This window comes from Diospyros lotus, chromosome 2, assembly GCF_014633365.1.
Source record: "Diospyros lotus cultivar Yz01 chromosome 2, ASM1463336v1, whole genome shotgun sequence".
Lineage (NCBI taxonomy): Eukaryota > Viridiplantae > Streptophyta > Magnoliopsida > Ericales > Ebenaceae > Diospyros > Diospyros lotus.
In genome coordinates, this window is record NC_068339.1 from 33,098,980 (window position 1) to 33,161,581 (window position 62,602).

The 62,602-nt window shown below is 37.1% G+C and overlaps 1 protein-coding gene across 5 annotated transcripts; it reads right to left on the reverse strand.

Moving 5' to 3' along the window:
* Positions 1-40,716: 40,716 nt before the first annotated feature.
* LOC127795507 (uncharacterized) lies at positions 40,717-47,419 on the reverse strand. 5 transcript variants are annotated; one of them, XM_052327237.1, is made up of 3 exons: positions 47,230-47,419; positions 41,729-43,441; positions 40,718-41,262 (listed from the first exon to the last, which is right to left on the reverse strand). In XM_052327237.1, the coding sequence occupies exons 2-3, from the start codon at positions 43,389-43,391 to the stop codon at positions 40,922-40,924; spliced, it is 2,004 nt and encodes a 667-aa protein (XP_052183197.1). In that variant the 5' UTR covers positions 43,392-43,441; positions 47,230-47,419; the 3' UTR covers positions 40,718-40,921. The 5 variants fall into 5 exon arrangements, with proteins under 5 accessions (XP_052183199.1, XP_052183197.1, XP_052183198.1 ...); XM_052327238.1 differs by lacking the exon at positions 47,230-47,419 and adding an exon at positions 44,098-47,206; XM_052327239.1 differs by lacking the exon at positions 47,230-47,419 and having other exon boundaries at positions 40,717-41,168; positions 41,729-47,208.
* Between the last annotated feature and the right edge of the window lie 15,183 nt (positions 47,420-62,602).

Genomic DNA, 62,602 nt, shown 5'->3' on the forward strand with positions numbered 1-62,602 from the left:
AGGGATGAAGCGGAGTAGCTTTTGGTGCAAGGGATCCAAGGGATCGTCACCTCCAATGCCAGAGACAGGGCATATCGTGAACAAGTAGAGATCTAGATGTCAGACTGGAGGAATCGCCAATCTTCCTAGGGCGAAGAGCGTTAAGAGTTAAAGGGTCGTGCTCGTCGCATTGAGATCGGAAAGAGAAATGCGAAGGCGGAGATTGAGCGTATGCGTGATCAGCTGTCCGAGGTTGCTGCTGGTACCTCGGGTCTTCAAGGAGAAATTCAAGACTTACACTCTAAGCTAAAAGAGGAAGAACACAAGAATGTCGGATTGATGACTAAGCACGAAGCACTTTTGCAAGAACACTCTCTACGCCTGGCGGAACTGAAGATAAGTCATAAGGATACTCGTGATATTCAGGCTAAGGCGGTGAAGGAATATCGTCTCTCAACCGATTGCCAAGATAGGAAGGGAAAATATGCTTCAAGTTATCTGAAATATGGATTTTATCTGGCATGCACCCATCTGGAATCTCAGCGTCCGGGAGAGACTTTTCCTGAACTTTTTCTTACTCTCGAGATTGAGGAGTCTCATCAAGTAGATTGGCGTCAGTATGAGCTAAATGAACCTATGAGTCTTTTTTCTTACTTGGATTCTTATTTGGTGGATGATTTGGAAAATCTGACGGGCCCATGCAATCCGTTTCCTTTCAATCGTGGGGAAGAAGGCATGGCGATCGACGTTGTAGCTACTGAAGAGGATTCTGGCATAACTGTTGAAGATGTCCCTCATACAGCCAAGGTTGAGGAAAAGGAATTTCCCACAGTGTCTCCTGAGATTCCTGTTGTGTTGTTCGGGTCTACTAAGCGTTCCTCTCGCAAGTCTCGCTCTCGCGAGTAGACCCTCATTGTAGTTTGCTTTTCGTTGTTGCTCTTTTTTTTTATCTTTTTATCTTTTTTTTTTAAGGAAAGTTATTGCTTTATCAATGAGTATTTTCTTCTTTGTCCTACTCAACGCCCTCCGCTCTTTACCGCTTGATTTATTCTTTTATTGCTGACTTTAGTGATACGAGGCCAGGACTTTTCTTTCATTGTTGGATCATGCACGGAGTGGCGAGCTTAAGTGTATTTTACCTCGTTGCCGGGCCATAAGCGAGGCAACGGGTGTGATTGCATTTTACCTCGTCGCCAGGCCGTAGGTGAGGCGATGGGCTCGATTGTATTTTACCTCATTGCCGTGCCATAGGCGGTGCAACGGGCTCGATCGTATTTTACCTCATTGCCGGGCCATAAGTGGTGCAACGGGCTCGATCGTATTTTACCTCGTTGCTGGGCCATAGGCGGTGCAATGGGCTCGATCGTATTTTACCTCGTTGCTGGGCTATAAGCGGGGCAATGGGCTCGATCGTGTGTGAGTTCCCTTTCCGTAGATGTAAATAAAATGACAATCATACGCACACAAGCATTTTTACGTGGTTCGGCTAAATGTGCCTACGTCCATGGTCCCATTTAGGACTTATATTGTTGCAGATATTTTCTCAGGTACATCGTTCGTATACAACTTTAGATAGTTCAAATTCCATGTTTTCCCCATGGTGTCTCCTAAAAGAGTTTGTAAAATGCAAGTGTTGGGACCAATCAGCTTTAGAATGCGGTATGGCCCTTCCCAATTTGCTCGTAACCTTCCATCATCCCTTAGTGCGTTGGTTACAACAGATCTTCGAAGTACTAGATCTCCTTCTTTCATGGGTATGTTCTTAACCCGAGAATTGAAATAACTGGCGACTCTTCTCTGATATGCAGCTATCTTCATGGCAGTGTTATCCCTCTGTTCTTCAATCAGATCCAAATTTTCTCGCAATGCTTCAGAATTCCTCGCACTATCCTCTTCCTCATATGCCATCAGTCTTGGGGACTTAGCTGAAATTTCAATGAGAATTAAGGCCTCTGTCCCATATACAAGATTGAATGGAGTTTTTCCAGTAACGACCCGACTAGTCGTTCGGTAAGACCATAAAATGATGGGTAGCCCGTCGGCCCATGTTCCCCTGGCTCCTTCAAGTCGAGTTTTTAGGCCATGTAATATGGTTTGGTTACTAACCTCAACTTGTCCATTAGCTTGGGGGTACACCACTGAAACGAATCTTAGTTGGATCCCTAGGTTGTCACAAAATTTCTTCCCTAAAGGAGTCACAATCAAATTGCTTCCCATGATCCGTAACGATAATTCTTGGTATTCCAAACTGGCACACAATGTCTTTCCATACCATTGCCTCTATTTTTCGTGTTGTAATGGTGGCCAGTGCCTCAGCTTCAATCCATTTGGTGAAATAGTTTGTAGCCACTATTAAAAATTTTCTTTGCCCGGGTGCTTTAGGGAAAGGTCCCAGAATATCCAAACCCTACTGAGCCAATGGTATAGGCTGGAACGCAGGTTGCAGCTAAGATATTGGGGCAGATTGGACTGGAGCATGTCGTTGGCATTTGTCACATGATTTGACTTCCTTTAACGTGTCTAACCTTAGTGTGGGCCAAAAGAAACCAGCTCTCAAAATTTTGGTTGCTAAGACTCTTGCTCCCAAGTGTTCTCCACACATTCCACTATGAGTTTCTGCCAGGGTATATTCGGCCTCTCGAGGGCCTAAACATTTGAGAAGAGGTGTAGTGTAAGCTCGTTTATATAATATCCTGTCTATGATGGCAAACCTTGAAGCCCGCATCTTAAGTCTTCTTGCTTCTTGTGGATCATCTGGTAATTCATTGCTAGTGAGATAACGATAGAAGGGCGATCTCCAGTCCACTCCTGCCTCAACGCATGATACCTCTTTTTCTTCGATGCTTGGTTAATGTAGCATCTCCACAAATACTGCTCTTCCTGTTGTCTTTCTAGTGGATGCTAGTTTAGACAAAGCATCAGCATGTCCATTGAGCGATCTATTTTTTTGTGTTAATTGGAAACTCTGAAATGTCTGGGCCAGGTCTTTTACTTTACGCAAGTATTGAGCCATTATCTGCTCTCTGGTTTCATATTGTCCCTGAAACTGCTGCATAATCAACTAAGAATCACTATGAGCAACCAATCGTGTTACATCCAATTTCCTTGCTATCCTCATTCCAGCAATTAATGCTTCATATTCAGCTACGTTGTTGGTACTTGGAAAAGCAAATTGCAGAGAATACTCTAACGTTTGTCCCTTAGGGGATACGAGTACTATCCCAACGCCACTTCTTTGTGAACCAGATGCTCCATCAACAAACAACAACCATTCTGCCTGCTCATTTTCTCCTACTTTATTGGAGTGTGTACATTCCACAATAAAGTCAGCTAGTGCCTGTCCTTTTATAGCTTGTCGAGATTGATACTAGATATCATATTCACTTAACTCAATGGACCATTTGGTAAGGCGACTGGAACATTCGGGCTTTTGCAAAATACTTCGTAAGGGCTGATCTGTAAGTATGATGATCGAATGAGCCTGGAAGTATGGCCTCAACTTTCTGGAGGCGTTTAACAGTGCTAACGTCATTTTTTTTGCCACAGGGTAATGTATCTCGTGGCCCTGTAATACCTTGCTGACATAATATATTGGCCGATCCATCTGTCCCTCTTTCCTGATCAATACTGCACTTATGGCTTCTGTTAGTGTAGGTGATCTAGACCCAATCAGATTGGGCATGTTGTACACTGATAATTGTAATCATGTTTATTATTTGAATAAGGAGTTGTTCAAATTCACAAGAAGTCATTCTATTAGTTTCCTGTTATTATTGTAATAACCGAATGAAACTAGATAGAAGTCCATATGATGTATACTGTGATTAATCTATAAAGATGTGAGATGATGCATCACAATTTTTAGACATCATTAAACATCCCAAGTCGTAGCAATATCAAGAATGGACATTGACAATTGCGGTAAAACTTGTATGTGCTATGTTTTTGCTATGTGATAGCAATGGGGGTCTCACACCCATAGGCATGGAGATGCCTAGACAAGTACATAGGTGACCAATGTTGGAGAATGTGTCACTGGACATGACTCGCCATGAGAATCCATTTTGATTATATGTTGATGGAATTCTGATACGAGATGGGTGTAACTAATCCTTGGACCTGAGGTTGTCACAGTCATCTCATAAGAAGACCAGTATGCTTTGACATCGTTTCGATGGGCCTAGATAAAGGCTGCACGTGGGCGATCGTTGGGCATATTGTGAGGCTTATGGAGATGGGTGTATAACCAAGATGGGACTCGTCTATCCCTTGATAGAGGATGATGTATCTAAGGCGCCTTCGGTGGATATTCATTTTAAATCCATGGCCATGGTGAAAGAGATCAATAAGGAGTTATTAATTTACTTTCTAATTAAGTGAAGATATCTGGAGGACCGAAGAAAACTCATGTGATCGTTATCAAGCAACACATCGCCATACTTGAGATCACATAAGATACATTGACGAGAGGATCGTATTACATGGTAACCATGCTCGTGGAAAGTTATTTGCGGATTATGAATCCTTCTGAATAATTGGGTAGGCATGATGCCTTGTTAGAGGCCAATCTTGTCTTATATGTTTGTACCGACACATTGTCAACATATTCGGAAGCCTAATGAGTCATACGCAATAGGCACGGTCCCTGGCTTAAACCAAGAGAGTGGACGTATGGATAAGTGGAACACTTCGGCAAGAAGTTGTGCCGTCGTAGATTCTCACGGAAAAAAAACAAATAAACGTAATAACGTCGATATGATGAGAAGTCGTCATAATGGAAAAAGTTTCCTAAAAATGGCAATTGATTAAATTAGGAAGGAGTTTTTAATTTGATAATTTTCTATTTGTTGGAGTGGCAAATTGAAAATAAAATATTTTTGGACTTAAGTTAATATTTGGACTAAATTAGATTTGGGCCAAATATTAAATTAAATATTATATTTGGACTAAATTGGATTTGGGCCAAATATTAAAATAAATATTATATTTTGACTAAATTAGATTTGGGCCAAATATTAAATATTATATTTGAACCAAATTAGATTTAGGCTAAATATTAAATATTATATTTGGGGTTGAATTAGATTTGGACCAAAATATTTTATTTAAACCTATAAAAGGATTTGGGCCATTTTATTATATTTCTAGTTGGATTAGAATAAGCCCACTTAATATTCTAATTAAATTAGAATTAATGGGCTAGCCCAATCTATTAGGGTTTTAGAAACCCTAGGATATTTCACTATAAATATCCCTTTATGGGTTACCCAAAAAGTGAGTGATTTTTGGTGTCATTTTTCAAGAGTTGAAAAACGTATTGCCGTTCACTCTTCCCCGTTTCTTTTTTGCATCGATTTGAAACGTGGTCGTTCTTTTCCGTCCATACACAAGCCGCGAAAAGGAGAAGGAGCTAGCACTCCTATTCCGCTCTCCTTACCAACGGACGCGTGCCGCGTATCACGAGTTAGAGGCCGGACGCTTGAATGGCTCGATAATCTAAAGGTTAGATTTATTTATTTGTATGTGAATGATTTGATTTCGACGTTGATCCAATCGCCGGGATCGGGGTAAGTTCAAAAATTTTGAACTACGTCGTTTGCCCCGTAGCGATCATGCTTTACTTTCAGTGGTATCAAAGCCATCATCGAAATATTTCAATTTCTTACGTGCGGATTCGATTATATTGTTATTTGTGAAATAATTAAATAATTGTTGCGTTTCTATTTTTTGGATTGCAAAACATTTTTGGTGAAAGGGCAAAAGTTCGTGTATGACACAAAAAAGCGAAAAACGGGGTTCGGGGTGCATATGGATGCACCGGGGCGTCGAAAGATGCGGCCGAGCTGGGCCCGCGTGCGCTGGGCACGGCCTAGGGAAGCCTGGGCGTGCGCAGGGCCCGGCCAGGCGCGGCCGCGTGCGCACAGGAGCTGCAAGGCGACCCGCGCGCAACCTTGGGTGGCCCGCGTGGCCCCTACTGCCTGCATGGGCCGCGGCCGCGCGCCCCAGGTCCGTCCCATGCGGCCCCAGCCACGCCCAGTTCGCTTTTTAGGCTGTCTAGGCGTCTCCCGACCCCTCCCGCTCCCTCGGGCTTGGGTTTAACCCTTCCCCAGGGTTGCCGTGAAGCACCCGGGCTGACTCTTCGGTGGCCCAGTGCGTTTCGTACCCTCAGGTGGGGCCCGGCCAAATTGTTTGGCTATTTTTAATTATTTTTATCCGACCCATGAGTGTATGACACTTATGGGCCGTGATTAAAATTGGGCCAGGGCCGTTAATTGGGTTATTTTTAATTATTGGGCTGCTAGTGTATATTTGACATACATTGGTTGATTCAAGGCCTGTTGAGCCTTGTTAGTTAGACTAATGGATGGAGCCCAAGCCCAACACAATTAAAAAAATTTTGTTTTTTCCAAAATTATACAAATTTTCAATTTATTTAAAGCTTTTTATTAAGATTGAAATAGATGCGACAATTAATTAACATAATCTAAATGAATCAATGTGATTGATTGCATGGGTGTATGGTATGGATCGAGTCGACCATTTATTTTATGTTGGGAATGAATGCTTGTAAATTTGATTTTTGAAATAGGGTCTGCGTGTCCTGTCTTTCTTATACTCTGATGTACATTCTCTTCTCATCTCACTCCCCCCGAATGTAACTCGGGGTTTCTGATTCTATGTAATGTATGTATAATAGAATAGAGTAGTGATAGTTGTAGTTTGTATGAAGAGCAAGAGATGGAGCTAAATTTAAGACAAGATTCGAAGACCAATGAAGGCTTGGAGAATGTGCTTGAGAAGCAAGATGTGATTCTTCACCTAGGTTTGACCCGCTAGCTTCCCTTCTATGGCTTGAGGGGGCTAGCCGTAGTTATCTATACCATACACCGGTTTGAGTCATTTATTATGCATTATTAATTTGATTAATTGGATGTGATGAGACCTAAATAAATAAATAATAAATCCCTCATTAATATTAAGCCAACTAGCCTTCCATCATTATGAAGCATTAGGTTTCTAGCTGGCACTTAATTTGTTGAGTCACTCAAGGTCATGTGTCACCTATGATTCCTATGCTTCATGGGCCATGAGATGTCCCTGAATGGTGGGTCCGACTTAACTAGAAAGGTGAGGTTTGTTGAGTCACTCCAAGTCTTACTGAGTATAGAGGCAAAGATTGGGAGTCACATAAGATGTGCTTGGCAAGGAGTTGTCAACCCAATGAATCTAGGAGTTGCATGGAGATGCAATTAATAGCAAGTATCTACCAAATCGATCCTAACACAATTTGTTGAGTCACTCAAGGTTGTGCGAAGGGAGATGGGATCCTAACCCGCTAGGAAATCTTCCAACAGGATTTTCCGAGTTAGTCTTAAAGGTGGCAAACTCGTAGAAAATAGTGGGAGCAATCATAAAATGTTACTTCTTGCAATTTATGATTTCATAATTCAATATGATTATAATAATATCTCTATTCAATTGTTGATCCAGAATGTCTAGAAACATGTCGATAAGATCGATACTCGAGGGCAATAATACCTTCAACGGACTAATTTCTATGACTGGGAGATCATCTTGAGGATAGTCCTCACGTATGATAAGATTCTTTATGCAATAGAGAGCTATCTTCTTACAAAGCCACCAGTTAAGAAAATAGTAACACATTAGGCCTGGACGATGCACAAGGGTGATATGATCATCGCTTGGTGTATCGTCTTGGCTGCCATGACCCCAAAACATAGGTCGCATCATAAGAGTTATGATGCATATGAGATCATGGCTAGGCTCAAGGATCATCCATTGAGAAGCATGTCATGGAGATGATACGTTTTATCAATAGGTTACTATAGCTGAACCTAGGTATGGATGTCGAGACTTACCCTAGACTTGGTGCTACAGTCCCTCCCTAATAGTTATGGAAAAGACTCTTGGAGAGTGGTTGTCCATACTAAGGAAGACAGAACCTAAAATTGATTATAGGTTAAGGGAAGTGTTCTCTTAGTTGAAGGGCCCAAGGCGCACAGGGGCAAGCCCAAGAGTAATAACGCCAAAAGGAAGAAAAGTTCTTCCATAACGCAATCTGGAAGTGTCCAGAAGACTAAAACCCAAAGGGCAAAGAGGATGCAATCTATCTCCACTGTGATAAACCGAGAAGTGTAGAGTAAGAAGAGTTCTACTCAAGGCACTTCAGGTATTTATGTTATTGGAATTAATCTATCTACTTCTGATCAATCCACATGGGTATTAGATACTGGATCTAGTGCTCATATTTACACTTTCGTGTATTAGCTTAGGAGTACGAGGAGATTAATAATAGGAGAAGTGTACCTACACGTGATAAATGGATCAAAAGTTGTTTCATTAATTGTAGGGACCTATTTATTAACATTGTCCATAGGGCTTGTATTGGAGTTACATAACTGTTACTACAATCCTAGTTTGATTAGGAATATAATTTCTAATTCTTGTTGACAAGGATGGATATTTATTTTTATTTAAAGACAATAGTTGTTCATTTTATAAAAATGAGTTGTTTTATGGTAAAGCAACAGTACGTAATGGTTTGTATGTCCTTGATGTTGATACTCCTATAAATAACATAAATATTAAGCGACTTAAATCAGGTGATTTAAATAGCACTTATTTCTAGCATTGTCGCCTTGGCCATATAAATGAAACTCGCACATCCAACTTGTATAAAGTTGGATATCTTGGCACATTTGATTATGAATCATATGGTGTTTGCAAATCTTGTTTGCTTGGCAAAATGACTAAGTCTCCTTTTAAAGTAAAAGGAGTGAAGGCCACAAAAGTGCTAGGGCTTGTGCACATTGATGTGTGTGGGCCCATATCCACCCAAGCTCGAGGTGGGTATGTCTACTTCATAACCTTTACTGATGATAGATCATGTTTTGGTTATGTGTATCTTATGAGACACAAATCTGAGACTTTTGAAAAGTTCAAATAATTCAGATTTGAAGTAGAGAAACGAACTGGGAAAAGTATCAAAGTACTTCAATCAGATCGAGATGGTGAATACTTGAATAGTTAGTTTCTAAATCATCTGAAGCAGAATGGGATTCTCTTACAATGGACTCCACTTGGAACACCAGTGATGAACGGTGTGTCTGAAAAGAGGAATAGGACCTTATTAGACATGGTCTGGTCCATAATGAGTCGCACTGAACTCATCATTTCATTTTTGGGAATACGCACTCCTCACCGCGATCTTAGTTTTGAACAGGGTTCCAAGTAAGTCAGTTACTCAGACTCAATATGAGATATGGAAAGGAAAGAAGCCAAATCTGGCTTTCCTTAAGATTTGGGGTTGTTAAGCTTATGTCAAGCATGTTGACAATAATAAGCTAAAACCCAAATCAATGAGATGTTTGTTTATGGGATATCCAAATGGATATTACTTTTACCACCCATATAAACAAAAGGTGTTTTGTTGCCAAGCATGTGGTGTTCCTTGAGAAGGAATTCTTAGATGCTGTGGCTAGTGGGAGGAATGTTAAGCTCAAATAAGATTCGAGGCAAACCATAAACAAATACTCCCCTCCAGGAACCCGAGAAAGATCAGACACAAGATGTTGTGTCAACTCCCCAACCTTCTTCACAAGAACCTTGTAGGTCGATGAGGGTTCATCGCGAGCAAAAGAGATATGGATTTCTCATCTTGGCACATGGAGATGTGCTTCTAGCTTAGAACGATGAGCCTACAACCTATGATGAGGCAATGTCTGACATTGACTCTGGGTTATGGAAAATGGATGACAAAACAGCTTTCCTTAAAGGAAACCTGGTCGAGGATGTGTATATGACACAGCCTGACGGTTTTGTTACTCATAAATATGCAAATAAGATTTGTAACTTGCAAATGTCTATTTATGGACTAAGGCAAGCATCCCGAAGTTAGAATCAATGTTTTGATGAAAAGATCAAAAAGTTTGATTTTTCACAAAAGGGAAGTTGATTCTTGTGTTTACAAGAAGGTTAGTGGGAGCGTGATGGTCCTTTTAGTCCTATATGTGGATAATATATTGCTCATAGAGAATGGTGTTCCCATGATGCAATTAGTTAAAATATGGCTTTCAAAACATTTTCTCCATAAAGGATTTGGGAGAAGCAACCTATATTCTGGGAATAAGGATCTATAGAGATAGATCCAGGAGGTTGCTAGCACTCTCCCATAGCGCGTACATTGACAGGGTGCTAAAAAGGTTTAGCATGGAAGATTCTAGGAGGAGAAGTCTTCCCATGTCACATGGAATACATCTCTCCAATGCTATGTGTTCGAAGACACAAGATGAGAGAGATAGAATGAGTCGAGCACCATATGCCTTGGCTATTGGCTCGATCATGTATGTCATGTTATGTACGAGGCCTGATATCACATATACTTTGAGCATATGTAGTAGATATCAAGCTGATCTAAGTGAGAAACACTGGATTACTGTGAAAAATATTCTTAAGTACTTGTGAAGCACTAAAGAGATGTTTTTGCCATATGGAGAATGAGAGCATACCATGAAGGGGTTCATCGATGCAAGTTTCCAATTCGACCATGATGATTTTAAATCACGTACAGTCAAAATTCATATTCTGCCTATATGGCTGGGCCATGAGTTGGAAGAGTTCCAACAAGAGATAGTGGCAGATTCAACAACTGAAGTTGAATACATAACAACCTTCAAAGCAGCTAAGGAGGTTGTATGGATCCGTAAGTTCATTGATGAACTTAATGTGGTGTCCAACATTGTTGATCTAATAACAGTTATTGGGACAACAATGAAGCCATCGCGTAAGCGAAGGAACCACGGTCTCATCAATGGACCAAATTTGTGTTACGACATCACCATATGATAATGGAGATTATCAACTGAGGTGACATATATAGAGAAAGTGTCGACGGATGACAACGTCATAGATCCCTTGACTAAAGCTCTGTCCTAGGAGAAACATGAAAGTCATGTTCGATCATCAGGTATAAGATACATGAGTGATTGGCTCTAATGCAAGTGGGAGAATGTTAGTGTAGGTACTCTAGACCCAATCAGATTGGGCATGTTGTATACTGACAATTGTAATCATGTTTATTATTTGAATAAGGAGTTGTTCAAATTCACAAGAAGTCATTATATTAGTTTCCTATTATTATTGTAATAACCGAATGAAACTAGATAGAAGTCCATATGATGTATACTGTGATTAATCTATAAAGCTGTGAAATGATGTATCACAGTTTCTAGACATCATTAAACATCCCAAGTCATAGCAATATCAAGAATGGACATTGACAATTGCGGTAAAACTTGTATGTGCTATGTTTTTGCTATGTGATAGCAATGGGGTCTCACACCCATAGGCATGGGGATGTCTAGACAAGTACATAGATGACCAATGTTGGAAAATGTGTCACTGGACATGACTCGCCATGAGAATCCATTTTGATTATATGTTGATGGAATTCTCATACGAGATGGGTGTAACTAATCCTTGGACCTGAGGTTGTCACGGTCATCTCATAAGAAGACCAGTATGCTTTGACATCGTTTCGATGGGCCTAGATAAAGGCTGCACGTGGGCGATCGTTGGGCATATCGTGAGACTTATGGCAATGGGTGTATAACCAAGATGGGACTCATCTATCCCTTGATAGAGGATGATGTATCTAAGGCGTCTTCGGTGGATATTCACTTTAAATCCATGGCCATGGTGAAACAGATCAATAAGGAGTTATTGATTTATTTTCTAATTAAGTGAAGATATCCGGAAGACCGAAGAAAACTCATGTGATCGTTATCAAGCAACACATCGCCATACTTGAGATCACATAAGATACATTGACGAGAGGATCGTATTACATGGTAACCATGCTCGTGAAAGATTATTTGCGGATTATGAATCCTTCTGAATAATTGGGTAGGCATGATGCCTTGTTAGAGGCCAATCTTGTCTTATGTGTTTGTACCGACACATTGCCAACATATTCGAAAGCCTAATGAGTCATACGCAATAGGCACGATCCCTGCCTTAAACTAGGAGAGTGGACGTATGGTTAAGTGGGACACTTTGGCAAGAAGTTGTGCCGTCGTAGGTTCTCACGGAAAAAAAATAAATAAACGTAATGACGTCGATATGATGAGAAGTCGTCATAATGGAAAGAGTTTCCTAAAAATGGCAATTGATTAAATTAGAAAGGAGTTTCTAATTTAATAATTTTCTATTTGTTAGAGTGGCAAATAGAAAATAAAATATTTTTGGACTTAAGTAAATATTTGGACTAAATTAGATTTGGGCCAAATATTAAATTAAATATTATATTTGGACTAAATTGGATTTAGGCCAAATATTAAAATAAATATTATATTTGGACTAAATTAGATTTGGGCCAAATATTAAATATTATATTTGGACAAAATTAGATTTGGGCTAAATATTAAATATTATATTTGGGCTTGAATTAGACTTGGGCCAAAATATTTTATTTAAACCTATAAAAGGATTTGGGTAATTTAATTATATTTCTAGTTGGACTAGAATAAGCCCACTTAATATTCTAATTAAATTAGAATTAATGGGCTAGCCCAATCCATTAGGGTTTTAGAAACCCTAGGATATTTCACTATAAATATCCCTTTATGGGTTGCCCAAAAAATGAGTGATTTTTGGTGTCGTTTTTCAAGAGTTGAAAAACGTATTGCCGTTCACTCTTCCCCGTTTCTTTTTTGCATCGATTTGAAACATGGGCGTTCTTTTCTATCCATACACAAGCCGCAAAAAGGAGAAGGAGCTAGCACTCCTATTCAGTTCTCGTTGCCAACGAACGCGTGCCGTGTATCACGAGTTAGAGGCCGGACGCTTGGACGGCTCGAATCCGCGAACGACTTGATAATCTAAAGGTTAGATTTATTTATTTGTATGTAAATGATTTGATTTCGACGTTGATCCAATCGCCGGGATCGGGGTAAGTTCAAAAATTTTGAACTACGTTGTTTGCCCTGTAGCGATCATGCTTTACTTTCATCCTCATCACTTATCCCCAAGTATAAGTACAGCGTCTCTCCAATTTCTGGTCGTGTTAATAGGGGAACCGCTTTCAAATACTCCTTTAATGCTTCAAATGACTTTTGGCATTGTTCTGTCCACTCAAACTTTTTTCTTGCTCTTAATGTTCGCAAGAAGGGGAGCTCTCTTTCAGCTGACTTGGAGAGAAAACGTCTAAGAGCTGCCATTCATCTTGTCAATCGCTGAATTTCCTTAGTTAATGTTAGTGGTTCCATATCCACTATTGCTAGGGTTTACCTTGATTCATTTTTGTGTGATCATGTATTCCAAGAATTTTTCAAACTGCACTCCAAAGGCACACTTCGTTAGATTTAACCGCATCTTGTACTGTCTAAAGACTCCGAGCACCTACGATAGCTTTTCTACATGGGATTCATCATCTCGACTATTCACGATCATGTCGTCAACATACGCTTCCATTGTATCGCCTAACAATTTTTTAAAGACTTTGTTCACCATGCGCTGTGTAATACCCTTGAAGAGTTATGATAAAATTATCAATTAAGAGAATATTGGTATATGAAAATTTTCATAATTGCTCTCGAATTAAAGAGAAGGCACATAACTTATAAGATGCCTTAAGAGGGGCAAACTGGTAATTTGGAGTTCCGTCCCATAAAAAGATAAATTATTTTTGGAGAAATTATTTATATTGAAGAATTGATTTTTGGAGAATTTAATTCTTGATTAACTGTATGGGTAATTAGGAAATTAAAATGGAAGCCAAGTATGGTTAGATTTGTGACACTTGGCAAGATCTCATGGAATGAGATTTAATTTAATTTGGAAATAATAAATTTGTTGATTAAGTGTAATGGGACACTTGGCATGATCTTGTGAAGCAAAAGTGGGATTTAAAGAAATGCAAAAAGAAAAGAAATTAATCTCTCAAGCATTAAATGAGAGCCACTATGGAGAGAATTAAAAGAAATTTCATATTAAATGGAAATTAGTCATGCATTTATGTGGGAAAATAGTGGATTTAATTAAATACCAAAGTAAAATGAATTAGGTCTTTCAAGAGCAATTTAAATAAAATCAAAAAAGAAAAGATATTAGTCTCCATTAAATGCTTGAAAAGTTATGGATTTAAATTAAATGGAAAATGGAGAAATTTGTCAATCTTGAAATTAGTCATTATTTATTAATTTTGAAAATTGGAGAATTATAGGAATTAGAGATTTATCCAATGGTTGAGGATTTAATCTCCAAAGAAAATCAAAAGATGAGAATTAAAGAGACTAAGTCTCTTGGATTGTGTTTTTTTAGAGACTAGAGATGAGTTCTCTTAAAATCAATGGCTAAGATTGAGGATTAGGAGAAGCACAAGGATTGTGCTTGTATTTGAGGGTTGAGATTGAGTCTCTTGAATTAAAGGAAAACCAATGGCTAAGATGTAATCTTGAGTTTTGGCATGGATTGAGCAAGAAATCTCTATAAATAAGGAGTTGAGATTTTTGTGCAAGGTTTTTCTACATATTAAGAGAAAGAGAGTAAGAAGAAGTTTATGAGAAGGAAGAAGAAAGGCAAGCAAGAGGTAAGCCTTAGTTTAAATTTCTTCAAGTGTGTAGGAAAGTTTTCATTCTCCATTCATTCTTTAGTCTTAAAGATCTCTAATGCTTTAAGGATATTTTCTTAAGGTGATTAAAAGCCAAAGAGAGAGTCTCGGCAAGTGGAAGTATTGAAGCTTCAAGGAAAGAGGTAAGGGATAACCCCAAATGGTGGGGGTTTTGCTTGCATTTGTACATGTTTTGAATGAGTTACATGTAATGGTCTTTCTGCATGTTTTGTGTTCTAGTGGACCTATGGCCATAAGGAGGACTAGTGATAAGAAAGGGGTTGGTTGGTGCCTTAACTTAAGTGGTTATGAGGGCATGGAGGACTACCCATAATATGCATTGCATTTGAATTACATGTTTATATTCTCATATTACATTTACATGTGCATAGCACCCTTACTGAGCATTGGCTCATAAGGTCCTTTGACCTCTATGTAGGTGAAGAATCATCTAAAGGAAAGGGAGTTTTGGAAGGTTGAAGGTAATGAAGCAAAGAGAAATGCATGTGAAGTATATGTATTTTGTGGTTTAGTGGATGATGTTGTATTTATTTTGTTAAATATGTTTGAATGCTTAATGTGGTTGAATAGTGGCAAACTTGAATGTTTTGGAAGCCATTTGAAGTGTAAAAGCATTCTGAAAATTTTGGGTTTTAAAAGAAAAAATATATTTTTTTAAATTAAAAGGGCATGAGGCAGTGTGCTGGCGCGGCCAGGGGCGCGGCCGGGCGCAGCAGGCGCGCGCGGGCGACCAGCGCACGCGGCCTGCGCGCTGGAGGCGTGGCTGCTGCTGCCCGCCCCTCCTCCGACTGCTGTTTGAGATTTCTTTTTATTGTTTTTTATATTTTCTGTTTATTTAATTATATTTCTGATATTTTGAAAATTCTGAAATAAATTATGTTTAAATAAATAAATAAAATAGTATTTTAGCCTCCAAATTAATTATTAAATTAATATAAATTTGATGAATTGGGGAAAAATTTCTATATTTTGGGAAATTAAATAATGGAGTATTTTCCTTACAATTTGAAAATGAATGAGGATGCTTGAGGTTTGAATTTCAAAAAAAATTAATTTCCTAAGGGTTGGAAATTTGAGATATTTTGAAATAATTAAAACGAAAAATCAATAGAGAATTGATAAGGAAAATTTTATTAAATTTTTTCAAAGAAATATTAATCCAAATATTTTCTAAAGGAATTGGAAGTGAGATAAATGGGTTAATAATTGGGGCAAAGAAAATTTATTTTCTTATAATTAATGCCTTATGCCATAATTTATATGAAGCAAGTGAGTTAGTTTATTTTTGTCGATCTTGGGAAGTCATCCTTAACTCTTCATTAAGAGTTTGAGAAGGGGTGACACTTTGCGAGGTTTCGGGTTTTATTGTCGCGGGGTCGCTTCAATATTTCCCGGATCCTTGAGTGGAGCGAAGGGAGGACAAAGCCTAATTCCCACATAGGTTGTTTCTCATTGAAACGTAGCCGTCTCTTCATCTTTGCCCTAGCGTGTGAATAGTAAGCTGGCTATTCGTGAGTAACACCCGTAGGTGGGAGCGGGGCGTTACATGCTGATAAGTGGCTCCAGCGTTCTTGGGTCCAAAAGGCATGACTTGGTAACAGTATGTCCCCTTTTCAATGATAAATGACGTCTTCTCTTAGTCTAGGGGGTACATCATTATTTGGTGGTACCCCGAGAAAGCATCCAAAAAGCTTAGAAACTGGTATCCAGATGTTTTGTACATGAGACGGTCGATCCGAGGTAGCAGGTATGAGTCTTTGGGGCATGCCTTATTGAGATTTGTGAAATCCACACAGACATGCCATTTTTCATTAGGTTTCGGGACCATAACAACATTGGCCAACCACTATGGATATAATACTTCTCGAATGAAGCCCGCCCTTAGCAATTTGTCAACTTTTTCTTCTAATGCATGTAGCTTATCAGGGGTAATGTTTCGCTTCTTTTGTCGGACTGGCTTGAACTGGGGATCCATATTCAAGTGATGGCATATTACTTCTGGACTTATTCTTGGCATATCTTTTGGTTTCCAAGCAAATACGTCTAAATTTTCTCGCAGGCATCTTGCTATCTCTTCTTTTATATGTTCCAGAAGTTGGGACCCCACATATGCTACTTTCTCAGAATCTAATTCACTCAGATGTACTGCTTCTAATTCTTCAACAGGTTGGGGTTTACGTGCGGCTCCTTCTTCCAAGGATTTATGTATGGCCTTTTCTGCTATAGATAAGGTTTCTTCAGCTCTTTTTCCTTTTGTGGATGACAAATAACAGGTTCGTGCCTTCTTCTGATCTCCTCGAACTTGCCCCACTCCGACGGGGGTAGGGAATTTCATCAATAAGTAACATGAGGACACTACTGCTCTCAGATCATTGAGTAAAGAGCGGCCTAGAATTATGTTATATGCCGCCGAGGAGGTTTTAACCACCATAAAATTCGCTTGTCGAGTTACGAGTTGAGGGTCTTCCCCAAGCTTAATGGGTAGCTAAATAGATCCTGCAACTGGGACCGCTTCCCCAGTGAAGCTGTATAGGGGCGAGGACACCTTTCTTAACCGATCATGAGATCAGTGCATCTGCTCAAAACAATTTCAATAAATCAAAACAGAACTGCCACTGTCGACCAGAATTCTATTAATGAGGTGTTTGGCTACGACTGCTGAGATAACCATGGGATCATCATGTGGGAGTATTATATCGCCTCGATCAGCTGGGGCGAAGGTGATTGGCTTTTCATCATCTCTCACCTCCATCACTGAATTAACTTGGTATGCTTGACGAGCGTATGCCTTTCGGGAGGCCGACGTGTCTCCACCCAGGGTTTCACCTCCCAAAATAACGTGAATGGCTTGATGAGTTGGCTCGTTGTCTAATTGAGGATCTTGCCTTCAATCTCTTCCCCTATCTTGTTGCCTTAGGTTTTTCCTTTCTTGTTCATCACGCCTGTTTTCCCTCTGTCGGGGTTCCCTGTTTTCTTCTCCTTCATGCCTCACATACCTTTGGAGGTGTCCTTCTCGAATAAGCATTTCAATCTGATTCTTCAATTATCTGCAATGATCGGTGAAATGTCCCCGAGTTCGATAATATCTACAGTATTCTTCTTGGTTTTTTCCATAGGTCTATCAACTCTGTGGGGAAGTTTAAGGAGTCATTCTCCTTCTACTGCGACCAATATAGCTGATCGTGGTTGTAAAAGTCGAGCATAGTGATTAAACTGTGGTTTAGGTGCATCTGCTCTTCTAATCATTTCCTGTCGCCGAATAGACTCTTCTTCTCCTTCACGTTCCTTTCTCTTCCTCTCTTTGTCTTCATTTCCCCCCCTCCACATTCCTCATAATTTCAGTGTGGAGGATATACCAGTTCGCTCTAACAAATAAGTCGACTAGGGACGTTGGAGGGTCTAAGGAAAGCGACTCTTGGAGTGAGAGGAGACGGGTTCCTTGAAGCATGGCAGACACTACTACTTGGGCCGGCAGATCAAGGACTTCAAGAGTAGCGTTGCAAAATCTATCCACAAATTGACGTAAGGATTCTTTATTCCCTTGTCGTATGCTGAGCAGGTAGGTGGCGTCCTTTTTCCTTAGTCTGTTAATTACAAAGGCCTTGATAAATTCCGTTCTGAACTACCTAAATGATGAAATGGAGGCCTCTGGTAGGCTGTTAAACCATGTTCGAGCATGTCCTAATAGTGTTAAGGAAAATGCTTGACACATTATGTCATCGTCCCACCCATGCAATATCATTAATGACTCATAATTCTAGACATGATCGTATGGATCATCTTTTCCTGAGTAGAGGGTGATTTGAGGCATTTTAAATTTTCGAGGCATAGGTCTTTCCAATATATCTGCAATAAAAGGACACTTTTGGCGCTGGTGTTCTTCCATCGTGGGGATTAACTTTTTTCGCTCGAGCACCTCTTCTACTACTCTTTTCATGTCATCACGCATACTAGCTGCTATCTGGTTGTCATGTCTTGTTGGCGTGCTTGCCACCATTTCATGATACCTCCGTCTTTGAGGGCTTCTAGTCCTGTCTTCCATTCTTGGGTTTTCAGTTCTTCGAGGCACAGTATGATGGTTCTTTCTTGGTAGCGGTGATCTGGGCCTATTCTCCCGTCGTGGGGTAGATCGAGAGTGAGAATCGGGAGAGGCCTCTTGATATGAGTCAGCTCCCATTTCGGGCTGAGGCTCAGGCAATGGCATAAACTTCTTCAAGGTAGCAGGCAACATCCCCCCGGGCATCATACCTTGGAGTATACCGGCCATGTCTCGAAGTGCTTGCATACCTTCAACATGCTGATGTCTTAGTGCTTCATACTCTTCCCACGGGACCGTTCGCAGTGGATGTCGCGAAGTCCCAGCTTGATCGACAAGAAGTGACCCTAAGCCGATGTTAAGTGGAGGTGGAACGAATTGGTTCCCCACATGCTGGTTCGGGGAAACGGAGTGATCAGCACCTTGGGTTTGAGCATTATTAGGTGGAAGAGGTGCTCCTTGTGGGTGAGAATCAAGAATAATGGGAGGTGCACCCTGTTGCTGAGAGTTCCTTGGTGGTAGGCGTGTCTCTACGCCTTGAGAGAGAGTTCATCAGTGTCCACGGGTGTTTACCATTCTTAAGTTGACTTTTTGTCTTGCACTTCCCATAAACGGCGCCAATTGTTATTGCCAAAATACAACAATCTATTTTTAATTGCGGACAGACGCAGGAGTCTTGGGAGTCGTGTCTTCACTGATGAGAATCTTGACGAGCAATTGGATCCGGTAGAGGTCCAGATCTAGTAATCCGATAGAGCTGACGGTCAGACAAGGCAGATGATCTGGTGGGCAGATGATCTGGTGGCCTAAAATGATCTGGTGGCTTAAAATGATTTGGTGGCCCAAAATGACCGAGTGACTTGAGGGTGACGAGTGGCCTTGCTGACCGAGTGACCTGAGGGTGAAGAGTGGCCTTGTTGACCAAGTGACCTGAGGGTGACAAGTGGCCTTGTTGCCCAAGTGACCTGAGGGTGACGAGTGGCCTACAAAACGAGAGCACCGTTAGGACGCAAGTGGGGGTCCCCGCGCAAACCCTCCGATGCTTAAGTTAGATCTCGAGAGAAAATGAGAAAATTATACTTCAATTACTCAAAAATTGCGTACCTTATGAGGGAGAGGGGTCCTTGTATTTATAGCAGAGGGCGAGGGAGGCCTCGCGATATTCTCGGCGAAAATCTCGTGGCCCATTCCAAGATTTCCGAAGGTCATTCGACTGACGAGAAAGGGGGCCACTCGGTTGGATCGGGCGATTTGATCAAAAATTAGCAACCCCAGAGGGTCACTCGGTATGACCGAGTGACCCCCCACTCGGTTGCTCCCCCGAGTGGGATTCCTCGGCCTAACCGAGTGGACCCCACTCGGCTAGGCCAAGCTAGGGAAGAGGGGCCACTCGGCACAACTGAGTGGACCCCCACTCGGTTGCACTTAGCGGGGGCTCGGCCACTCGGGCAACCGAGTGGCCCCTACTCGGTTATGCCGAGTGGGGGTGTCCACTTGACCCAACCGAGTGGGCACCCACTCGGCTATGCCGAGTGGTCTTCCTCGACTCCCTGCCTTCGTTTCATCCCAGCGAATTGGGGCTCACACTTGATCATATATCTGCTTCACCTTCCCGGGTACATCAATACCCATTTATGGGTTGCCCAAACCACAGGGGTTTTTGGTGTCATTTTTCAAGAGTTGAAAAACGTATTGCCGTTCACTCTTTCCCGTTTCTTTTGGCATCATTATGAAACGAGGGCGTTCTTTTTACGTCCATACACAAGCCGCGCAAAGGAGAAGGAGCTAACACTCCTATTCCGCTCTCCTTGCCAACAAACGCGTGTCGCGTATCACGAGTTAGAGGCCTGACGCTTGGACGGCTCGAATCCGCGAACGACTCAATAATCTAAAGGTTAGATTTATTTATTTGTATGTGAATGATTTGATTTCGACGTTGATCCAATCACCGGGATCGGGGTAAGATTCAAAATTTTGAACTACGCTACTTGCCCCGTAGCGATCTTGTTTTACTTTCACCTATATCAAAGAATTGTTTTCCATCTTTAAGGAAGTAATGCAATGAGGCAATATTTACTAGGTAATCTTTCATCATCGAAACTGACCATTGCAGTATCAGTGAAGTGTTCTGTCGGGTGTTTCAAACCCCTTCTCAACAACGTTTTATTTGTAAAATGATGGGTTCCAATTTTCCTATTGAGTATAAGATAAGTCCCACCAATAAAGCAGTTGATGCTCTATCTAGATGATTTGAGGATATGGGAGAGAATGTGGAAATTCAAGCTCAACTCTCCACCATTCAATCCTCACCCACGTTCTCTATTTTAGATGACTTAAAGCTTGAACAGGAGAAAGACCCATACTTCATCTCTATTCAAAGAAAAGTCAAAGAAGGTAATTGTTAAGATTCTCACATCACATCAATAATGGGTTGTTGTTCCAAAAAGGACATCTCATGGTTAGTCCAACGTCCCCTTTAAGGCTGAAATTGATGGAAGAATTCCACAACACTCCCACAAGTGGTCATGCAGGAGTACTAAGGACATTGTTACCTCTCTTTGTTTTCTTCTCTTGGCCCAATATGCATAGGGACATCAATAACTTTGTGGCCCAATGTCCCATCTACCAACAAGTCAAGACATCAACTTTTGTCCTTGCAAGTTTGCTTAAACCATTACCTATACTTGATAATGTTTATGAAGATCTTACTCTAGACTTTATTTCGGGTTTACCTTCATCCCATGGGTTCACCACAATTCTGGTAGTGGTCGACAGACTCACTAAATATGCCCATTTTGGAGCACGTCCTCCTAGTAACATTGTAGCTTTGGTAGCTAAATTATTTTGTGAAATGTTTGTTAAATTACATGGATTTCCTAAATCTAGTGTTCCAAAATGCAGCCAAGATGGCCGTTGGCTGCCACGATTAAGCCCTAACCGGCACCCCAGGCGCTGGGCCAATTAATCAGGCCCGATCGGCGCCTAGCCGCTTGGGTTAGGCGCGACATGGGCCGCCTACCTACCTGGGCCGTGCGCGGCCTAACCACATAGACTTGTAAAAGCCATGTGAAGATGGTGGATGAAGGTGCCCACCTACCTGGGTCACGGATGACCTAGCCACTGCGATTTGTAAGAGTCGTGTGGTGATGGTGGACGAAGTGTCCTTGCTGTTCCATTTTGTCGTTGCTCCGAGAAGCGAAAGAGGAGGGGGCGGGCTCTTTACCTCTTATAGTAGTAGTCATTGAACAGATGAAGTAAAGAAGAATGGGACTCATCTGGGAGACGAGAGATTTAGGAGGGGGGAGAGAGAGAGAGAGAGAGACCAAACACCAAATAAACCAAAACTGTAATACCCTAAGAGCCCAGAGAAGTGTATCAAGGATAAGTAAGAAAGGAAACAACACCAACTAAATACCTTTTGAGCTTAATGTAGGCAAAGAACTCCCGGGTTAAGCGTGCTTAAGTTAAGAAAGCTCAATGATGGGTGACCCCTTGGGAAGTTCGTGTCGGCTCATCAGAGTAAGTTTTTTTGGTCCTTTTTATCGCTCGATACAGAATGTTACAAAAGCAGTGGTCAAAAAGCACATGTTGAATGGTCAACAGTTAGGAAATTTGGGAAAAATTTGTGGGGAAAAAAATCAAGAAAAGTACATTTCATGGGTTAAATTATTGTTAATATATAATTTAATTTGTGTGTAATTTACTATTAGATAAAAGCACAAAATAATGCAAGAAAGCAACAAATGTTACAAAATAATATAGGTTTATGTGCTAAGAATAGTAGTTTGCCTAGGCTTTGCCTAGGCGCTAGGCCCCAGTCTGGCGCCCGACTAATGCCTAACGCCTTTTAGAACACTGCCTAAATCTTTGGTCTATGATAGAGATAGAATATTTGTAACACCCCGCCTTGCCAAGCGTGTCACTATAAGGGAATTCTCGAGAATCTTTTTTTTCCAAGTTCATCGTGCGCGGTGCTTCAAGAACAATCGTCACATGCTTTAACATGCCCGGCACATATGATGACCAGCATTTGCGGTGATTTCAAGAACAATCTTCACATCCAGATAAGATCCCGAAAACCTTAGTCTCGCCCGTTTAACTAACAAGATCAATAATCTTAAACTAAACGAGTCATAGAATAACGCAGCGAATATAATAATATCAAAATGTTGTGGCCTTCCACAAGATTCTTACATAGTATTTCCACAACAAAATACGTTGTACAAAGCTACCAAATGATGACAACATTATCATATAGCCGTTCATACATATATCAAAGTAAATATTGTCGCATCAAATGCTACAACAGCTATCATACTAAACATCGTTGGCCCTCAATTGTCCACATCCTTGCCTTCCCAACAGTCCCTGGCTAGAACGTTGAATGTTCCAAGGGCATAATCCAGATTAGATGATAAAACATCTAAGTGATGGCATGATACAGTTTACTGAATTCATGAAACACACACGAGCATAGCATATACAGACAATAACAACATGCAACACATCTAACTTGAGAAATCTCCCTGGCATACTCAACCTCCCGTGGAAAATCCATTCCACACACCTTTGGGGTTGAGTTTACCGCGACATATTTAATCCCCGAGGGCCCTACCATGTCACCCGATCACTGGGATTAACCTTGCCCCATTCTCAAGAAGACCCCATCTCGTCCCCCACGAACATAATAAAGACACGAAAATCAATACCCCGATGATATGAAAAACCACACGCCATGCACTGACTCTTTTACAAGTAAAAATAGTTTATGCAATATACAACATGTTCAATATGCATACGATGCCACAAGTACTTAAATAAAACGCCTACACGATATAACCCAAATTTCAAAGAGTATAACCACTCGTTGGAACTGGTTCAAACTCATGCAACCTAAGCTCAAGAGGGTAGAACCGTTCACCTGAACCCACTACACACACAACAAACCATTTTCAAGATAATGGGTAAGACTGGAATCAAACCACTCACTTTATTCGAAAAGTCAATTTGCGCCTTGTAATGAATGTTAAGCCTCAAAATGCGCGTCTGAATAATTTCCTGACTTTGGCATACTCCTAGACCCTCAAATTAATCCTTAGAATTTTCTGGGATTTTTTGGAAGCTTTTTCCTAATTTTCCCTATTTTTCCACATTTCTTTTTCTTTTTCTTTTTTTCCTTTTTCTTTTCTTTTTTTCTTTTCTTTCTTCTCCCTCCTATTCATCTTCTTCTTCCCCTACTTCTACGCGAGACTTGCGTCCGTATGCCAACCGACCTTGCCACCGACCTCATCGGCTGCTGAAGCCTTCTGCCGGCTAAGCATTAGCCTTCGGCCTCACTCAAAGTTGCTCGCAGCCACGGCTAGTTGCTACCTCACTGCAACCGATTGCGGCCATGGCCGCGCCCCTGCTTCCTTAGCCGCCTCCCGGGCCTCCACCGAGCCTGTCGGTCACCGCTGCAGCTTGTTTCCATCACTACGCCGTTACTGGCTGCCCTCCGCCCGCTTGGGCTCATTGTCCAGCCGTGGCTTCACCTCTTCTGGCAGCCACCATTCACGCTTGCAGCTCCGCTACCATCCTCACCAACCACCGCAACGGCTTCACTCCTCGTCAACCATCCATTTTTTCCATTGCTCTTAGCTTCACTCGGCCAACCTTCCTTCCATCTTGCTTCTTCCATTTTGCTTCCTCAACCTCTTCCATGCATCCTCTATTTATAGATGCTCCACCACATAAATTTGCCTTGGCCACCACTCTTTGAAGCCACTTGCATCAAGGAGACTTAGCCATGAAGTCTTGCTCCCACTTGCAAAAGATGCATCTGGAAGCTTCACAGAAGCTCCATTGTAGCCATACGCGCGCACGATGTGTTATATATATTATATAACTATTATATAATATACTAATATATAAGGGAAATTACACTTTTAATCCCCATATTTCATCTTAATATCACTTGTGCAATTTCTTTGTTGCAATCATGCCCTCAAACCTCAAATTAATTTGCATTTCAATACCAAAAACGCAAAATTAATAACCCAAGATTACTCAATACAGATGATTCCTCCCCAGTGTCCTCACCGGGCTGTTATTTCATCCCGAAACCACTGAAGGGTTGTTACTTATAAAAAACTGGAGCCCTCTTAAGGTTCCATTGATTTCCCGGAGGTTTCTTACGATACTTCGGTAATTTAGGCTGAATCGACATTTTACCAAAAACTGTCTCTGATTTGACTTGTTTCAGTGTCATAAATCATGCTTTGACATGCTTGATGACTTCATACCATTTCTTTTAGACATCTAAGTCCCGAGGCATTCTCTCTCGCTGATTCAACAACTTATTTTGCTATCACAACAATTTGTTGGTATCCCAGACTTATTCAAACAACGTGATAACCAAACGAAACATGGGATATTATATTCATCCACAACATACTTTTTCTTCTAGAGATACTCATGTTCCGAGGCATTCCCTTTAATCGATTCAGTTGTTTATAACTCCAAGAAATTATACTTAAACCCCAAAACTTCTAATAATTTCATTTTTTCCCCTGGATAAATTACTTTTGAATCCTTTAGAAATTCTCGGGTATTACAATATTTCTCAGTCAGTTTTGGAAAAATTTATTTGAGTTAAGTGGGACCACTTTGCATACTAGCTCTTCCTACCATCCCCATACAAATCACCAATAAATATTTAGAGCAATATCTCATAGCTATGTATCATAAGCATCCCAAAATGTGGTCTACCTATCTGTGTTGGTTGGAGTTACATTATAATACTTTTGTACATTCTTCCATCAAGATGAGTCCCTTTCAAGCTCTATATGGTCACCTACCACCATAACTTACGCTTTATTCTACTGGGTTCACAAAAGTGGTAGCTCTGGACTCCCTTCTTCTAGAACATAAGAAGATGCTCTCCACCTTAAAAATTCATCTGGCTCAAGCTCAGAATCATATGAGGAATCAAGCTGATAGACACAAAACTGAAAGAACATTGTAGGTTGGTGACCAAGTTTTAATGAAACTTCAACCTTACTACCAAACTTCAGTTGCCAAGAGAACCAATCAGAAGCTTGCTAAGAAGTTCTTTGGTCCTTTTCCAATAACTCAAATTATCAGTCCAATCACATATTAGGTTGGCTTACCCCGTGATAGTCAGATTCATCCAGTCTTCCATGTGACTCTTCTAAAGCCATTTATTGGTACTGCATCTCATGATGATCTTCCATTACCCTCTAAAAGTGTGGGCAACAGACCAATACAACTACCTTTAGCTATATTGGGCCCTAGAACCATAGGCTACAAAGGGAAGCCATTGAAGCAAATCCTAGTGCAACGGACAAATTCTTTACCGAATGATGCCTCATGGGAATCTTTTGAAGCTTTATGCAGATTGCATCCAAAACTCCACCTTGAGGATAAGGTGGATTTCAAAGATGGAGGGGATGTTACATATGTCCCACTATTGACCCAATTAGCTATGCTCCCGAAGATCCTACCAAAGACACAAGAGACCACATCCCTAAAGAACCCACAGGTGAATCAGTCGGTGGCATCATCTTCAGCAGCTTCGTTAGCAACCTCAACCTTGCAAAACCACATCTTAGGCAATCTCGATTCGTGGGCAACTAGAGATGGAGAAGACAAAGTTAGCAACCATGAGTGTAGGAGAACCCAGTGCACCCCTACTTGGATGAAGGACTTTGTGGCATAAGTATATGAGGGATCGTGGTGCAGTTATGGTGTGCATGGTGCATACAGATCCATCACGACGTTTTCACTTATGTTGGCTTTCATTTTTTTTTTTTTTTTGTATTTCTATTATTTATTTTCCTTGCTTTGTCATCTATTTAAACCATGTAGGACCTTGCATTTGAATTTGGACCGTACTGATCCGTTGGGCCAGCCCATTACTTGGCACTTAGCTTGGTCCCTAGGCCAGATCTTAGCCCAAAAGCTCGGATAGCGCTTCCATTCAAGTCAAGATTCTTGCACCAATAATAGATTCCATCAACATCAGACAACTCGCACGCTAATCCTCATTAGCTAATAATCCTCGTTAAATCCCAGATTCTTGAGGATGATCCCTATCACTACCGTACAACTCGAACCTCTACTCTTCCACGACGGCCGACGACACATACGGTATCTTTACCTCTATATAAACTAGCCTAATCACAAGCCAAGGTATGTTCTTTCCAAACCTTATCAACACTCTGACATTTTGAATCCTTATTGACTTAAGCGTCAGAGTGCTTATAAGTGCTAGCCACGCCATTGCCAAGATCATCGGATCGTGATAATTCTCCGTCATTGCAGCCAGTCCTACCAATCTCGTTGGGCCGAAAAGAACATAATTAATGAGAATTACCTATCAAGTTTCCTTATCTTTTCTTACTTTGGGAGTTAGTGTTCACTCAAAGAACACCCAAGTTTGTAACACCACTCTAGTTAACTTGTGTTAGGTATCAAGTAGACGTTATATGGGCTCACTTAAATCTAGTATTTACAAGCTTGATAAAGCTCAAATCAAGTATTAGCTTGTTAATCTCAAATGGCTCTATAATATATCCGATTGAGTGCTCAAATAGCTTTCTAGTATTTGTATGAACAATCAAGTGAATCTTATTCCCCAATTAATTGGAGACAAGATACTAAAATATCAAGTCTTGGTGCTTATGTCTCAAATCAATTTAAAACTTTATTCACTCGAGTGTTAGATTAGTTGAAAGATGTCAAGTATATAGATTAAGTTAGCAATTGAGTAGGTTAAGTACCATTTGAATTCTTTGAACAAAATAGAGAGTGGTTTTCTACATCTCTTTATCAAATCGATTGCTAGGAATCATATACTTGAGTGATAACATGAAAAATTGAATATTGAAAATTGCTAAATTGAGTGTTATTTCCAAAGCCTATCTGGAAATTAATTGAGGGTTATCAGGTGTTCGAATAGTATTATTCAACCAATCGAGTATGTAGAATAACCCATTCAAGTGAATTAGCATGGACAAAGAATGGGTCTTCGCAGTCTAAAACATAATTAACTAAGTATTCGCACAATCGAGTGAATCTTATGCAAAATTAATTTGGCTATTATGACAACTTGAGTATGTGATAAAATCAATCAATTATCTCTAATTTTGCCTCGAGTATCTATGTGATAAATTTGAAAAATATAGTTGTTAAGTTTTTTATATTATTTTGATGATAAAAAACTTCATTGTGATTTAGTTATGGAAATATTTTCATAGCTTTTGATTTTCAAAAGCTATAAACATATAAGCTTGAAAATTGAAATTGATACATGTTGTATATCCTTGAAAGTTCAAAATGAAAATTTCATGGCCTAAGGATGTTAGTTTTTCCAAACTTTTTGTCAAGCCATATATAATCCATATTGGTAAATATTTTATCTTGGAAAATATCACTTTGCCATTGAAGAAATATGTCTTTGAAATCAAATGAATATGTGTATGAAATATGTTAAAATTGTTTTTCAAACGTCACACACTTTTTTTCAAAAGATCAAGGCAAAATCAAAATCTATCAACTTGGTGTTTAAAAATGCTAACTATTCTAAGCCTAAAAGCAAAAACAGTCGACAGTCTTTAAAAATTGTCAACAATCTTTAAGAATTGTCGACAGATGTTTTCATGCTCTTGGTTGTTTGATTCAAAGTTCAAAAACAATCGATAATGACTGTAAAATGTCAACCATTCTTTAAAACATTTGACTTTTTGTCTAAAATTGTCGACCATTTGTCTAAGCAAGTCGATTACTCTTTTAAAATGTCAAAAGTTCTTAAAAAGCCAAATTGAATTTCAAATGTTTCAAAAGAAACAGTTGACCAATTTTAACGTCTATTGACAATTTTTTTTTCTAACAAATTAAAATAACTAGTTTTTACAGACATTAAATGCTCCCAATGTCTCCATCAACAGGTCATTTAATTCAAACTCAAGACAAATCTATAAATACAACCCAAGGAAGCACTGGAAAAGGCTAATCAAATAGTGCATGCATCAAAGCTCTTTCTTCTTCAAGTGCTCATCTTGTTTACATTTTTCTCTCAAAAGGCTATATATATTAGTTGTATTATCTTGTCTTAGTGTTTATTTGAGGACATTGTAACTGGAGATTTATCTCTCAGATCATTGATAGGGATGGAATTTAGGGAGAAGGAAACCTGTTGCAAATTGCAGCGAAAAGAAGAGTAGAGAAACTATAAGAGAAAGATTCAAGAGAGAGATATAATTTTCTTCATTCCTCATAATAACTAATACAATTCAAGCACCTATTAAATAGACTTCAACAAATCCACTAAGCTAAAAAATAGGAAAGCACTAACAACAAACTAACCCACTAATATCCACTAATATTATCTAAATAGAATAAATAAACTTAAATCAAATAAAATGACCAAGTCTTGACCTACGTAGCCATATCCATATTGCCATCTCCATTTCCTATGCTAACTGTTTTTATTTTATTTTTTTGCACGTATCATCCCTCCCCCCTTAAAAATTATCCTTGTCCTCAAGGACAAAGGAAAACTGCTGGTGATATCTTTTGGTCAAAAAATACTTTCTTTTTTGGTTCATACACCAAAACCATAGGGTGAGTTAATCTTTCCAATGAAGGAGTGGAAGAAAACACCTAAGAAGGCACACCAGTAGACGTTGTTGTTGCAGAGGTTGTTATGGTTACCACTGTTAGGTTGTTGGAAAGGCCATTGCTGGATTGCCAACGCTAGGACTGGCACTATCATGGTTGCCTTCACAGGAGCTGCTACCATCTTAAAGCGAGCCTTGGCTGCATTATCGCTGTTGGTCTTGGAAGAGGAAGATGATACATTCAAGAGCTTGGGATGGATTGAAGTTCAATATGAATCCTTTTGAGAGTTGACTGAACTTGGAATAACCTAGACTCGATTTGAGTTGGGACCACATCCATGGTCGGAATCGGCTTTGATACCATTGATAGGGATGGAATTTAGGGGGAAGGAAACCTACTGCAAATTATAGTGAATAGAAAAGCAGAAAAGCCGTAGGAGAAAGATTCAAGAGAGAAATATAATTTTCTTCATTCCTCATAATAACTAATACAATTCAAGTGCCTATTAAATAGACTTCAACAAATCCACTAAGTAAAAAAATAGGAAAACACTAACAACAAACTAACCCACTAATATCCACTAATATTATCTAAACAGAATAAATAAACTTAAATCAAATAAAATGACCAAGTCTTGACCCACGTAGCCATATCCATATTGTCATCTCCATTTCCTGTGCTAACTGTTTTTATTTCATTTTTTTGCACGTATTAATCATCTCTTTGTATCAAGTGTTATATGTTTCCTAGTAGTATTGCTAGAAGACTTACTTTGTATAAGTAGGAGGTTGTAAATTGCCTTGAGTTTAAGTGGAGGTTTTAATGAATTTAGAAATTAATATGCCCTGGAAATAGCAAATAGTTTGGATATGGAGCAGACCCAAGTGGCAAATCTAGGTCAAATATATATATATGGGTCGAAATAAAAAAAATCCAAGACAAAAAGAGGCAAGGGAAAGATAAAACAAATTAAAAACCAAGCAATGACTGAGTGGGGTGCACCCCACTCGATCATGAATGGTTTTAGCCTCCGAATATGCACAATCGACCCATCTACGACGAAACGTTGGCCAAACAAATGCATTATTGAGCAAACTAAGCAAGGAGAAGGATGAAGGAACCACAAAACCAAGTGGAAAAGCCTCCACTTGATCCATGATCGGGTGGGGTGTATGATCGGGTGGGGTACACCCCACCCGATCATACATGTTATTGGCAACCCCAACTCCCAACAAGTTCAAATTTTAAGGAAGACATCATCAAACCAATATAAGAGAAAGGAATATCATCAAGCCGACATAAGAGGAAGAAAGATCCAAAAAAGATCCAAATAGGGATGCCTCCACTCAACCATAACGAAGTGGGGGGTACTCCACCCATTCATCTCCATCAAGGCTCAGCTACCCCATATCCCAAGCCCGACCATGCAATCTGCCACCCCCAGGAGCCTCTTTTGTAGCCAAAAGACCCTCCCGGGGCGTTCCACTATATCGTTATGATTAACTTGATTGGAGTCTCTCTTTCCAAGCTAGAAAATATAACAAACTCATATACTCCTCGGCCTGTGGAACCAATTCTTGTTCTAGCGCTAGCACCAAATATTATGGAAACGATTCAGGCAATTGAGGCTCTCTAACAAGTTGGAATTGATGTTATAGAAAATATCTATTAATCTGATTAGTGAATGCTCACTTATGCTTGTTAAACCCTGAAGACCTTTTAAAACAAGCACGATCCACTTTTGAATGTCAGACCTTTTATCTTTATAAAGGAAGAATCAAACCATTCGCACTAGGAGTTTCCTCATCTCAAATGCCCAGAATAAGCTGACAACTAAGCTACTTGGGTATCCCTTGGTTTGTAAAGAACAGGCTCAATGATGGGGCATTACTGGGATGCTTAATGTTCAACAAGTTGGCTTGGACATAGCAACTCGAATGAATACCACTTTGGCTTACGGGGTTACCAAATTCTCTTCCCCTAAGGTGTAATTAACCTACTTGCATTCATTCCTTCTTGTTTTGCTCCCTTGCCTATTGGGAAAGCGGTCTTGGGACAAAGACTAAAAGCCCCTTTTCATCATCAAGATGGCTGGATCAAATCCATTTCAATTGATTTTCATAATAATAAGCAAAGTAAAATATGGAAAAAAGAATTACAAAAATTATTGAATTAAAAAATCATAGGAATATTCTCCGCTATTACGACTACCCAAGCTAATCCACAACCCCCAACATTCCTAGGCGCAGGGTAATTTACTCTATACCTAATATTTTGTCTTGTTTTCATTCCTAGTCTTATTTTATTAGTAGCCATGATTGGGGCTATAGTACTGACTATGCATAGGACTATAAAGGTGAAAAAATAAGATGTATTCCAACGAAATGCTATTGATTCTAGGAGGACTATAATGAGGAGGATGGTAAACCCACTCACGATTTACTAATTAAATGGCAAGTAGCTTGATATTGGTTCAAATCCAATAGCCTTTTTAGCTTGAAGAAATAGAAAGCAGCCCTGTCCCTTTCCTTTCTAAGCCTGACAACTTAGCAAGAATTACCTTTATCGTAAAAGATAGATAGCGGGGCTACTTGTTGATTTCCACTCCCTGATTCATAGGGATAACTCGAGATAGGAAAGCATCAAGCAAGAAAAGGCTTTTACTAAATAAGTTCGATTCTCAAGCAATTTAAAGGAACAACTTTTGCAAGCAATCAAGGTGCAGCTCATTGGCGAAAGAAAAAAAAAAAAAAAAAAGAAGCAGTAAAAAGTTGAACGTCTTGCCATACTCTATCAAGTAAGTAATAAATTCCTTTTTATCGAAGGACATTTGTAGATAGGCAACCTTTTTTATCTAATGGAGATAAGACCGAATCCAATCAGATATGCAATCTACTTATAGTCTATAGTATAACCTACCTTACTTTGAATAACCCTAGGATGATTAATGCAACAACAATCTCCTACGACGGAATTGTTGAGCCAAATTGCTCCAATCAACCTATTGTGTATTTTGATATTTAACAAAACATAATTTTAGTAAAATTATTTTTGGTATATTTAAATCCCCTAATAAAATTTTGATATGTCTTATGGTGGAAAACCTATTTTAAGTATTATAGTATTTTGTGTATCAAAATGAACCAAGAAATGCTATTTATTCTAAGTAGAAGATTAACGCATTATAAGGGGACATATAAGAAAATATTTTCATTTTAAAAAACTATTTCCTGATATTTTGATAGTTAATATTCATTATTGTTAAAATGATTTTTAATGAATTTTTCAAGAAATAGAATGTATGTATTTTGGATGTGGTAAAATCACTAAATCCTGAATTTGTACTAAAACTAAAATTTTATTTTCTTATTATTATGGATTTTGATTTTTTAGATATTTTTATTGAATCCAAATGAGGGGTACTTTCTTATTTACATTTATGTATTAAAGTAGATGGAGGGTAAAATATAAATTAAAGAAAATATAAATATGTTGTAAAGTATACATGTTATGGATTGTATCATCAAGCAACTCTAATTTTTCTAAAAATTTGAACTAAGAGTCAACTCCTGGTAAGGGGCAATCGACTGTGAGTTATGCAGACTCAAGGTAGTCGAGAGCAGGTTTTGGCCAGTTGACTGAGAGTCAATTGTAGGCCAATGACAGTCGATTGTCGGCTTCGAGAGTCGACTATGGGTGTCACGGAGTCGACTGCCGGTTAAAATAGTCGGCTTTCAGACTCCAATGATCGAATTTTTCTAGCCATTACAGATCCGTTGAAAGCTCAAGTATATATATCAAGAAGAGTTTTTTGGAGAAGGCTAATGCATTATGAAGATCTATCATTCTAAAGCACACCCAAGCTCTCAAGATCTTATTCAAAACAATCCAAGGCTCAAGCTACAAAGATCAATCCATTTGGAGCCCAAGGCAAAGAAAAAGAAGTTTTCTTCTTGTTGGTAATTCTTGTATCATTTGTATGTTTGCCTTGTAATATTTGCTCTTGTATTCATATCCATATTAGTCCAAATTTGTTGGACATAGGATTGTTTATTTGTATTAATTGTGAGTGGTATCCTAAAGCCCATTGTAATCTAGGTAGGTTGTATTAGTTTCCAGGGTGAGCTAAGGGGAAAACCTCGGTGCAGCATAAAAATTTCCTAGGTGAACTTGTTGGAAAACCTAAATATGGTTATAGTGGAACCTCAAGTGTTGGGTTGACCTTGAGAGAGTAGACGTAGGTGTTAGAGATACCGAACCACTATATATCATGTGTTAATATTATGGTTGTTTGTGTATTTATATTGTTATCACTCCCAAACAACATATATATTTATAACAAGTATTTTCTGTGTATAAGAAAAGGTCAACAGTTTGAAAAGGAAAGAATTCAGTTTAATAAGTTTTTATCACTCAATTCACCCCTCCTCTTGAGTGGCCATTGTGTGTCAAAGGACCAACATGAATGCTTTGCCAAAGAAAGGTATTACACCAGCCTTCTCAATAGCCTTTCCAACTTTAGCTATAAGTCAAGTGGAAAAGTAACTAGAATCAAATATGTCACGAAAGACTTTTTCTAATAGTCTTGGACAAGGACTGGCTTAGTGAAACGCAACTCAAAACTCCTTATATTCTTTATCAAAATGAACCAAAAGACGAGAAGTCTATTTGCTATTGGATTTTCTTTCCTTCTAGTGAGCCATCTAAGAGCACATAAACTCACTCACTCAATAAATGCTTTCCTCACAGAGATAGGAAAACTCTTAAGATAATAAATTGATTGTTTTAAGAATGCAACATTGGAAATACAAGACTTGCAAACGAGTACGATAACAGTTGCGATGCTCCAAGGAATGAAATCAATACCACTACAACACACTACAAAAAACTTGATTTTTTGTGATGGTTTTTTTGCTGCGATTTCTAAAACCATCACAAAATACGGTATTTTGCAGTGGTTTTTTTTAACATTTAGCGATGGTTTTTCGAAATCGCCGCAAAATTCATTAAAAACTTGAATTTAGTGGCGGTTTTCAAAAAACTTGCCCCTAAATTTAGAAATTAATTAATTAATTAATTAAATCAAATTTTGCGACAATTTTTTAAGAACCGTTGCTAAATTCAAAAAATAAATAAATAATTAAAAAACAAACACCGCTAAATTCAGAAAATAAATAAATAATTAAAAAATAAACAGCCACTAAATTTAGAAAATAAATAAATAATTAAAAAATAAAATTGAATTTTGCGACGGTTTTTAAAAAATCGCAGTTAAATTCAAATAAAATTAAATAATTAAATAAAAATTAAATTAATATTTGTGACAATTTTGAAAAATTACCGTTAAATTCAAATAAAGTTAAATAATTAAATAAAAATTAAATTAATATTTGCGGCTATTTTGAAAAACTGTGGCTAAATTCAAATAAAATTAAATAATTAAATAAAAATTAAATTAATACTTGCAACGATTTTGAAAAACTGCAGTAAAATAAAATTTTTTAATCAATTTAGCGACGATTTTTAGAAACTACAGCTAAATTCAAAAATAATTAAATAATTAAAAAATTATTAAAAAATTAATTTTAAAAAAAATAAAAAAAAACATGCAGCAAAATTTAAATAATTTTAAAATGAAATTTTAAAAAAAAAATATAAAATCTTCATTTTATTTTATAGAATAAAAAATTAATTTATTTAATTTAATCTAATTTATTTATTTAAAATTATTCCATTATCCTTTTTAAAAAATAATCCATTAATTTATGTTTTTCAATTTATTTTTAATTTATATTAAAAAAATATAGAATATAATTCAAAAAATAGAATTGATTTAGTATATAATTTATATGCTCGAATATTTAACATTGAGGCTTCACAAGTCAAATGGTTTCGCGCGCACATGCGCGTATAGGAGGTTGCGGGTTTGAATCCAAGGAAAATTAAATTTCCAGCATGGCCACATAGCGCGCAAAGCTAGGCACGGGCATGTGGGCCCGCACACATGAGCGACCGAGCACTTGGGGCTTGCTGCTTACTTGTGCACTGGTTATGGCACGTAAGGCCAGGCGCGGGCGTGTGGGCCCCGTGCACATGAGCGACCGGCTGTTTGGACCTGCCACTTAGTTGTGCACTGGTGCGGTAAATAGCGGCGGTTTTAAAATTGCCACTAAAATTCAAAAATTTTAAATTTTTTGCAAATTCAATATTTTGTGATTTTTTTACGGCAGTTTCGAAACCACCGCTAAATATTTAAAAAATCGTCATTAAATCACTTAGTTTGCAGCGGTTTACAAACCGCCGCAAAAAAATAGTATTTAGCAGTGGTTATTCCAATGGTTGCTGAAAACCGCCACTAAATACTTTGTGACACTTGATATATGTTAAATTTTTTTAATCGCCGCAAAATGCAAAAAAAACTGTCGCTAAATGCTGATTTTTTTGTAGTGACAATCCCTAACTCTAGATCAACCTGCATCATTGGCAAACTTGTTTGTTTGAGTCAACAAGTACATTCTATACGCTAAAGTAATACAAACAGTTGAAGAAAGAGATAAGAAGAGGAGAGAAAAAAAAAAAAAAAAAGAGACTTTAATGATGAGATGAGACAAGCCAGAGGAAGAAGAAAGCCAAAAAATATAATGGTCCTTTCCAACTCCAACTTAAGGACTATACCTCACTCACAGTCATGCTCCACTATTTTGGCAGTTATTGAAGGATTGGGCCTTACTAAAATCCCCAACAAGACTAACAAGCCTATGGGGAGAAAAAATTATGTCATATGCCAATTCCATAATACTCATGACCACTCCATTTGACGAATACCACAACTTGATGAATCAAATAGAGGCTCTAAACAAGGAAGGAAAACTAGGAGAATTTGTGGACATAGAAGCCTAGAAGGATGAAGAAACGAACTAAAATTAAATACTTCTCTATTTTTTGATGTATGCAAAAACTTTTACACAAACTACTTACATACTTCTATGTTTTTTGATGTTTTGGTTTTGATGTTTCACAAAATCCCATATGTTATACTTTATCTTATATAAACAAAATCAATTTCAAGCCAAAATAAAATTACATTCAAAACAACTTATTTCGTTGGCACATTCCCTTAATAGAGATTGGAAAAACAACAACATATGTCTCTATCACATTTGGCCAAAAGCTTTTCAAAAGTCAAACCTAAAATCGTTGGAGAAATCAAAGCAAATTTATGAAAAACATGAGATAGGTTGTCGACCAGTTATATGAACATGTCGATCGTTTAGCCTCAAGTTGTCGACTGGCCATAATAAGTTGTCGACCAGTTGCAAAGTATGATCTATGTAATTTGCTGTCAATCGCCTCTACATTAGGTCCTGTCGACTGATCTTGGGTAATGGTCAAACACCTTGATTCACCTATCAATTAGTGTTTAAATTTTTGTACTAACCTATTGACCGGTTCAGTGAACCTGTCGACTCGTTTTTATCACAGGAAATTCCAATAGCTAGTTTTGGAGGGCATTTAATGCACTCCAACTATCTCGAATGATTGAAATTTTGGCAGCACCCATCCTTTACTATAAACACTTGGTTGGTGCAACACTTATGGAATGAGAGAACATTCATTACAAGTGTCCAACTGCTCACAAGTGCTCATTTTGGTCTCTTATACTTTAAATTGTCACAATTTCTCTCAAGGTTACTATTTCATTCATTGTTGCTATTTATTTCCAAAGCCTTGTATCACTTGAGAGACATTGTAATTGAGATGTTTAATTCTCATATTCTCTCCTTTTATTGAAACAATTTTTAGCATTACCTAGCAAGTGCTAGAGAGCCCACAAGTATTGTAGGAGATTGTATCATTTAGCACTTTTGCTAGAAAGTCTATCTTATAGATAGGGGGTTCTTTCTTTCAATTAGTGGATTAATTTAAAAATCTTTAGTGAGAAGCACTATAAATCATTGTGTTATTCTCTTGCTTGCACTTTCTATTTCATTTATTGCATCAAGTATTTCCTTGATAATTCTCACTTGCATTAAATCATTTTTTTCATAAAAAGGATTTTGATTTTTTCTCAATTTTTTAAGTGTACCAATTCACCCCCCTTTGGAAGTTCCTAATTATTTTCTATTTTACAAGTCTCTTAAAGATTAGACACTAAAAATGAACACTTTTTCTTAACTATAAATTTATTATTATACTTTGACAATAAAAAATAAAATAAATAAAAAATACTTATTTTGCTTTTCCTTTCAAAAATATTAACTCCATGTGGTAAGGATGATTCCAAAGAAAGAGTAGGGAGCGAGTTGCAATCCCAGTTTACTGATTTTAAAAAATATTATAAAATTCTAATGTCGCATTTGGTATCCATAATAGGACAAAATTAATGAAAAGATAAAATAATAATGAAATTAAAAACTATTATAGTTATTAACTTAAAATTATACCAATCTCAACGTTTGATATATCAAAATGTGAATAAAGTATTAGGAAATTCTGTATACAACCACCCCTTTTGCTCTTCACAACTCTCCACAGCAATATTCAAATATGACTAAAATAACTCTAAAGACAAAAGCCATTTTTACCTTCTTATTCTTCTGCTTACTCACCATTCTCCCGAACTCTAGAGTTCACAAGATTTCCTTTTGCTTTTGGCATGCTATCTCCCGAACTCAAAAGTTCGGGGTTTGTTTCTTTCACTGTAAAGTTTAGAAATTTTAGCTCTTCCCGAATCTAAGAGTTTGGGAGTTTTTATTCTTCCCAAACCCTAGAGTTTGAGAGTTTTTGCTATTCTCGATTCCCAAGATTCGGGAGTTTTAGCTCTTCCTAAACCTTGGGTTTTGGGAGTTTTAGCTCTTCTCAAACCCCAAGATTTGGGAAAATTCAAAACTCCTGAATTTTGGGGTTCAAGAGAATTCAAAAATCTCAAATCCTAAGGTTCGGGAGTTTTGTAGGATGAGATTCATGTTTATTACGGTTGATCTATTTATGTTTCTATCTTTTGTGTTCCTCTAACTGTTCTCGTTGTAATTATTTTTAATTTTTTATAAATACGATAATAATCAGGAAAATTTAGAGAATAAAACCAAAATTGATAAGTCATTTGAGTTTGTGTGTTTTTTTTTTTTTTTTTTTTTTTGTCTTATTCCATATTGAATTCTTAATTCTTAACCTTCCTCTTTGAGAATGTTAGGTTGATCAACCAATAGTTACAGAGCACCAAGATCACCAATATTACTGTAAAGAAGAAAATGTATCATATAAATACATTTAAGAACAAAAAATCCTAAAATAAATTCAAACATACATGAAGTAGGAGGAGGACAAACAGACTAACAGCCAACACTATAGCGGCTGTCGGCGACCACAAAGAACACCTAGAAAGGCCAATTTTGGCCGCGATGACTAGGAGCAAGAGGATAACGGACATACAACGAAGAGAGAGAAGACGGAGATAGACAATGAGGAGTGGGTTTGGGTTCCTGTGCTGTGAGGGGCGAAACGCCTGCCTCTAATTTTGTCATCTTCTGTGATGAACGCCCACCTCTGTGATGAAAGCTTAGATCTATGATTTTGTCATCTTTTGAGAAAAAAATAAGTGATTGTGGAATGGCTTTATGCGTTCGGGGATATTTTGAAAACATATTAGCTGTGCAATTGAGGGTTGTTATGAAGAACAATTATGGAAATTAGCTGTGACGAAGAGCAAAAGTTGTGACTGCATATAGAATTTTCCTAAGTTATTACTTTGATTTAGTTGCCCAAAGACTAATTTGTCCTTTTATCCCAATAGATTATAATTATAAAGAAATATATTTTCTATGTGAATAAAAATATGTTTAGATTACATGAAATATATTTTGTTACCTAAATAATATATCAAAATTTTAAAAAAAATAAATTTGAGAAAAGGTAGAATGGTTAGATTTGTTTATATAGGTAGGGGCAAAAATGCCTATATAATCAAAAAATTTAATCTCACTAAGGTGAGATTATCTAGAGGATCATGCTATTTGTATATCAAGAATTACATCTTAGACTACACATGCGCGCAAATGATTCAAATACTCGTCGCGTCTCACCATCTCATCTCTTTAGATGAGAGATATTTTTATTATTTTAATTACATTGTATAACCCAAGCAATACAAATAAGAGTTTCTTATCCAAAACCACCTCATATAACCCCATCAATAAAATTATTTTAAACTTAGTCTGTTTTATTACATGTTCAACGAGATATCAAACATGTCATTATCATGTCACAAAGTAATACCATATTTTAAATTTTCAATCAAACAGATTGTCAAGGTTGTCACATGCTAAGAAATTATAAATTTTTTTGTGTTAGGATCATATCACATAAATAACTAAAATAAAAATTAATGAAAAAATAACTCATAAAAAGTAATATGATTTGAGTCACAACCTTACAGTTTCAGATAATTAATCACTGTATATAAAAACTTTGATTATCAATCATGAAACACAACCGAGACTATAATAATGTTCTTTAACTAAATTAGAAGCACCCTATTTATAAGAGCTAAATAATGATAATATTAATTATCTAAATAACCATCAAGTAAGAATTATTCGAGAGATTTCCCTTTAGGTATAAGTTGAGCGGTCAGTGTGAATTCGGTGGGTTACGAGTTTGATTCTCGTCCTGTGCAAGGGCCAAAGACTCAACCTGTGATTTACCTCTCTAGCATAATCGAAGGTACGAACATTAGAGACCGTGCACTATGATCCCAAAAATTATTTGAGAGACTTATTCTCCATCAGATTAATTGTTTCAAACTTCGATTAACTTTTGAGTCATATTGATTGATTGCAAGTTCCCGTTAAAAGAGAAATACCATCTACCATTTCAGTTCAAGAGTGTAAGTTCAAAGCATTAGAGTAAGCCCCGTTTAGAGTAAGCCCCGTTGCGTTCACCTCTCAAAGAGTACTAATTTTCCGTTGGCTTTTTTTTTTGGGAGAATCACATTACCTGCGATGAACTTTCAACTAACAAAAATATAACACAAAGCTCTCGGATCCATTGCAAGTCTCTGATTGATTTTGCTCAAGTAAATCTAATAGCAAATTAGAGAGGGACGATCAATGTTTAGTAACACTAAACAGACGGTATAATAGTGTACCCTAAATCTAAGGCAGCTTATAACCATCGAAGTTGTAGTCTAATAATGGATGGTATAATAATGTTGATGAGTCCCAGATCTCGAATTTGAGTTTTGTGGACTTTAGTGTCTCCCCCACTTGATCCGAGGTGATATAATTTTAACCGAAAAAAATTTATGTATACAATTTACTTCCTTATACACCATCATGAAATATGTGTCACATTCAAACCATTTTTCAGGAATAAGTGTCAACATGACAAAATGGGAAAGGAAAATGCAGGAAGATTTAGAAACATGTACCAATTTCATAAATGAATAGAGTCAACATATGAAATGGGTAACAGGAATGCAGCATGCATGTAAGGTCCTAAAACAAAATCCACATTCATAATAATTTACAAACCTAAAACTTAACTGTAGTTCCATATAAAATCAAATATTGAACAACAGGATTTCTATTCTCTTCCCTTTTCCTATTTAACTCATCACAAGTTTAAGGACTACCTCTTCACTCAAAGAGTGGATTATCCAACCAAGAATCATCCAAAAGAGAAGGCGAAGATTCAGATTCAGATGGCCACTCGGCACTAACATCTATTTCATCGTAATCAACTGGCTTACATTTCCCACCCCTACCATTAACAATCGACTGTAACCAGAGATTGCAGTGCACAAAAACAAGATCACTATATCTATCCAGCAACAAAGTGTCGCATTTCTTCCCATGCATACTCTCGAAGGTGCTCCAGTTCCATCTACACCAGTGAGAAGCACAAGGTTGACTTAGTATCCTCATAGCAGCCCTCTGTAGTGTTGGGATTTCATAACCGTAACCAGCCCACCAATCACCTAAGGATACACTATGGCTGATAAGTGTGATATTTTTCAGGAATTAACATTAATAAGAGGGAAAATTATCTCAAGATGGACTGGTAGGAAGAAACCGCCCATCTTCCTCCCCAAGGTGTAACACAAGTTTAGATGGCACCTGAAGTGCATGTCAAAGGGACTCCATAAGGACATCCCAAGGCCAAAAGCATCAATATAACTCACTGAAAATTTTCATTTACCCAATTCCTTGTTTTGGTAAAATGTTGTAAGTTATGAACGTTATTCATCAAAATATCAAATGTTAATTTAGGATGTCATTGATGGTACCATTCTGACTGATCTATCATGGTCTTTTATTTAATCAGGAAATAAATACCAGTGCCTTCTTCCATCTTCCAAGAGGGCACTCCTCTAAAGAAGAAAGAGCTCAAATCTGGGAGACAGCGGAATTGAAAATTAAATGCAAGGAGAAAAACGCACTTACATGGAGTGTTCAGTGTCCTTCCCATGATTGCAAAATCAGTTCCCAGAGCACCTTGAGCATTTATGTATACTGGATGCTCTTTGGTTATTTCTCTTTTGTCCTTGTCCTCTGTAGCCATTTTCATCATGGCTTCTTGAAATCCATTCCTTATTCTTGTATCAACTTTGAAGTTTAATTTGTAGAAAACAGAAGGATTCAGGAAGGCTGCTGCTGCATGTAGTGGTGAGTGAAGCTGCATATTCCATCTCCTATCAATTATATCCCAAATTGGAACGTATTTTTCTTCAACACCCTTATAGAATGCCTTGATCATGACCTTTGCCCTCTCCATTCCCTCAAATATATAGCCCATGGCAGGCATGTCGCCATCTACAATCCTCAGGATTTTAACTAGCGGATCTGTAACACTTACAGCTTCACGTGCACACTTCCAAAATCTTTCTGTGTACAACCAGGACTTAATAGCTTGGGCATCATGACGCCTACCAAATGAGGATACCCAGTCTGTATGAGAAAACATGTGTTTCAAATTATCCTCCTGAGTCACAATAGACCTCAGGGAGAGGAAATGAGCAATAAATTTAGTGATTTTAGGTCTAATCAATTCCCTTCCACCTGTGAACTTCTTCATCATATTCAGCATTCCCACATGACTATATAGGTATCTTGTGATGGTAGTTGCCTCTTCTAATATCATACTCACCCACTCTAGTTTGCTGAAATCTTCCAAGATCTTATTAATACAATGTGAGGCACAAGGAGACCAGAATATTGAAGAGTACTTAGTCATAAGAAGACTTCCAGCATAGACGTAGCTAGCGGTGCTGTCTGTTATAACTTGAACAACATTTTCTATGCCAACTTCCAAAACAACTGACTCAAGCAACTCAAACAAGTAATGAGCATCATCTGCATGGCCAGACACATCAACTGACTTCAGGAATAATGTACCTTTAGGGCATGCAGCAGAAAACACCACAAGTGATTTGTCTTGCCCATCAGACCAGCAATCACATAAGATTGTGCAACCTGTTTCCTTCCATTCATTTCTCAATCGCTTGTAACACCCATTTATGTCCCCTTTCACTTTTTCCAAGAGCGTGGACCTCAACTTTTCGTAACTGGGTGCTTTATAGCCCACCCCACACTCTGCAACAGCATCCACCATTTCCTGATAGTACATGGATTTAGCAGCACTAAAAGGAATGAAGTTATGAAAGAAAAATACAGCAATCTTCTTATCCGCCTCATCTTGTTTCTGCTTTTCACCAGCATCTGAAGCTGGCTGTGCACTTGGGGATGGATGGGGGAATAACAATGACGGACAAGTGCTACCATGCTGCCCACTGGATCCATGGTTCTGATGGATGCCACCACTAGCAGAGGAACTATTTTGCTGAACATTAGCTGCCGGATCCACCTTTTGTTTCTTAGGGGTTTTCTGCTTCTTGGGGGTGTTCAATAATGACTGAATCTGGTCCCGCACATCATCTGGGACTTCCGCACAGGGAACTATGTCTTTGTTTCTGATTTGAGCTAAATGAAACTTCATCCTATAAACTCCTCCACTGAACTCTCGCTGACAATAATTGCACTTTACCTTTTGCCTTGTTGCATCAACAAGGACACAATGTTCCCAACAGGCATCTCTTCCCCGTACCATATCTTCGAATAAGCAGCAGATCCAAAAAGATTCTACTTTTTTTTTCCCCCCTGGAACATGAATAAACATACCACAAGCATAAATTATGAGTTGTGGAACTAAAAATGCTTTATAGGTTTAGGTCATGCTAGTTTAAATTTATAATTGACATTGAAAACCATAAAATTTTAGAGTACATTCAACACTATACCAAAGAATTAAAAAGCCACTGCATAAGTTCGGATAATAGAAGTGACTAAACTAATGATTATGTCAAAACCAAAGTCTTGAATCAATAAAAAGTACACTAAATTCAATTAATAAACATTGCTTATGATAAGTTAACTAGGAAAGATACCATAATTAAGATAGGAATGTGATGGCAATCTTAGCCAAAAATATGTGAGCATAAACTTTTTGGGCTAGTAGAGACAATAAGAGCAAGGTCAAGTAAGATCCACATCTATGGCTAGTTACAAGAGGAGTTGATGGAACTTGCTTATTTCCTTATTTGGTTCTTACAAAATCTTTCTCGCACATTGTAAACTAAGATTTTTTAGGAAACCTGACTAGTAAGCTAATCTTCATATTCAATAATCATCAGGAAAAGGAATTCATATTTTTTTTTTTTTTTTTTTGTTCTAACTTAATGAGCTCATGTGTACACCACATGCATTCAGCAGGGAGATTTGTAGGTGATGGCAGGAATCGACATGCAATAGCATACTTAAAGTTTGGTTGAATCTGCTCTCTGAAATGCCTTTCAGTTGAAAGCTGTTATCCTACAAATAAAAGCAGAGTACAGGATTACAAAATGAGGCAACACCTGATTTATGTCACGACCCTTGGGGTATTATAGGGGCAAAGCAGTAATTAGTTACATTGTTGGTTAGGAAATGGTGTTAGTTCTGTTGTAGTCAGTGTTATTAAAGGCGCAAGGCGCACTAAGGCGCACAAGGGTCTTGGAGCCTGAGGCGCAAGGCGAGGCGCGAGCCTGGTGGAACTAGGCGCAAGTTAATAAAAAAATAAAAATATAGTTGAAGAAAAAGGCATAAAATAGATCATAACTTCTAATAATATTTTAACAAGCATGTTATAAAAAAAACCACTCTAAAGACCAAACATTTCTATATTTTCATCATTAGAAGCATCATCTCTAATATCTTCTTCCACATCATCTACTCCTCTTGTTGGATGATTTCTATGGTTTAAAAGTGTGATGATAGTTTCATACATTTTTTTGGTAGGTAATATACTAGACTTGAATTTGCATCTTTCTTTGTTTTAGTGACTTAATATTGCATTTTGTTATTACATGCCTTGAATTTGTTCAATTCTCCCTATCCATCTTTATCTAGATCAAATTCAATTGGAGCATTTGAAGTAGTAGCCATTTTATTTATTGTCAAATTTGTAGTTGAAGCAATAAATTTAAACCCTCAACAGTAAAAAATTAAATAAAGTAACAAACAGTGAAATAAAAAACTTGAAAAATAGCTAAAAAGCCCAAGGCGCGCACCTTGGGCTGAGGCGCACTTGAGGCGCGCCTTTTGGTCTGCGTCCGCCTGGAAGGCTTTCAGGTGCCCAAGGTGCACCTTGGTGCACCTTGAGCCTAGGCGTGCGCCTAGGCGCGCCTTTAATAACTCTGGTTGTAGTGCACCTGGGTGTTATTCCTAGACTCTACTTCCAGTTGAACAGCCTATAAATAGGCCCTAGTATGTAGAGAAATATATGTTGAAATGATATAGTGAATTCATATTTTCCCCCCTTACTTTCTCTCTCTCGTTCTTCCTTGTTTTCCCTCTTTTCTCTTGATTTCTGTGCTGTCTCTCCCTCCAATTCTTCTCTGTTTCTCTTCCGAATTCTTCCAATTTCCTTTCTAGACCCTAGCTAACCCCTAGGGTCGTGACAATTTATAAAATTACTTTTTAGACATTAAGGCTGAGATAGCTCAATTCCAACAGTGGAAGAAAAAAAAGGTTCAGTTGTCTCCATAAACCACAAAAGGACTTTTATCCCGCCTTTTTCAAAATTTAACCTTCCATAGGGTATCTGAAGTTGAGAATGTCCAGGCATAGTAAATGACTTAACATGACAAAGCCTTAAACCCTGACCAAGCCCAAGAAGTAAAATCCATTATGGCTCTAACCAGGACAATCAGAAAATCTTTACCTAGATGTGATGTATACATAAGCTGGCAGAATCACAGTGCCAACTATCAGTTTCTAAACTAAGAAGCATGTATTCTGAAATTGGACAGGATAGGATGGCACCTGGACACACTGGCACAACAATATGTTTTCATAGTTGGAATCATTTCTCCACACATCATAAATTGTGCGCCCCCCCCCCCTGCGAGGGGGCAAAAAAAAAACAAAGAAAAAAGAAAACCCTTATGTTACAGTAAGGTTATAAAAGCATCATGATTGGCCATTTGGAAAAATCTTATTTCCAAATAACATGGGAACTTCTAGCCTTTCAGTTCCCAAGCATTAAATGTTCAATGTTTAGAGGGACTGAAAGGCATCAAACCACAATATGTTGATTTTAACCATTAGCTGCAATATTCTCACATCAATAAATGAAGAACAGAAGTTGAATTTTTAAGGCATCTTCAGTTCCAAGAAAGATGCAAAGAATAGTAAAAAATGTTTGAATGAGTGTCTAACACATTTGAGGGTGTGTCAACGAGAGCTTGTGTCCAACATAGACATCACACATTCACAAAAATGTCATATTTCATGTGTAATCCATTCTAGAGTAAATCCCCCTGGCCCCCTTTGTGCATAGTTCAACTTCAACTGTGTTCCAATCAATTAGGCCCAAAAGAGAAACTTAACCTGTGCATTATAGCAATTAATCTCAGCTCATATGTTACCATTATTGCAGGAATTCAAATTCTAATTACCTTAACTGAGACAAATACATTCGTTTATACAGAACCAAAACAGCAAATAGAAATACCCTTCCTCAGATCAAATAAGTCAATAAATAAGTGATAATCTCTGTTCTAATAGAAATAATGAAAATTGTCAACATCAAAGGGTAAATGTACTAGTATCTGTTAAAACAAGTATGATCATTTAAGAGAAACCAGATACCATTGATGTTCTTTCACGAGCTCTTAAATAGAATTTCTTCACACTCATGGGTCAGAGAGTTAAACAATCAATACAAATTTCAAATTTCAAGCTGCAGATGCAGGAAAGTCATCTTAACCTATGTAAATTCAAAACCAATAACTCATAAGCTACCATGTCATAACAACATGACCTTCATTATAATATTTCCTTATTGCATCCTATCACAGGCCTGATAAATTAAAAAAAGGCATTATCTAAGCATTATTATTCATGTAAGTGGAATAGGATAGAACCTAGAAGAGGAAGAAAGTGATGGAGCAAAAAGAAAGGGCCAGTGTCCAATTATATCAGTATTAGAAACACTGATCCAAACAAATCCATCTGATTTTGAATCAACTGTGTTGTTTTTCTGCTAGGTGAATCAAATGTATTCAAAAAAGCATCTTTCTTCATCGAACTTGGGAGAAGATAATATTCATCATATTATTGCCTTAGTTCCTCTAAAATCAACATTGTACTGGTTTAAGAAAAATTAAGAGCATAAAATAGATTCACCAACTACCATGGATTAAGTGGTAAAACATTAAAATTGAAACATTAGTACAATATATTATCTGAATAACATAAACCCTAGAGAATCATGAGACTTCAAAAATATATTTATGTATGTAGATAAGGTGTGTGTATGTGTGTATCGAGAGAGAGAGAGAGAGAGAGAGAGAGAGAGAGATGGAAGAGGATATCCAGATAAGAAAGAGATGACGCGGGAAACTAACGGCGCTGGAGAAGTGGAAACTGGACGGAAAAATGAGATCGGCGATGGAGGTATCCGAGGAAATGAAAACCACGGCGATTAAATTAACGAGTCAACTCATCGGCGAACCAATTGCGGTGGACTGCGTGGAAATCGTTTTTCCGCTTCACGTGCCCCTTGCGTGCCGTCGTGACTCGGCTATGCTTGGAAGTTGAACTGGGGAACGTGAGCGGAAATGAAAGGACAGATAATAACGTTGAAAATCAAAAACAAAAAAAATAAAATACAAAAAATGATTTTTAGAAAAAAAAAAATGTTCAAGAAGTGGTATCTCAATTGGTTGTAGTGGCGGAGCCACGTTAAGAAAGAGTATTTAAAAAATGTTCAAGAAAGAGTATCTCATTTGGGTGTAGTGGTCAATTTGATTCTTTCCTATTCAAATTGACTTGAGAATGATTCAGAATCAAACTTTAGTAAGTTTCTTTAATATAAAATTCAACTGGTCTTTTTTTTTAATATGTTATTAATACATTACATATTATATAAAAAAGAGAAGAAACCTTACTACATAATAAACCCGCCTCATCGCCTTAGTCATGCCGTCTCTTCTCACTTGCTCTCAAACTACCATCGTTGATACCTTTCCCTTTCACTTGGTAATTGGGTCTCTTCTCAGTTGCTCTCAAACTACCATCGTTGATACCTTTCCCTTTCACTTGGTAATTGGTTAATAATAATTCATAGTTATTATTAATAATTGGATTGGCAATTTGGCATAAGTCAAATTATTTGATTTAGATGAGGGTGGATAAATTAATTTAGTTCTACCTTCTGATTTGAGAATGTCTGATTCTTTCCCTTGCAAGTATTTAGTCATAAAATGGGTTTGTTGTGGAGTAGTTCCTTAGTATCCAGTCAAGGACTCATTAATGGCATTATCTTGCAACATAAGAATTAATTTTTGTTTAATTTGTGATATTGTAAACTAGAGTATGTCCTGATTTGTGTTTTGTATAGATATTTTTTTTCTATCTATACATATCTCTTTTACTTAAAAAAAATTGTGTAACTTGATTATGTTAATAAATCTTAAATCACATAAATAATAAATGTTTCTAATGAATTTATTTGTTTTGTTTGTTACACGATAAATCCTGAAGAAAAAAAGAAGTATAACTCCGTCTTCCATTGATGGTGGTGGCAACACTATGATGTGTCAGTACAAGTTGAACCTTCTCACTTGACCTCATCTGTTACGAAATTGGATCAACAATAAACCACAATCAAACCAATCAACCATACACAAACACTGAATTTATGTAAAAATACTAAATTGAGAAAACTACGAGTAGAAAAAATAAAATATCACTAATCAAATATGATAATACAAAAGTGATATAGCTGCAATTAATTCCAGAGCACTTAATACCTATTTGTAAACCTAAAATCATCTATGGATGAACACAAGAAACAATATCCTAATCAGAAAATGATTCATGAGAATATTCCTTCAAAATGAGATAAATCTCATATAAAATCGAATTTGACAATATCATAATCACAATTAAATTCGAAGTCATAATCACGGTCAAATTAAGAGTCACAATTTCAATCAAATTTGAATTCCGGATCACAATTATAACAATCTCCACCTTGACACGTAATTTGAACATGGAATTATCCAAAATTCTTTCTTTCAACAAAATCACAAAGAATTAATCTCCAGATAAATACCAACCAAAACTGCACCACAAGAAATACTACCCAAATCCATAAAAAGTTCACTATAGTGGATATTTTTAGCCACACTTAAAGCATAGCCAGAGATCAGCCCTAATATATATTTGTTGATCTTAATTAATAACTCCACATTTATTAATATAAATTCCCCTTGATAACTCCACCTTTATCTAAATTCATCCATCCAAAATTACACGTATCTTAACTTACAATTGTGAGAATCAAATATTCCGATCTAATAATGGAATATCATATTTTAAGGTAGCTAATACAAAGATTAAATAACCCCAAATAATCAATAAACAAAATCCCAATAGAAAACAAACTAGAATATTGGATCTGGGCAAAAAAACAAATTTGAATTCGGGTTGGTAGATTGGCTAGTTATATATGGCCTAATGGGTTAACCCTGGGCTAACAAAATCTGAAACGGGTTTGGACTTGGTGGTTCGAATCTAACCAGATCTGGATAATTATCTGGGTGTGTTAAAACAATGGTCTTCTGCAATGGAGAAACCCAATCAGCAATGGTGGTTGTGTTGACGGATGGCAAGCAGCAAGGAAGGGCGATAGTTGACTGCAAAGGAGCAAGACAATGAAAGCTGGCCAACAATCGACGATGGAAGAGAGAATAGATCGACAACAAGAAGCTCGACAACGACCGACAATGTTCCAATCGACGAAGGAGAAGGCGGACATGCGGTAGCGGCAGAGGTTGAACGTGCTGGGCAACCTGAAACCACCTGATGCAAATGATGATGATAATGCAGATCCAATGGCTGAGATCAGCCAAGCGTTGATGGTTTGATCTAACAGCTCTGATACCACTTTGTTACAAAATTGGATTGACAACAAACCACAATCAAACCAATCAACCACACACAAACACATAATTTAACGTGGAAAACCCAAATCGAGAAAAACCAAGGGTAGAAAGAACAGAATATCACTAACCAAATATTGGTAATACAAAAGTGATATTGACACATTCACTCTGTGTCTGATTTCATGTGATCTAGGCACCTATTTATAAACCTAACATCACCTATGGATGAACCCGGGAAATTATATCCTAATCAGAGCATGATGCATGAGGATATTCCTCCAGATGAGATAAATCTCACATAAAATTGAATTTGATAACATTGTAATCATAGTCAAATTCGAAGTTATAGTCACGATCAAATTAGGAAACCCAATCACAGATAAACAAAAATTTTGAGTCATAATTATCACAAATTTCCACATTGACTCTAAATCTACAAACGAAATTATCTAGAATTCTTTCTTCCAACAAAATCACGGAGAATCAATCTCCCTGAAGAATACAAACCAAATCCACACAATGCTTGAATTTTGCAATAGGTAGGGACTTGGTCAACATATCTGCAGGATTGTCATGAGTGCTAATTTTTCTTACAATAACTTCACCACGAGCAATAATATTAATAAAATCCACACAACGTTCATTGTAGTGAATATCTTCAGCTACATTCAAAACATATGCAACGAGATCAGGTTCAACATATTTTTTAGGAGGTTTGATATTTCTTTTTGATCTATCTTTAGCAATACAATAATTTGATGGACCGACACTTGTTTCTGGACATGACTTGGGGCTTAACTTAATCTGAGATGATAACGATGGCTCAGATGTCTAACTTTTGTCGATTTCAAGCTCCACGTGAATATCAGAACTCTGGTGACCTGTAGGGTTAGTTTCTTTTGCAGACGAATCACGAAGTATAGCAATTTCATCAAAAATAACATCTCTACTAATCACAACTTTAAACGTTTTTGGATCCCATAACTCATAACCCTTAACACTTAACACTAGGCTTAAAACCAAGGAAGAGACATCATTTAGACCTTGGTTTTAATTTCCCATTATCAACATGAACAAATGTCAGACATCCAAAAATTTTCAAATCAGTATAATTTGCAAGAGTATCTGACCATAATTCTTCTGGAGTTTTTGTATCAATAGCAAATGATGGAGACCGATTAATAAGAAAACATGCCATATAAGCAGCCTTGTCTCAAAAAAGACTTAGATAAATTGAAATTAGATAACATACACCGTACCTTTTCCATCAAGGTTCTGTTCATCCGCTCAGCTACACCATTTTGCTATGGCGTACTTGGAACTGTTAAATGCCTTAGAATTCCTTCTTTCCTACAGAAATCATTAAATTCACGTGAACAAATTCTAAATCATTATATGTGTAGAAACGCTTGATCTGTCTATCGATTTGTTTCCCAATCATGGTCTTCCATTACTTAAAAGTAGCAAAAACTTCAAACCCAGATTTTCTCTAGAAAAATCATCGATGAAAGTCAACATGTATCTGGCACCGCCTGCAGAAGGTACTCTGGCTGGACCCTAGAGATCAAAATTGACGTAATCCAATATACCTTTCGTATTGTGAATGCCTTTAGTAAATTTAACCCGTTTTTTCTTACCAAAAATGCAATGCTCATAAAACTCTAATTTTTCAGTACTCTACTCTTCAAGAAGTCATATTTTGCTCAATTCAGCCATACTTATTTCACTCATATGTCCAAGACACATATGCCATAACTGAGTGAGATCAGTATCAGATAAAGAAGAAGTAGAAACAGAAGCATCACCTGTAATGGTAGAACCTTGTAAAACATATAATTGACCGTACTATTTTGTGCCTTTCATCATAACAAGAGCACCTCTACTGACCTTGATAACTCTGATATTTTACTCTTGTAAGAAGTGTTTTGATAATGACAAGTTATATGCCAAAAATAATTCAAATTCAAATACTTGATTATGAGTGTCTCAAAAATCAATTTCAATAATGTTATATTGTTTACATGTTCAAAGAGTACTTGTTATAATTCAACGTTTCAAGAAACATTAAATCATGTTTTTAGGAGATTGGAAAAGCAAAGCATGAATACTTAAATTTTTCTCCAAACACGAGAAATGATGCTTCAAGTGTATCAAAGAATCATGAGTCTTCAAAAGAACCAAGCTAAAAGAGGTTTCTTTAAAAAATCTAGCATTCTATTGACAAAGTGTATAGGATCTGTCGACTAATAATGATAAACTGTTGACAAAAAGGCTTGCTTTTGTCAACTAACAGTAAGTCATTTTGTAAAAAAAAAAATTATTAGTCTCATTTTGTCGACTAAGCTTTCCATGTTGTTGACTAAGAGCATTTGGTTTTCAATTCTATCGACAGAAAGTTCAAACTGTTGACTATGTTCTATTTCACACTATAAGGTTGTCGACTAACCTATTTTGTTTGTCAACAATTTGTTTCTCTGAAACAAATAATGGCTAGTTTTGTTCACATTAAATGCTCACCCAACTACCATCAATAGCTATATTTTTGTCTTCAAGCACCATCATTTATAAATAAGAGGTTGAAGGAGCATTTAAAGATGCTGAAGAACATTCAAGTCTTACCTATCGAGTGTTTAAAAAACATCGCGCTTTCATTTATCATTGTATTTTTCTCTTCCGAGCTCATAAGCTTGAGGGTCTATCCAAGTGATAGGAGGTTGTATTCTTCCTAGTCGAGGACTAGAGGACCCACTTGGCTAAAGTAGAAGACTTGAGTTGTATTTATAGGCATCCCAAAAGATTGAAGAGAAAACTAGCCGTTTGTGATCGTTGAAATTTTAAAAACTAGCCATTAGAAACTTTCTACGAAAAGAGTTAGTCGACTGATAAAAATGGTTAGCCGACAGAATCAGGCAAAATAACAAGCTTGGTCGACAAATAAAATAGGTTGGTCGACCCAGTCATAAAAACAACAAGACACTTAGTCAACCAAGACAAAAATATGCATGACACTTAGTTGACCAAGACTATCCCTTTGTTGACAGACTTAAAGAGTTAGTCGACTAAGTCAGCACAAAAGCACTATCAGTAGACTAATCTTATAACTTAGTCGACCAAGATAAAAACATGCATGTTGTTGGTCGATAGAGCCTATAGCTTAGTCGACCAAGACAATATATCTATTCTGTTAGTCGACAAAGTGAAAGCATGTAGTCGACAAATGAAGCTTGATGATACAAAACATTACAACATATTTACATAAATGTCCTCATTTTCTTTAATTTATATTTTACCTTCCATTTCTATAATACATAAATATAAATAAAAAAGTACCCCCTATTTGGATTCAATAAAAATATCTAGAAAATCAAAATCCATAACCATAAGAAAATAAAATTTTGGTTTTAGTACAAACTTGGGATTTAGAAAAAATTTCACTCTCAAAATATATACCTTCTATTTATGGAAAAATTCATTAAAAATAATTTTAACAACAATGATTATTAGCTATCAAAATACCGGGAAATAATTTTTCAAAATGAAAATATTTTCTTATATGTCTCCTTATAATGTGCTAATTTTCTAGACTTAGAAAAATTATATTAAAGGTAAAAACATCCATTATCCAATTATTCAAAAACCAATTTGGTGAAATCATTTAGGAGATTCTTTCTAGATCTTAAAGCTTATTTGTGCAAATCTCCAACAAATTATATTCTTGACAAATGACTTAGGGAATAAATTGATTTTATTTTTCATCATCAAAACCAAATACAAAAGTAAAATATCACAAAGGTTCTATGAGGGCGCACAGACAAAAACGTACTTATCAAGTAACCTTAGATTATTAATTTTGGGTTTTTGATAGTTTAATCCAAATAAAATTTATATTTGAGGGTGTAATTGCAATGTGCAACGGTTGAAGTGAAAATAAGAATCTAATTTATGGATTTATATGTAATTTTCATAATTTTAATTATATAATAAATTATATATGTGTGTGAATATATATATGCGTTTATATACATATATGTGTGCAGAGAAACTAAGGGTGAAATAATTTCAATGGGCTATGCTTGGTGCCTAAGCTTCAGGTGACTATATATATATATATATATATGGGTGGGCATTTGAAGCAAAAATCAAGGAGAGGGGTGAGTGAAATCGGAAGAACTATGGAAGAGAAAGTGGCGGCCATGGCTGGGCAGCAAGCTGCACAAGGCAACGGTGGCGTACTGGTTGCCAGTGGCAGCCCCGATGATGGCTGGTTGGGCAGTGATTGGTGGTTGGAGGCAGCCAAAACTGGCCCAAGTAGCAAGCGGCAGCCATTGCCGCAACCTTAAAATAGCCATGGCAGCAAGTAGCAACCGCGAATAGCGATAGGGGGCGGCTGGCAAAGCAGGTAGCAACGATGGCCTGCATTTACTACAAGAAACAAGATTTTTAGTAGAGGCCAAGACCGTCACTAAAACCATAAAAACTCATTACTAAAAGTTTTAGTGGCTGTCAAATTGGTCGCCACAAGCTGTCACTAAAAAGTCTGTCACAAATAGTATTAGTGGCGATTATTGGCTAGTCATCACTTAAAATACCCATTTAGTGGCAGGCGAATGTGACGGTCACAAAAAAAATTTTAGTGACAACCACAGTCCTCCTCCACTAATGTCATTTTTTGTGACGGTCATGGCTGTCACAAAAAATGAGTCTTCAGTGACAACCACTGTTGTCACAAGTTATGAATTTTTTGTGACGACTTTGCTGGCTGTCACAAATGATAAGATTTTAGTGATAGTGTTGACCGCTACAAAATGAACATTTTTTAGTGACCACATTATATTGGTTGCCACAAAAAGTGTTTGACATATACTTTTAGTGAGAGTCATGGTTGCCACAAAAGAAGACATTTTTAGTGACCACTTTTTGTTGGCCGCCACAAAAAGTGATTTTTATAAAATTTTCCCACAACCCACTTCTTGTTTTTCTATATTTTAAACCCTATTAATTTAATACATTGCATCCAAAATAAACACCATTCTAATCATCAAGAAACTTCAGAAAACAACTCTAGTCAATTAATAATTGACTAGCACTTTAAATTTACATTATCATCAAAAAAAGATATCTAGCAATTTACATTCACATTGTCATCAAAAAAAGACACCTAGCACTTTATATCAAAAAATACATCAAACAATTAAGTCTAGTCAATTGTTATTTCTAATCCTTCATGCCCTAACATCTTCCATAAAAGCTTCAAAAATTGATTGTCTTTCTTTGACTTGGTCCAATTCTGTCAGCAACGCTTAATTTTTCTCTTTCAAAAGTTGCACTTCATTTTTCAAACCATTATTATGTTGTCACATTTGTTCTAGTTCTGTAACAAGCTCATGATGAGATGGAATCTTTCCAAGGACAGAAGAAGAAGTTGGTTCTAATCCATACCCACGAACACGTCCATGCCTTTCTCTTCCCATTACTTCAGAAAAAATTTCATTTTCATCAATAGCTTGAGAAGGTTCTTCCTCATCTCTTTGGGTTACTAAAGATCGAATTTTGTCTTAAAATTTCATAATAAATAAAATAGATATGTTATAACATAATATTAAAATATATATCACAATAACAACATAAACTACTTAAAATAAAATTTACCACTATTTCTTTTGATGTTGAATCAACCATTGACTCGTCTTTTTTCTTGTGTGTCACCTTGAACATTTCCCATGCAAACGGTTCGTGCCCTAATATTTTAGCCTGTATTAAATAGACAAGTTAATCAACAACAAAAAATTGTTAATGAGAAAGATGTATAAATGACTTAAATTATACATGTTTAGCTCTAACTCGAGCAAAACTTCTAGTGCCTGTAGTTTTTTTCATTATTTGCTTTCATCGATTAGACTTATTACGAGCACACGCAACCTATATGGAAGACCAAATACAATAATCATGTTTTAAATAATTAAAATGACTTGTGCATAAAAAAAGTAAAGGATATAGAATACCTGAAACTCACGTGAGCTCAACGAAGTAACAAATTGTCTCTATTGTCCTTGGTCGACTGTTGTTGGAGCAAACTTAATTCGATCATCATCATTGTCATATGCATCATAATAGTCAACCTTCAACCTATATCTATGGTTTGCAAAAGCCCTTCCCATCTTTCTAAAGATCCAATTTTTTCTTACTTCATTTTCTTCAAATTCAAATTTCTCCTACACAAGTTAAAAGAAAAAGTTGTTTGAAACGTTGTAAGTCATGAAGAACGATTTAATACAATATCATATAAGTATAATATAGAATAATTACTAATCTTACCAGTACATAAGAATACATTTTATTCTTATTGTCTTGTGGAACATCTTCCCAACGCTTGCAAGAAATTGGTGCATCTTCACATACTTTAACAATCTTGCCAATATAACTTACAAACACATTAGCATTTGATCCAATGGCTTGACCATAATTATTGAATTCCAATGGAAATTTTTGACCAGGAGCCAAAGATGTTAGTATTTTATTCTTTGTTTTCCCTCGACCTCTTTTTCTTGCATTAGATGATGATGATCCTATACAATAAATATATGATAAATAAAAAATAATAATTATTTTATCATTTTACAGATGAGAAAACCAAACTATTAAAACATAGCTAATTATTTCTTACCAGCGTAACTTTGTCTTGTAGATGGATCAAGATTAGGTGGTGTGACTAGAGTTTGTTCATTGGTTTCAGCTATACCCTCCATTGGCTACAACATAGACTTATATATAGAAATGGACTAAAGAAAAAAGAAACACTGAAATACACTAAGCTTTAGAAAAATAGAAGGAAAAAAAAAAACATATCAAAACTAAGCAAGCAAGACATATACAATGAATCATCATCGCTTAAAACTGGTTTTTGTTTCCTTCTTCCTCTAGTCTTTTTCTTTCCCTTAACTGAAGGATACATTCTTTTCCTTCATTGTCTTGATGTCCCTTCTTCAAATGCAATCTCTAGCAGAATGTCACTTCTATGGTATGAAAACTCAGTCATTTAGATCCGCATCTTGGGTTGGACATTGGCCAATGTTTGACAGATCATTTTGTTGAAATGGTTCATCACTAGTGGCTTCATAGGCATCCATATCATAATAGTCTCGAGGTTGTGATCGTTGAACAACATACCAATTAGGTTCCCCCATTTCCCTTACATAAAACACCTGTTCAGCTTGGCAGGCAAGTATAAACGGTTCATTAGTCTGCAATGATCTATCAAGATTTAAGGAAGTGAATCGTAATTATCTTTCTTGATTCCTCTTCCTTTATTGCATATATCTCTCCAATCCACTTGAATAGTACTACTCGTAAACCACCAAGATATTGCAATTTGATAATATTCATTAACACGCCATAGTAATCCACATTACCAAGGGTTGGGTTACCATCTCTCGCAGTTGTAAAACTATTAGTTTCCCCTCTCACGAAAACTCCACTATTCTGAGATTTCAATTCTTTCTCTCGATCTCGGGTGTGGAACCGAAAACCATTAACAATGTAGCCCTTGTATGACAATACACTATGATTTGGCCCTCGAGCAAATGATAACAAGTGATTGGTGACTTTGCCATTTTCTGAATTATACATTTGTGTCACATATCCATTTAATGGGAAATGGGTTAAATAACAATATAGTTCAAATGGATGGCATTGAACATGTAACCACAATACATTTAAATAATACATATTCGATCTTAATATACCTACTTGATGCTCAAACCAACTTGAGAATTCTCTATTGTGAATGTTTTCTATGTTTCTGGGATGGGAATGGGCTAGAGATTGGACCACCAATTGTTTATGTTCTCTATTTTAAATTACACACAAAAGCGATAAGAGAAATTCCATGGAAAAATAATTGTTATAAATTAATTGGTATAAAACATGTCAAAATTATCACTTACTCTATGAATGATTGGATTTCATCACAATTTTTAAGGACATATAATCGAGCTTGGGACCATTCCTCTCTTCCAAGCTAACATTGAGTCGTTTTTCCTAAAGCACGACCTCTTTGAGTAAACACAGATAATCCACTAATTGTGTTCACACCATCCCCGTCAGCATTTCTTTCAACACGATTGAATTTCGTTTCACACCAAGGCTCTAAACAAACTTAATGACAGGAGGTGGACAAACAAAAATCAGGTTGTACATCACTAATAGAAAACCAACCCCCTCCCCTGGCCAACAAACAAAAAAAAAAAGATAACTTAGTATTCATAGCCCCTCTACAGTGGCCTAATGTTTTCCTCGTTGCCAAAGTACAAGGCAGCTAGCGGTATTGGTCACACCACAAGAATCAACAAAAATTCTTGAAATGAGCATGAACACATAAAGGGACTTCTTCACGCACGAAATAAACAACTTTTTTGTTTTTCTATTTCTAAGGTCAAATCCAACATAAAAGGTGATTAGAAGAAAAGTCTTATCAAAGATTAAAAAAGAACTACCTTTTATTTAAACAACCAAACATAATAAATTGTTATTTTCTCTAAACACTTATCAAACATAGTAAAACAGAATATCTAAACAACCACCTTTTGGCATTGGAACAAGGTGAGGACTTCAAATGTATCCATAAGGCATATTAGGTAATATATATATATATACTACCTTATATATATATTACGATAGTGTATAATAAATTGTTATTTTCTCTTTATATCCGATCCAACAATTTTTTTCTTCTTTTCTTCCTTTCTCAAACTTGTAATGTATCTTATGGGTGCTTAAGTGACAAAACATATGCCACCACTAAACGTCCAAATTTAGAAAGAAAAAGATTAAAAAAGGACAGACTTGAACTTGGTTTTACCCCAGTCAGGAGATGTCACAAGAGTGACATCTGTATTTTGTATAAAATGCCATTACATTTTATTTACAGAAAATAAAATGGGACTATTTTTCCACAAACTATGCATTGCATTAATTTTGACTCTTGCTGAAAAGTTACTCTTTCACACTCCGAAACACTTATCAAAGTGAGCCCATAGATCTATTAAGGAAGTAGTACTTCTATTCTATTACTGCAAATAATGGAGGCATCACTTGCATTCTAATTATGTCATTAATTTATGACTTTAATGACAGAATACAGATGATTATGTTCCAGTGTTCCTTATTATTGGTAAAAATTGTTGATGCATACACTATTAGATAGAGTTCAAAACCAAGTGGGCCAACAGTCTTCTAGATGGTTTATGATGAAAGGACATTACAACCATAAATGACATACCACAGAATCACCATTTTGCACTAAGATTTTGACCTTTAGAACTTGTGAATAATTTGAAATTAGCACATCTTACATAATTTGGTAGAAACAGACACAGAAGTCTCAGACTGAATTGTGTAAACTATTCATGTCTTCTATTAGTAATCATCTAGTGTAACGCCCAACTTTTCCAAATACACAATAACTTGAAATATAATTAAGACATCACCTACGGGCGTTATGGAAACCCTTACCAACGGAAGCATTGGATCGAACCTGCAAGCTTAACCAAAGCTAAATAAAGGGGTTTCCACTAGATTCCTTTACAAGTACAAGAAATGTATACGACCTTCAATACTCCATAACACACAACACATCACAGCAGGTACAATTGTAGGACACCCACACACACCCTTTACAACCTTGAATATCCTAGTTGCTATTTACAATACATCACTTGGTTACAAGGGTACATAATGAAATAAAACCAAAAGCTAGCTGCAAAACCCAAAGCTAGCCAAGCACCACCCTTTTGCCTTTACTCGAACCAGAACCTGGAACACCTAGCACTTCTGATAAACCTGGGACGTTGAATGTCCCAAGGGTATGAAACACCCGAGTTAGACAATAACATCTAAGTGAGTGGTAAGAAAGAAAGGAAACAGTGCATGCAAGAGCAAAAATGCAATACATCAAGAAGTCCTCTCAAGCCTCTATCATCCTTGTTGGTACTTGTGTGAAATGCCTCAGTCCCACTTGTAGGCTAAGCCCACCTGTAGGCACGTGATCGGAGTCCAACCCCTCACCCCCACCTGTAAGCATGGCCCCACTTGTAGGCACGGGATTGCCCCCCAGATCATCATGACGATTCACCAACAAGCGACCAATCATTATATACAAATTCCCGATCCACCAATAGCCACTGTTACCAAACAACATGTTGAAGATAAAGTAAAAGGAATATGTACAAACTAAGGAATATCAAGTAGGTACGGTGCACAAACCAAGGAAAATATGATGTGCAAACCACAAGCCACGCGCGAGAGTAATCATGTTTAACCCCATTAACGAACCACAACAACAAACTCCGTGATGCAAGCAAAATAGGAAAGATACTCAGAAGCAAGGAAACATGAGATGTAAGCCACCAACCCGACATAAATGAGATCAAGGATAATCAAGAAGAAGCAAGAAGCATGCGGAAACCACTCACCTTAAAGGTTTACCCTAAGAAGCACCGTTTACAATGAGCAGGATGGGTTTTCTCGTAGTTTTTCTTACTACTTGGCACGAACTTCGAGAAAAATCCAAAAACTCCGTCAAGGTTCATTCTCGACTTTCTCCCTTCTTTTCGATAGCGTTTCCTCTCTCAAACTCCCTTCCTTTTCCTCCTTACTTGGTGCCCAAAATGAATAACCCCAAAGCCCTTACTTATAGGAAACTCTGGCAAACCAAATCGCGTCACGTGTCACGTCATCATGAGATTTCAAATCTTATTTCCTAAATGGCCAATGAATGTTTGTCATATGTCCTTAGGGATAAGGTTTGGAGACTTTTGCAAACTTAGAGACTAAGTAAGCTTTTCATTGGCCAATCATGAGATGCCATCTCAGGGGGTCATTATGAGCCATCATGTGACCTTATCTTATCTTCCAAGTGGCCAACGATTGATTGCCATGTGTCCTTAAGGATAAGGTTTGGAGACTTTTGGAGGCTTAAGTAATCTTGGAGGCAAAGCAAAAGACTTGGGGAAGACTTCGAGAAGACTTGGACTTTAAAACGATCTAAAGGTGGAATGGAATGTAATTTGAGTTCCGCAATCATGAGGCCTTATCTTAGCTTCCAAGCATTCCATTCATTGCTTTCCATGTGTCCCTAGCTTGGGGACTAAGCAAAGGCTTCGATTTAAATAAGATTTGGAATCCAAAATTGAATTGAAATACAAACTCACGTACGCACCTTCCCAAATATTTACACCCTTGCCCCTACAACCTCACACTTTGATTTTTGTGCCTTATCATAACTTCTAATGGTTAGTTGGCTCAATTTATTCCCCTAATGATCAAATCACAAGTTTTCAAAAATTACACGTTGGCCCGAACTTTTTAGTTAATTGTAGTTAGACCCTTTACAACTTGGTCCCTGGGTCATTTTTAATTGCATTTTTTGGTCCTCAAAAAATTGATAAATTACACTAGTACCCCAAAATTTTAGATAAATTATACTTTTACCCGAACTTCAATATTTACAATTTTGCCCCTAGTGTCAGAAACTGAACCTTTGACTCAAATCTTCTATAATCCCTCGAAATGACCTATTTCCTCAAGTATTAGAACCTAACAATCTCAAGTATTACCTCATTTTTTATTTAAAAAAATCTGGGATATTACATCTAGAAGGGTGAATTGCAACAAAATCTGCCAATCCAACTATAACACCATTGTGTGAAAACATGCACTATCTAATATAATATTCTTTGCAATGAAAATAGCCCTGCTTCCTCGTCAAACTAGTATAGACTAGCAGTAAACGGTCTAAGAACAGAGCACCAATCAATCAAATAAATCCAACGTCTACAAACCAATCCAATGACGACCAGTAAACATCACATTGTAAAAACTAAAGCCTACACGTATGAAATAACAATGCACTTGCATATCACAAACCACACACACATTTTGCACATAGATATTTCCGCAATCAATTAGATTTTCAGATAACGAGCATAGATTGAACCACTTATTCATTAGACCTCCATTGAAATCGTGAAAGACAAATTGAAGATCAATGAAAATGTGATAACCAAGAAGTTAACAGAAAGAAGTAACAGATCTGAGATTGATTAGTGGTGTTTCAAAGGTGAAATAATACCGGCAGCGCCAGTGACGAGAACACGAACGAGAACATGAACGACAGCGCTAGTGACTAGAAGCCGGAGATGGAGACAGAGAAGGAGACGGAGAAGAGATGGAGAAGGAGCCGAAGACGAAAAAGGAGACGAAGCCGGAGAATGAGATGTTGCGGTACTCAGACAGCGAAAGCGATGGGGTGAAGGCGGGAGAGATGAAAGAGATGAAGGCAAGATGAGGGAGATAGAGGGAAATGAATATGGAGGCGGGAGAGATGAAGGGGTAGTAAAAAATATATTTTGTTTATTTTTAAATTTTTATAAATAAAAAGATACTTTGTTTTTAATTATTAATTATATTTTATATTTTAAAAATATAAAATATATTATTAATAATTAATTATAAAAATATATTATTAATATAATTATAAAAATTACTATATTATTAATAATTATAATTATTATTGATAATATACTTATTCAAGCTTCCCCGTGGCTTATAGCAAATGTTTTTTATTTATAATTAATTATAAGAATAAGTATATTATTAATAATTAATTCTAAAAATATATTGAAATAAAAAATATACTTCTTAAGAATATTAAAAGAAGAATGAGTTCTATTATGAAATAAAAATATATTAAAATATACTTTTTAATAAAATATTTTTTTATTAATTATTAATTATTAATTATATTTTATATTTTATGTGACATTTTATATTA

Excerpts from the sequence above, each read along its gene's own strand:
- LOC127795507 (XM_052327236.1), bottom strand. The coding sequence starts at position 43,460 with ATGTTTATTCATGTTCCAGGGGGGAAAAAAAAAGTAGAATCTTTTTGG. Across the intron at positions 41,263-41,728 it reads AAGGACACTGAACACTCCAT|GTGATTGGTGGGCTGGTTAC; the intron begins GTAAGTGCGTTT and ends GTGTATCCTTAG.